The following is a 71,599-nucleotide window of genomic DNA, read 5'->3' on the forward strand; positions in this document are numbered from 1 at the left end:
ACCCTGATTTCTCTAGTCCTCCCCCAGGGCCCCAGGATGCTGGCTGGGTTTCTGCATTCTCTCCTAGATCATCATCCACTCCCACAAGGGGGCAACTGTCCAGTGTCAAGGGCTCTAAGTCCAGTCACTGGCTAATGGAAGCCAAATGCCAGTGGTCTTGTGGGAATGCATGTCCCAATGGGGAATTTTTTAGTTCTGGGGAGGACAGTGTGCTTTAATTCATGCTAGTTGATTTTATTTTCAGCCTTGGTTTATTTTCATAAAAGGGAGAGAAAACTTTGGGAGACATCCAGTGTTTCTGGGTCAGGAGCCCTTGTCCTGGGGCCCTTGTGAAAGACAGAGTCAAGAGCAAGTTTGGGCCCTGGGGGGGGCAGGGTGGGTGAAGGACTGAGGACACAGACACAGGCCCAGGCAGGGTAGTTTGCCAGATGCAGCTTCTCCAGGCTCCAGAATTGTTATCTGATTCCTGAGCCGGCCCAGAGAACTGCCTACAGCCCAGGGGACTGGGTGAGTCACAGCCCCCTGACCCTGACCAGTCTGGGAAGGGGAAGAGGATGAAGGCCCTTCCTGGGTCTTTCTATCCTGCCCAATTTACAAACTTTATTTTGGATCTAGAGGAAATAGAAACAGAGACATTTAAATATTAAAGTCTTCAGAGTCCTTTATTTAACCCCCATTCCAACTTCCCCCTTAGCACTCCCTGAGATGGGAGATCTCACTCTGACCCATTTTCCCCATGTCTAACCTCCTTCTTTCACCTCTCACCAAATATAAGTCAGATTCCAAGGGTCAAGAGCAGTTCTTGGCCTGCTAATAAAAGAAAACACTGTGGGTCATTGGAAAGAGTCAAATTTGGAAAATATAATATATTTCATTCCTGACACTGTGTGACTCTGGGAAGGGGTAGTGGTGGTAGTGGTAAAGGTAGTAGTAGTAGTAGTAGTAGTAGTAGTAGTAGTGATGTCATTTAATAGGCAAGTCATTAAACTTCTGTGGGCTTTAGTTTCCTTGTCTATAAAATGAGTTTGGTTTAGACAACCTCTGAGATTTGTTCCCACTCTAATTACACGATCCTATCTGTCAGTCAGTTGGCTCTTAGTGGAGGACTGAGGCTACACTCTTTCACCCAGAGGGTTGGACTCCCTGGACCTCTATGGTCCCTTCCAGCTCTAAATTCCGGCTAATAGCCTTAAAGTAGAGCAGGGAGTTTGACAGGTGATGCTATTGGCTTCTGGCCTTGGCTGGAGAACTCTGAGGAGACTGGGAATTCTCTGAGTCATCTTTACCCAGACTCTAAGAGTCAGAATCCTTCCTATCTCCCTTAGAAAGCACTGGATGGATCTGGGCCAGGGGAAGGGTGTGGCCATAGTAATTGAATGGGTGCAAGTAGAGATCTCTCTCCTCCCCAAAGTTTCTGATGCTCTCTAGAAATTTCTCTACCCCACCCCCAACTAGAATTCCTTTCCCCTGACCCTGGGTTCTCGGGTCTCACTGTTCACATCTAAGGAGCTGGCTGACTTGGGGATCCTGGACTCCTTATCTTCTACTCTCCATCATCAACCTGTTCCATCATCAAAATAAAGATACCTTTAATGCCTGTCTGAGTTGTTAGATCAAATAAAATGTTGGGAAAATAATCCAACAATTACTGTGTATTAAGTCTCCGCTAGGTGCTAGGCCCTGGACTGGGGTTAAAGACACTAAGCAAAAAGAGGTCTACGGGACCTGATTGGGTCACCAACCATCCTCCTGGATGCTAGGGGAAGGGGGTCACTCATGGCTCCCAATTCTCCCCCTCCCCTAGAGCTCATGGCCTAAGGATTCAGGACTCAGGCATTTCTTAAGGGTTTGGGGTTTTTTTTGCAAGGCAGTTTGCCCAGTCACACAGCTAACATCCAGTTTCTGAGATGGCATTCCAACTCTGGTGCCCGTGACTCCGTGGCCAGGCTCTGGCCACACTGTGCCACCCAGTAGTCCCCATTTGGGGGGGGGGTCAAGGGCCACCTCTAATGAGTTTTGTCTGGAAGTCCGGAGACCTCCCTTCCCCGTAGCCCTTGTTGTAGGATGCACTGCCCCCAACTTCGGGGTTGGGAAAATATCACCCCCCCTCCCTGCCTGGTCTCCCCCCTCCCCTTCTGGGGAAGCACAGCCCGGCCCCACGGGCACCTAGGCCGCTCCCCTCTCCCACACCCGCCCCCTCCAGGGCCGTGGGCCCCCGGGGCCGCCGCCCCGCCCCCACTCCGGGGCTTTCGCACTTTACTCTCCATCTTCCCAGCAGGGTTGGGGCGCTGGGCCCGGGGGCCCCGGCGCCCCCTCCCCGCCCCCTCGGGGGCTGCTCACTGTCACGGCCGGAGGGCGCGGGCTGTAACAGCCTGCCACGGGAGGGCCTGGCACCGGTAGCGGGGGAGTCCGCCGAGACAGAGGGCGGCATGGCGCTGGGCCAGCCTCCTGCCCCACTGGCACCGGGCGGCTCCTGAGCCGCGCTGCCTTTGTGACACCCGGGTGGGCCCTTTTCTCCAGAAAAGCCAAAATTAATTTTCGTTTTTGCTCAAAGGAGTCGGTATTGTTTCAAGTGGATTTTTATCCACACACTGTGCCGCGGGCAGAAGGGCCGAGGCTGGGCCCCGGCTTCGGAGCCGGCCCTCGTTGCCCAGGGGCTGGCTCTAGCCTGGCCTCCTCGGAAAGCCACCGTGCATTCATGAGGCACCCACCGTGCATTCATGAGGCACCCAGCGTGCATTCATTAGGCACCCAGCGTATAGCAGGCACGAAGCCCGGCTGGCTGTGCAGGAATTAGCGCCTGCCCCGGAAAGGTGGCTGTGCGGGGCTGTGCCCGGCGGTAACGGCACGTTACGGGTACGGACATACAAATGCCCGTGCCAACGGGCGGAGATTCGGGAGCCTGGGGACTCCCAGGGGGCGTGGAGCCTCCCCGTGGGGAGGGGCGTGGCGGGGGAGGGGCTGGGCTTCCCTGCGGGGGGGGGGCGGCTCGTGCGGTGGAGGATGTGTCGGGGGAGGGAAGCCGAGCGAAGCTTCCAGAAGAGTGACTGGGGGGGGCGGGCGTGGAGCCTCCCCGTGGGGAAGGAGCTCGGGCCCCGCCCCCCGCGCCGGCTCCCGCGTGACCAGGCGCCGCCCGTGTTTCTTCTCCCGGAAAATGGGGACAAACAGCGTGAGGTGGCGGTGACGTCATAAGTGCCGAGGACGCGCGAGCGCCCATTGGCTCGTGGCCTGTCACTCCCGCCCCGGCTCCGCCTCCCCGCTCTTCTCCCGGGAGGGTTCGGAGGGGCCCCGCCCCCAGCCTGGCCGCCCGGCTCTGCCCCGCCCCCCAGAAGCCCCCGGAGCCCGGGGCCCTTTCCGGACCCGAGGACTCCCCCAAACTGTCTGGACTCCCCAACCCGGAGACCTGGGCGCGCCCCCCGGGGCGGGGAGGGGAGGCTGGAAGGAGGCGGCGCCCCGAGCCCGGAGCCGCTCCTGCCCGCAGAGGGCTTCCTGGCCGAGGGAGCGCAGCGCGCATGCGCCGCACGTGGAGCCCCGCCCCCAGTGCCTGCTTTGTTCGGGACCACGAAGACCCCAGGGTTCCGAGGGTTTGGGGGCGTCTCCTGGGGAAGGGGGGGTTTAGATGGGACTTGGAGGGAGGCAGAGGCAGGGCCTGGGCACTGAATGCCAAGCGGCCTTCTGGATTTGCTCCTGCAGGGCAGGGAGCCGCTGCAGGTGACTGACGGGGGGCAGGTGGGGGTGACCCGATGTGCCCCCACTAATGAGGGGTAGCAGTGCTGAAGGGACTCCCCACCCCGCCCCCACTCTGGGCCAAAGGAAGGCAGGAGCCAGGGAGGAGGGCTCATGCTGGATTCCTGTTGCCAAGGTGAAATCGGGGCTGGACCAACAGCTTGGGCGTGAGCAGTGAGAGGAGGGGGTGTCCGGGAGGACGCCCAGGCTGAGAGCTGAGAGATGGGACGAAGATGAGGGTCGGGGTTTAGGGGAAGAGATGATGATTTCTGCTTTAGACTAGTTGAATTTAAAATGTCTCCTGGACATCCAGTTCAGCATCTCCCAGAGGCATCTGGAGATTTCAGAATGATGAAATTCGAGATGGTAATTAAATCTATGGGAGGTGAGAGAGCAGGATCAGGACAGGACCCTGAGGGGACACCAGAGAGCTAGGAGAACCCAGAAAGGGGGTGGTGTCCTCAAAGAGTTCGAGAACATCCAGGAGGAGAAGGTGATCGACAGTGTCAAAGGGCAGAGGTCAAGGAGGACCAGTTAGAAAAAGTTCAACTAAGATCATTAGTGTCTTTGTAGAGACCAGTGTTGGTGAAATGATGAGCTTGGGAGCCCTACTGTTAAGCTGTCAAGGAGAGGAAGCACAGGCACTGTTTATAAATAAGTGAAATTATAAAATGTAGTAGAGGAGAGCATCTCACTTCTGACCTTTTCTTAGGAAGGTGAGGTCTGTGAGGGGAACCCCTCAAATTCTAACTTGGCCTAGTCTGATTCCTTTAGGCAGCTAGTGAATAAAACCCTAGATTTGGAATCCAGAAAATTGGGAGTTCACTTTTGACCACAGATACCTACTGGTTGTGTGGCCCTGGGCAAGTCACTTTTAAACTCACTGTCTTGGTTTCTTCGTATATAAAATGGGGATATTAATTAGCACCTACCTCCAAGGGTTGTTTGTGACAACAAAGAGGAAAGATTTATACATATCAATGCTGGTTGTTATTCTTCTTGCTCCAAAGTCAGCTCTCTGCTGAACTGGAATTGGTTTGAACCTGCCCGTTCTCTTTCTATTCCCATGCTATAAACTATGTGAGGGCTGGACCTTTTTGTATTGGTGTTAGGAGAGAATTTGAATCTAGTTTCAGACACTTGATACTCACTAGCTATTTGACCTTGGACAAGTCACTTAACCCAGATTGATTCTCATCTAGGACCATTTCTAGTTGTGCCAGATTTCATATCTGGCCACTGGACCCAGATGGCTGTGGAGAAGAAAGTGAGGTTGACTTACTTAGCAAAGCAACTCCTCACTCAAATCCAGATCCTGTGCTTGTCATGGTGTTCTTCAAGAACAAAGGTCAAACATCATCATCTTTGATAGGTGCTTAGATAGTTGTTGGGTTGAATGGACTTTGTAAAGGCCCCATGGTTTAACAGATTAAAAACCTATAGGAAGTAGGAATCTTTGTGGCCCTGAGTAGGGGAGTGACTCTAATCCTAGTTCTTAAGTCTCAGATTGAGTCAAACCCAAACCCAGGTTTGATTTCATGATCATTTTCCTCAGAAAGGAGTTTTCTCATTCTAAAAAGATGAAACTGAGATGTGGTATAGATCTTCTAACTTGAGTTAGCACCATTTCCACAGAACCATATTGCCCCTTATTTGTCACTGATCTCTTATGGCCACAACCCACTTTAGGAAGATTGTTCTAGTCACTTACGGGCAAAATTCATTACAAGGAAAGAGACTTGAGGCAGGGAGATCTAGAAGTAAGCTCCCCAAGGACAGGGACTGTCTTTACCTTTTTAGTATTCCCCAGCACTTAATGAGGACTTGAACTTGGGCAGTCTGTTCTCAAAAAAGCCTCCCTGGTTCCCTGCTGGTAGGGAGTGAATTCTTCAAAGAGTATTTGGTAGTGAAATCTAAATCTTTTATTAAGCCCCAAGTATTGGATTAAGCACTTCACAAATATTTCATTTGATCCTCAGACCAATCCTGGGAGGGTAAATGCTGATATTAGCCTCATTTTATGGATGAAGGAAATGGAGGCAAGGGACTTATCCAGGATCAACACAGCAAGTTTATATCTGAGGCTAGGTTTCAACTCAAGTCTTGCTGATCCCAGGCCCAGCACTCCCAGACTTGTAGTGTCTCATCCTGGTCTTCCCTTCCCCTGCCTCCCACATGAAAAAAGATGTTTCCAACAGGGGGTAGGAAGGGTATCACACTTAAAGGAAACAGCAGGAGTGTTGGGTCCATTTCTAAGAGGTAATGCAGCCTGTTAAGACTGGTTTGAACTCAAGGGGATGAGGTTTAAAGTTCTGATGAGTCCTTTCCTGTTAGGTACCCATCCCCCCCATCTGGCACCAAGGCCAGATGGATCCAGTTCCACACAAAGCAATTAGACCTTCTATGGTGCCAAGACCTCTTACTGCTCTTTCCTTTTTATCTAGGCTTTACCTCAGGTGGACTGAGCACTCATTTGTATGAGTTTCATTTTCCCCAGGGAAAGCTAAATAGTTTCACCCCTGGAGGCTGTTGTGGCTTATTAACAACTTGGTTGTTTATTTGACATCCAAATTTATCACCAGGCAAAGTTCTATTCCCCCTTATTTTTTTTTTTTTAGGTTTTGGAAGGCAAATGGGGTTAAGTGGCTTGCCCAAGGCCACACAGCTAGGTAATTATTAAGTGTCTGAGATAAGATTTGAACCCAGGTACTCCTGATGCCAGGGCTTGTGCTTTATCCACTGTGCCACCTAGCTGCCCCTATTCCCCCTTAATTCTTGCCAACCTCCTTTCATTGTTTTATTCTATGCCTTTCCTGGGAAGGTTTTGGTTGTTCTGGGTTTTTTGGGGTTTTGCAAGGCAATGAGGTTAAGTGACTTGCCCAAGGTCTCATAGCCAGGTCCTCCAGACTCCAGGCCCAGTGCTCTATTCTCTAAGCCACCTAGCTTTCCCCCCTTCTGAGGGTTTTGACTATTCAGGTGGCACTGATCTTTGAGGTGCTTCTTCATGCTTCACAGGAGTGATTTGGCTTTTAGGATGGCCAGTGGTTGGTGACTCCTGCCTGATGTCTGAAATACAAATCTCAAAGAGTTACAAAGAATTTTGGAATCTCCTCTGGTTCAACCCATATCCAATACTTTCTGTAATACCCTCTAGAGCAGGGAATAAATGAATGCAAAAGTATTTTCTTAGGTGCTGATCACTGGAGATATAAATAGAAAAATTGAGCCCCATCCAGCTCTCACTCTTAATTATAAAGAACAGACAAATGAAAAAGCTGGAAAGAGGGAACAGGAGGAGGATGGAAGAGAAAAGATGCCGCTGATTGAATTGTATAAGACACCATGAAAGAAACCATTCCTTCCCCCTAGATTTAGTGTCTCCATGACTGGGATCAGCCACTACCATCAGGATCCTGACCCAGTCTGTCAGAGATTGCTCCAGCAGAGTTGGCCCCCATTGGGTCGAACCAACCCAACTCATTGCTCCTTTACCCATTTCCCAGACACAAATGCTGACATCATTTCCACCTCTGCTTTTCTTTTTCATTCTATAAAAATATACCTTCTGGAGCATAGAGTGGAAAAAACCTTGCACTGAAGGGGCTCAGGAGTATGTCAAGATCCAAGGGTAAGTTAGTTTTAACCTAGCAGAACATCAGTTTCTCTGAATAACATGGGGTCAGCAATACTTGTACTATCCACCTCATCATGGAGTTATGCTAGGCTTGATCAAGATGATGTTTGGAAAAAACCCATCTACGTAAACAGAAGTTACCACTGAAATCCTCTTTAGTCTTAGAGTCTGTTTAAAGTTGGTCCACTGACAACCTCCAGACCAAGAATAAAGAATTTTAGGGGCAGATAGGTAGCACAGTGGATAGAGCTCTGGCCCTGGAGTCAGGAGTACTTGAGTTCAAATGTGACCTCAGCCACTTAATAATGACCTAGCTGTGTGGCCTTGAGCAAACCTTAACCCCATTTGCCTTGCAAAATCCTAAAAAAAAAAAAAAAAAAGAATAAGGAATTTTTCCTTTAGAGATAGATGAGAAGAAAATCCAACCTTGATTATTATTGGTTGGGTGTCTGGGTTTAATGGGTACATACAGTCTTTTTTTTTTTTAATTTTTATTTAAGGGTTTGGGATTAAATGACTTGACTAATGTCACAGCTAGGCAATTGTTGCCTGAGGTCACATTTGAACTCAGGTCCTCCTGACTCCAGGGCCGATACTTAATCCACTGCGCCACCTAACTGCCCCCATACAGTCCTAACATGGAGGAGAGAGGAGCAAACATTATCTTGCTTCTGGTTACACTGAGATAAATAGCTAGTTTCTGCAGGATAGATCTGCTTGTACCAGGAGGCAGAATCAGAAAATAGGAAACCTTATGCAAATACAGCTATTGACTTAAATATTATATTTCATTTTTACATATTTTTAACTCTAGATGAAGATGGGGACCTGATTGCCTTCTCCACTGATGAGGAACTGAGCATGGGGATGCCCTTCATTAAAGATGACCTTTTCCGGATTTATGTTAAAGGTGAAAATGTGCTTTTTTTTTGAAAGATTTATTTAATTTGAGTTTTACAAATTTACTCCTATTCTTGCTTCCATCCCCCTACCCCCACAGAAGGCAATATTTTAGTCTTTACATTGTTTCCATGGTATGCATTGATCTAAGTTGAATTATGAAGGTCCGAGAAAAAGTTTCCCCAATTACAGAACAGAGGCATTCTACATGATTGAGATGCTTCAGCAAGGGTTTATTAAACTAGCTCAAGCTAGGGTTCCATGCTAGGTCAGGGCTAGGATCCTGGAACCCAGAGTAAAGTGAGGAGAGACATTATATATGGTTTGGTAGGAGAGTTTCAAGCATCTGCCTGCAGATTGTCTTGAGATGGTGTGGCGTGTTCTTATTGGATGCAGGTCCTCAGAGAAGCCCCCCTGCTGCATGGTCCAAGGGCTGAGCAGGCAGAATCTTCAGGAGCTGATCTGGCAGAAACTCAGTTTAGCTGACCAAGCAGGGTCTTAGGGGCAGAATTTAGGCAACAGTTCATAGGTTTTGACATTCAGGATCTTATAGGCATTCAGGCTAAAGTTCACAGATTTCCAGACTCAGGGTCTTACATTCCCTCCTCTTCTTGTTCAATCCAGGAGCACTCATGCTCCTCAAAGGGATGCACAGAACCCCCAGGGAGACTGTTGTAAGACTGCCTGAGTACCATTAGTTGGATAGTATTAAACCTGTTCCTAATGAAAGCAAGCAATCAGTTTAATATGCAGGGCTCAAAGGTAAGGAGGAGTAAAAGCAGTATCAGGGGGCCAATCAGGGTAGAGATCAATGTGGTGAGCCACAGGGATTGGTTGAACCATGCTTCAAACCATCCTTCTTGATGTTCTCTTCCTTTCCTATGTTTGGCCAACCCCTCCCTTACTTTAGCCATAGACTCTCTGACCATGCCAGTATGGTCAGTGTAAAAGCAACATTCTTCTCCTAATGCAGCACATATTCCCCCCTGCTGTAGGAAAATCAAGTCTAAGCCTCTTCTGTTCTGTAAAACTACTTCTGAAAGGGAGGTGAGGGATTTCTCCAGGTGTGAGATTTGAGTCCTCTATTCTGCTGATATCCTCATCTACCACTGCTCTGAGGGAGTCGAAACCTTTCTGATGGAGGGTGAGAGAGGAAATCCCTGTGCCCGCTCCTACCAGGCCTATTCCAAATAGGGTGGCTATTATTAGGGCAGTGAGGGGCTCCCTTCTTATTCTGGCAAGGGGCATTCTCATTGTCAAGGGGAGGTTACAAAAACAGATCCCTTGACAATACAATGTAAACATTGGTGAGAAATGGTAGAGATGAACTGGTCCAGTGCCTCTGCTCTCTTCTCTTCTCTCCTGGAGACCTCCGATGTCCTTCTGCATCTTCTGAATCGGTTCCAAAAAGTTCGCTCCAGCTCAGGTGACTAGTTGAAACTTTGTCTTCTGGTAAAGGATTTGCTTAACTTTTTACTTAGATCAAAACATGTTTTCTTCACAAGACAATGAAATTTTGGAGCTTATTGCAATTTACATTTTGCTTTATTGCCATATTGATGCACATACTTAATTTTTAACACAATAAACTTTTACTATATGAGCAAACTCCCAATGTGAATTGTCATATTGTCTTAAGCTTATAACATACATTCAACAATCATCTTAGTTCAGAGTACCCAGCATATGGTATAAAAATAAAACAATTTTAGCCTTTGCTCATTACAATAATGGCTCAAACATCCTTAACCAAAAATGAAAATTTTCAAAATATTCTCAAATATACCATTGATTTTCCTTTTCCTGATATACTTATCTGACTCACATTCCTTTCCTTAAGTTAGACCTTAGAACTATAATTATTCTAAGGATTTCCCATTCTTCTTCTTACCTAAATATACCTTCTAAAAATTAAAGAAACTTAATTCCTATCATAACATGTAGCTGTTAGCAGGTGTCAGAGCCACACACCTAACCTATCTCTGGCTATTAGATCCAATTCACCTAAAATTTCTTTTTCTAGTTTGTTCAGTAATTAACCATAAAGATCCAGGACATTAAAGGAAAATTCCTTTATAGATATAAGTATTGCATGTCAGTGTCCAGGCAGAGGTCATGTGGGTAAGTCAAATATCTTAGGCCAGATTTATTTTTCCAGGTGAGATATTAGCCAAATGTCATTTTGGGGAAATCAGGTCAAAGGGGTCCAACCTCAGGCTTACTGAGAAGTCGCCCCTTTGGCCGCCCATCCCAATCACCTGACATCTTGGCTTCCTTGGCTGCAAGAACATGACATTTACCCAGTGGCATTTCCTTTTTGTTCACCATCCTGGTATCTGGCATAATAAGAGAAAATCAATTAAAAGTCCCATGATCTAAAATGGTTGTTTTACCTAGTTAGAACTTCCAGTGAATACAATTCACTAAATTCCAATTATAATCTTAATGGAGTCCCAATTAATGAAACCCCCTACCTAAAGCTTGGATTATCCTTCCTGGGTCTTTGCCTAACATCTGGTATTCTAACTATGACTGGCCCTACAGGCCTGTCTCCTACCTCTTACATTCAGACATCCCTTTGTCTGAAATCATGCAAGGCAATTGGGGTTAAGTGACTTGCCCAATGTTGCACAGCTAGACAATCACCAAGTATCTGAGGCCTGACCTGAACCCAGGTCTCCTGACTCCAGGGCCAGTGCTCTAACCACTGTGGCACCTAGCCACCCCTAATATACAAATTACTTTTCAGAATTCTTTAAAACCATTAAAACATCTTAGGTAGCTTTAAATTCCAACATGTGTTATTAATTTCTGTGAGTAACAGAGTAACACACAAATGACTAGATTGTACAAAGTAATTCCTCCATTATCACATTATTCATGAACCCACAGATCTATCCCAGAAAGTGTCATACTTTTTCATATTTTCCTTATTGCTCTTCAAAGCAATCACATTAATCCCAGGCTTTAACAATACAGTATTTAAAAAAAAACATTTTCACAAGAGATAGCTAAATATTGCAAATATTATCTCTTTGCAGTTACAAAAGAACATCACATAACTGATAAAAACATCTTATTCATCAATAAGTTACCTTACAATAGGGCCCACAATTGCAACTTGTTCAGAGCCCTCCATCAGCTGTCTGCAGTTACCAAGAGAGAAGTCCACATTCTTGACTTCTTTAAACATACATTGTTAATATACATTAAACATTAAGATTCTTAAACATCTCATTTCCCTTAGAACAAAAGCAAAATTCTCAGAATCCAATCTCATACATATGACACATTTAAACCCCAATGTCATTACATTTCAACTAACTTTCCAACAGCTTAGTTTGATAAAAACTTTAGAGTACCTTATACAGATAATCCAGCACTCACATTCCAAAAGCTCTATCCAAAATAAAAACAGTTAGCATTATTAAACTCAACATTAAAACCAATTAGAGCTTTCCCCCAAAAAGACATAAGTAAACATCCCTGATAACCTAGGTGTTTCTCTTCTTAGTAACCCAATACCAGTTTTCTTAACCCAAAGGTGTTACAATAGAGTTTTAAAATCTCAAACTCCTTGCAAAAGTTACAATAGTGTTAAAACAGTTTAATCCCAAACTAATTTAACAATCTAGGTTATTTAATTCCTCCCATTTTGTACAAATTTTGTCAGAATATTACAACACTAGTATTCTTCTTTTAGAACCCTCAGAATGCTTTCCAAAACTCTAGTTCACAAACTTTAGAAACAATGAGAGTCATCACTCAGGCCACATGGCCAGCAGATAGTCATTAAACGTGATTTCCTTTCAATAAAGGAGTCTCTTAACCCCTGGATCTTAGTTATTTTTTTTTCTTTTTCCCAATCACACATCCCACCTGTGGAGGGTTCTTTCCCTTTAAGGCTTAAGTATGTAAGGATTTTTGGAGTTCCCCACCATCCTCCTGCTACCCTCTTCCCCCCTTTTTATTCAGCAAAGGAATCTTCCAAGAGGGGAGTAGACTGCTTCAGGGGGAAGGGGAACCAGGTCTAGGAATGTTCATTACCTTCCCTGCGATTGTATTCCCCCCTTTTGATCTAGGGAAGGAATCTTCCAAGGGGGAAAACAGAAGGGACCTGGTGACAGGGGTGGGGGATGGGGTGTGGAAATTCAGGGGCTGAGGGTTCTAAATTTAACAATACAGTAATATGTATAATTCCCTCTTTAACAGATAATAAACTACACTGATCTCACATATCAATATTCCCTTTCATAAACATGAGGTGAAAAACCAAGCTTCTCACAAATATTCTGGGCCAAAAGGACCTTGAGAACTATAACCCATTGGCAAGGTATTCTCTAGTTGTTGTTGTTGTTTTTTTCATAACAAAATCTTTACAAATGTGATAGGTGAAACTTCAATTCATTTGTTATTACAAAACAATTTTAAAATCTCAAAAATGTAGTTTCAACTGTTCTTATACAAAGCTTACTAATTGTACACAGCATATTTCAATTGCATGTATGTTCTCTTTATTCCATAAATCTTTAAAATACAAAGAATTCTTAAGACTGTTGCTAAAAAATCCCTTCTTATGACTACAAGATTTTCTTCATGTTTCTCTTAAATTCCAAAAGTTGCATTCAAATTAGTTTTAAATCATTTTCTTTTCCAAAAGCCTAAATGTTTGCAAATTCTTATCTTCATCAGAGCAATTCTAACTTCTCAATGCTCTCACTTAGAAGAACTTTCTATCTTCACTGACCAGCATTTCTTAATATTAGAACATTCTATGTTCTGGGAATGAGAGATTCCCCACAATTTGAGATATCAAAGTGATATACACTAATTCTTTCCTTTTACTGTTTATCATTACTCACTCACTCCAGATTCTTCCCAAATACATGATCCACATTTCAATCAGTGTAAAATATTAACTTCCTCTTGTTTAGTTATTCTAAAGCTGACTCACAAGTCTGTCCTGACTCCTATGACGCTGGAGGGGCCATAAAACATCGGAATCCAAACTCAAACATATTCTTTACAAACCCCTTAAGTCAATTTACAGGTATCTTTAGATTAGCACATTATAGGATCATTAATAAAATTAACATTTACCTAACAATCGCTTTCATATCAAACTTTTTACTTTATGGGGCTTATTACTTTTCTTATCTATTCATTGCCAAACATTGCAAAAAGTACCAATTTGATGCAATTTTAAATCACCCCAATCTCAGATAAACACATATCTCCCTATAGACTTACAGTTCTATACTTTCTTCTTTTCTCATAATGATTTGTACACCTTTTTCCAAAGTTCCCAAAATCCATTTTTGGTGTACAAAGTCAACCCTGTTCAGACCTTCTGTCTACATACTTTTACCACTTTCCTTACTTAACAAATAGTTCAAAAGAAATCCCAATTGTCTCTAAGTCTGTATTTTCTTTCCCAGTACTTTCAGAATCTCTTACTCAAACTATACAACTCATATTTTCCACCATTCCTTTTCATTAGCTCCCCCTGACTTCAAGTCATAGCATTCTGAACTAGAGTCACATAGTTCATACTACAGCTATGATTCTACTCTTCACAATGCACCTTCCATTCCAAGGTTTTAATATGTAACATTTCTTGAATACAACTGCTAAAATTCTGGAGAAGGCAGTCATTCAAAAATCCCCTGCCCCCCCCTTCTTCAAATAGAGTAAACTGAGTAACTATTATAGAAAGACAGGCCATCCTAGATTCTTTCTGGGGGGTGGTGGTCTTCTATTCTTCAACCCTTACACGTTCCATAATTTTCTGTAATAACTAAACTCTTAAAGCTCTAATGATGCCATATCATTCTGGAAAAAAGACTATTTAGTTTCCCCTATACAGGCATCTTGGTAACCACATTATACACTTCAGGATTAACCTGACTTTCTTGTCTTTCTGAAATTTATTTTCCCTATTTTCAAATTAAAATAGCATTTCTTTCTATGATTTCTTTGTTTAACATATTTGGTAATATTTGCTGTTTCTTTAACTTCAAAGTAAGTTCCCTTTTAATACTTACTTTACTAATTCTTCCTGAAGTAGTTCTCTCTCCTGTAAGGGAGAGGGAGGGGGAAACACTCTGGCAGCACAGAATCAAGGAGGATGGTCCCTTGACCTCCTTAAAGTGGTCTAGGAGTAAGCTCAGAGGAGTGGTCTGGGTCTGTCCCATCTCAGCTGGAACTTAGATTAAATGATTAAGAGCGATAAGCAAAGCAGAAGCAAAGCAAAAGAAGCAAAGATGATAGCCAGTCGGCATTCATCCCTTCCAGTAGGACCAAGTGTTGCTTGCCAAGTCCTAAAAGAAATCAGAAAAAGAAGCAAAGGTGATAGATACCCAGTCAGCATCCATCCATTCCAGGGGGACTAAGCATCACTTGCCAGGTCCTAAAAGAAAAATCAGGTTAACCTTGTCTCATTCCCATACATCAGTCATTCCTGACTTGCAGAAGGGTTCCCTTATCTCATTTCCAAACATCAGTACTTCCAGGACTGACCTCCTGAGGGGTTGGGGAACATCTTCTGTCACAACCCTGCTGGAAACCATTCACTAGTGCATCAACCTAGGTCTTTTGCCAGCTTAGTCCAAATACAGAGCCGCAGACTTGGTTACCTTAGATACCCCTCCAAGTACGTCTTGTGGCCTCTGCTGGGGATCCCGCATGAGCCCCCAAATGTTAAGGTCGGTGAAAAGTTTCCCCAATTACAGAACAGAGGCACTCGACATGATGGAGATGCAATAGCAAAGGTTTATTAAACTAGCTTGAGCTAGGGTTCCGTCCTAGGTCAGGGCTAGGATCCTGGAACCCCGTGAGAAGGGACCTTATATATGGTTTGGTAGGGGAGTTTCAAGCATCTGCCTGCAGATTGTCTTGAGATGGTGTGGCGTGTTCTTATTGGATGCAGGTCCTCAGAGAAGCCCCCCTGCTGCATGGTCTGAGGGCTGATCAGGAAGAATCTTCAGGAGCTGATCTGGCAGAAACTCAGCTAGCTGACCAAGCAGGGTCTAAGGGGCAGAATTTAGGCAACAGTTCACAGGTTTCGACACTCAGGATCTTACAGGCATTCAGGCTAAAGTTCACAGATTTCGAGACTCAGGATCTTACAGAATGTGATGAGAGAAAAATCATATCCTTAATGAAGAAAACTAAAGTATAAGTGATAGCAAAATTACATAATAAGATGTATTTTTTTTTCTAAATTGAAGGTAATAGTCTTTGGTGTTTGTTCAAATTTCACAACTCCCTCTCTGAATACAGATGATATTCTCCATCTCAGCCCAAAATTGTCCCTGATTGTTGCACTGATGGGAATGAGCAAGTCCATCAAGGATGATGATCACCCCCAAGTTGCTGTTAAGGTGCACAACTTTCTCCTGGTTCTGTTCATCCCGCTTAGCACAAGTTCATGCAAATCCCTCCATGCTTCCCTGAATTTCCATCCCTCCTGCTTTTTTTTTTTGGTTAATATGACTTTATTTATGTTACTAAAATTTAAGTCTTGTTTAAGAGTAAACATATTACCCCCTTCCCCACAAAAATATAGAATCTCATGAAGAATAAAGTAAAAGAAAGAGAAAAAAAAATGTGTTTCAGTCTGTGTTCTGCTACCATCAGCTCTGTCTCCAGTGGATCTCATTATTTATCATAAGTCCATCACAGAAGTTACTTCCATATTTTACCACAGTTCGGGTGCTGCTTGTAATTCCCTCCAGTCATTCCTCCCAACTACCATATATTATATTTTCTCTCTCTTTCACTCTGTCCCTCTTCTAAAATGTGCTATATGGCAGATGGCACAGGGGACAAAGCACCAACCCTGGGGCCAAGAGGCCCCAAGTCCACATATCACCCCAGAAGCACAGCAACCATCTAGCCCCGTGATCCCAGACAGGCCACCCAATCCCAGCACCTTGCAAAAAGTAAAAAAGAAAATGTGTTATATCTGACTATCCTCTCCTATGATCTACCCTCTCCTCTAGCACCCACATACCCCCCTTCCCCCTGCCCCCCTCCTCCTCTTTTTACTCTAGATGTCTATACCCTATTGACTGTGTATGCTGTTTTCCTCTCTGAGCTTTTTAAAAGCAGGATTCTCATTTCTTACAGGTAGTTGAATAGTGCAGGCTGGGCTTAGAATGGGGAAGAGTATTGGTGGAATCTCATTTCTCTTGCCTATTTCCTCATCTGTAAAATGGGGTTAATAATCCTTTCTAGTCAATTAAGGTTTTTTTTTTTTAGGTTTTTGCAAGGCAAATGGGGTTAAGTGGCTTGCCCAAGGCCACACAGCTAGGTAATTATTAAGTGAACATTGACCTTGGGGTGGCTAGGTGGTGCAGTGGATAGAGCACAGGCCCTGGAGTCAGGAGTAGTACCTAAGTTCAAATCAGTCCTCTGACACTTAATAATTACCTATCTGTGTGGCCTTGGGCAAACCACTTAACTCCATTTGCCTTGCAAAAACCTGAAAAAAAATAGATTTGTTAAGAAACCCTGACCTTGTGAAAGGTGCTTTTGAGAAAAACTTGCAGCGTTTTTTTTTTAAATTATATGTAATAGTTTTTCAACATTCATTTTTTGTAATATTTTGAATTCACTTTTTTCTCCCTTTCCTTCCACTTCCCTATGATAATGAGTTATCTGATATAGGGTATACATGTACAACCACGTTTTAAACATCTATATTAGATGTGTTGTGAAAAAAAGAATCATAACTAAAGGAGAAAAATCCATGAGGAGGAGAAAATAAAACATTTTTCAAATGGAAAATAGTAGGCTTTGTTCTGCATTCAGACTCCATAGTTCTTTCTCTGGTGTGGATGACATTTTCCATCACCAGTCTTCTTTTTAGATTTGTCTTTGATTTGCTGTATAGTTGAGAACTAGGACCATCCTAGTTGATCATCTCATGTCACACACACACACACACACACACACACACGTTAGTGTTTAAGATGTTTTCCTGGTTCTGCTCATTTCACTCAATATCAGTTCATGCAAGTCTTTCCAGGGTTTTTTGAAATCTGCCTGCTTGTGATTTCTTACAGAACGATATTGTTTATCACATTCATATACCAAAGTTTGTTCAGCCATTCTCCAATTGATAGACATCCCCCCAATTTCCAATTTTTTGCTACCAAGAAAAGAGCTGCTTAAATATTTTCTTTGAAACCTTTTTAAAGCATTCTAGAAGTGGGAGTAATTTCTTCTGGTTATCATTATTACCTGTAAGGGGACCTCTGAGGATAGTGACCTGGAGGTGGAATCACATATATAAAAATAGACCTTGGGCTCCAACTCCTTTGACGGGACTGTGAGTCAGGTGCTATTTGTGATCACAAAGACAGCTGTCACTAATTTGGGATATTTTGCCTGCTCTATTTTTCTTTCTTGTTCACTCTTATTTTAATAGGAATGGTAGCCAGTTTATTTCTTTTGGTTCTTCTATTTTACTTTTGGCTTTGTCAGAGTTAAGTATTCCTAGAACTGGCAGAGATGGATCCCAAGGATACTTTCAAAGACTGGAATTATATTTTAAGTCTCAAAAAATTCCCCTTTTTGGCTATCTTAAAAAAAAAACAAACCCAAAGGCAACTGGTTTGTGACCATTTTGTTAATGAGGTTCCCTTAGGCTTTAAATAGCCAGTTGCCAAGCCTTCCTTTACTATGGCACAAACACTCTGCCCCTAGAGCTCCAGAAACTCTTCTCCTGGGGGGGGGGGGAGGAAATATATTGGGAAAAATAATCCATCTGTCTATACTGAAATAAAAAGTGAGTACCTTCATGGGGGGTGGGATCCCCATCCACAAGAGATTTAAAAGAAGATAGAAAACAAACGAGACCTAAACCATTTAGCACTATCAGTCTGGCTTGATTGTATGCAGTATTCCATACCACCCTTACCCCTGCCCCAACCTCTACAAAGAGGGGAGAGAACCCCATTCTCTCAAGTCTCCTGAGGTCAGGCTGTTATAAATTGCTCAGCAATTGTTTGTTGGTAAGTATTTTTTCCTTTTTTATGTAGTTTTCATTGAGCAAGCTATTTCCTGATCCTGCTTCACTCTGTATCAGTTTATGGAGTTTTCTCTAGCCTCCTCATCTCTTGCTGCATAAGAATATTGTACTTATTAATGATTTACTTAGCCTTTCCCTACCCTGCTGCCAAAGCCATATGGCTAGTGTCTTCTTGAGTGGCAAACTGACACCGTCTTTCTCATTCTCCTCCTTTTAGAGAAGAAGGAATACAGGTGGGAGCATCATCCTCCTTGTGCTCAGGAGATACTCCCAAACATGGTGCCTCCCAATGTGATCTGTGATGGCTGTAATGGACCAGTGGTGGGGAGTTGCTGCAAGTGTAGCATCTGCTCAGACTACAACCTCTTCAGCACCTGTGAAGGCAAAGGTCTTCACAAAGAGCATAACATGATTGTCTTCCAGAACCCCTTCCATCCCCACCTGCCTGAGGTGAGAAACCAGCATCCTGGAGAGGAGGCCTCAAGACAACTTCACCACCACTGTTGCCTCCCCTTAAGAGAATATCACCATCCACCACCCCCATCTTTCTCTTATCTGTGTTTCAAAAAAGGAAAAAACAATAAATGTGGTTGAATTTTGGTGTGGTCCACATGAGAAGCTGGATAGGAAGTAAGGAACTTTGGCTTTTTAGAGCATTTTGGAAATATTACAGTCATTATGCATGTGAGAGAAAATGTGGTGTGTCCCAGACCCCTTTGATTTTCTTTTGTCTGTTGTGTCTTTTTTCACACCTATTGAATGGGTCTGTCTACACCTCTGCAGGAACCCTAAGGCCTCTGTGGAAGAGAAAGGTGCGTTACCCACCCTACTGTTCACAACAAACATATGGATCATACATATTGCTCAAGCACAAATTTCAGATGATTCTAAACACTGAAAGAAAAGGTCACATTAGGGCCCCACTCCTACTATTAGGTTGCACCAGTAGTTCATATTTCAGATACATCACTCCAGAGTGATCCATCCAAACAAAGTAGCTTCTATTTAACTCAATTCAGTAAGCATTTAAGGGCTTTCAGGTCCAAGAAACCATGTTTTTTAGAGCATTGAGGAAAAGATCTCTAAAAAATGTCACTCTATTGTTTGGGTACCTTACAAAATGTTTACCATTCTAGATTATTCCAGATCATTCTGGAAAAAAAGGGTTGAATACCCTGTAAAAGAGATGGATGACTAAATTATACGAAGGAGGGTGCTGATGAATTCTGTGGAAAAGTCAGAGGATTAATCATAATATAGAATTTAGAGCTAGAAGGAATCTTGGAAATCACTTGGCCTAATCCCCTTGTTTAACAAAAGAAAAGAAAGAAGAAATTCCAAAAGATTGCATAGGAAGCAGCAGGGTGATAATTCAAACAAATCTGATGACAAATCCAATATTTCCTTGTAGAGGCTAAAAAGTCATTTAAAATGCTAAGGTTCCCCAGGACAGATTTCTTCTACTTTTTTTTGTTCCCCAAGTGCAGATTTTTCCAGACTTTTGTCCAAAAGGCAGAGGTGGCAGGGAGGGAACCTTCAGTCAATCCTACTATCACCACTTTGAGTTAAATCCTTTGGTATGTCCTTGTCACTCAGTATGCAAACATTTCTGAGGCCCCCTCTGAACTGATCAGGTCTTCACTGGGGAGCTATGCTAGAGCTAGGAGAATTAAAAACTCCTAAACTGACTGAATAGTGGAGATACTAGATATTTACAGTGAATGAAAAAGCTATATCTCATTGATCACCTAAATAGCCTAGTGAATAAAGCCCAAGGTCTAGAGTCAAAAAGAACAATTTCAATTCCAGACTAAAGCACTTATTAGCTGTAAGATCCTGAGCAAGTCATTTAACCTCTGTTTTTGCCTCAGTTTCCTCATCTATAAAAATGAGGATAATAACACTTCCCAGACTTGTTGCAAAGAGCCAAAGTATTTTAGCATAATGAAAAGTTTTACATAAATATTAATTATTATCTCCACCATCATTCCCAGCCTTGAAGTACAACTATGGGATGAGTGATATTTATGAATTGGGTCTAATCCCTGGGACCCAGACACTTTACCAACAGCCAGTCTCTGATATTTAGAGGATGGTTGTAGCAACACCAAACTCTGTCAGCACCTTGGAATATAAAGAACCCAACCAAAGGCTAGTAGGGAGGTACCTCCTGCTCCCCTAATCCCAGTGATTTAGAATCCCTCTTTTTCAAGGCTAAAAAGTCCTTTCCCCTACTCTTCTCTCCAACCAACTCAGTTCAATCACTTAATTACTCGATGCCCTCCCTTTCCATTACTGTCCTGAAAACTTCATGTACTTTTTACCAAACCTTCCTTCCTCTTTGTTCTCCTCTTATATTTCTTCTTCTTTCTTAATGAGATCAACAAGTTAATGTGGCCATTCAGTGGGAAAATTTCTGAATCTGGGACTACTATGTCCAAGACAGGCACTGTTCCAGAATCTGGGGATATAACACCATGCTGCCTAAGACATTTCTCCTCTGCCATTAAGGGTATGTTGGGAGAGCCATGGAGCACTGATATGTTTTTGCAATGAGACTTCTTGGACTTGAAGCCTACTCTATTAGGAACTTTCTGCTTGGGCCAAGTGACAAACCTGTGGTTGAACACATATGCCTCCCATGTGCTGTTGATTTATGGACAGGTTTTCTTCTTGCCCCCCTAAACCAGGTCTGCTTGATTGCTCTCTGATGATTCTGAACAAAGAAAAGGTGAACAGGAATGAAGGATCTTTCACCTTACTCACTTTTATAAGCCAACACATAGTTTCTTAGGCAATAGTTTTAAAAACCAAATAATCTTAGGGGTAGCCTCAGTCACTGAAACCTGTCCCCTAGAAATACTCAGCTCCAAAGTAGACAGCTATCTAAGTCTCTGAGACTTAACTTGGAATTGTCTTTCGTACTCTTCACAAAATACTAATGGGGAAGAGTGAAAAATGGTAGATTAGCAAGCAGGGGGAAGTAATACAGATCTGCTCCACAAAGATCTAGAAAATGCACCAGACTGAATTCTTAGCAGGAAATTCAAGAAAAATAAAAATCAGTCAGTCATTTTTCCAGCCCAGATTAAACAAGAGAAACAGAGAGATCTGCTGAAAATAGAGACTATACTCTGTGTTGAGGATACATGTCTTCCAGAAATATTTTTATTAAAATTAAAGTAATCTAAACATTTCTGCTTATAGAGAGAAGAGTCCAGTCAGCCTTCCTGTTTCTAGACTTTCATTTCTGCAATCCATCTTTCATCAAAAATCTACCTCAATATTCCTTCTAAAGTTTAGGACTGGTTATTTAATCCCTCTGCTCAGAAACTTTCAATAATTACCCACAGGAAAAATTGTAAACTCCTCAGTTTGGCTATTTATTCCATACTCTGAATTAGGAAGATTCCCATTCAGTTCTTACCTCAGATTGACTGTGTGAGTCTGACCAAATCAAGTCAACTAACTAGTCAACAAATATTTATCAAGCACTTTCTATGCATCAGAATGCTGAGGATACAAAGAGAGGAACTTTCCCTGCACTCAAGGAGCTCATAGTCTAATGAAGAAGACAACAGGCAGAGAGGTATATGCATACAAGATATAGATAAGACAAAATAAATTATAGGAGATCTCAAAGGGATAACACTAGCATGGAGGATGAGGGCCATGCTAGAAAATGCCTCTTGTAGAAGGTAGGATTTGAGTTGGCTCTTGAAGAAAGGAAGGAAGGAAGGGAGAAAGGAAGAGAGAGAGAGAGAGAGAGAGAGAGAGAGAAAGAAAAGGAGAGAGGGAGGGAAGGAAGAAGGAAGGAAGGCAGGAGAAGCAGCATTGACCAACTGGAATTGACCACTTGACCAGCTACTACTACTCACAGATTATTGTTTGTCCATCGTTCAGGAAGAGGACGGGGTTGGGGCAGGGGGCCGAGTTGTGCAAAGTTGTCAGTTCTATAGTCCTCAAGAAGTTTATAATCTAATAAGGGAAGATAACACACAATAGGAAGCTGAAAGAGGAAGAAGGCACTAGACACCAGAGGGACATAATGTTCTATGGTGTCCAAACCCAGCAGAGCTATTATTTTAGAGACACCCTATTTTCAGAGCTAAGATCTGGCAAGCAGGTTGTGCACTGGGATTGGCATAAAAACAATGCTTTGCACTCTAATGATCTCACTCTCTGGTAAATTTATTGCTTTGATCAGCCCCAGGTATTCACTGAGGAGCTTATGATTTTAGATCCCGCTATTTCCCAGATTCCTGAGAGACAACTTCTATCATATCTGTTAACATGTTCACAATACTACACTCCTGTTCCCATCATAGAACTTTGGTTCTGTACCCTGAAAAGTAATCATGACCCCCCAAGACTTGAGAACATCTACTGTTACCCACAGGACCCAGTAATACCAGGCAGGAGCCAAGTAAACAGCAACCCAAGACCTAAAAATGATTATATTTGCTTTTCCTTGGCAAAAGAAAACTCTCCTTAGGAGTCAGGACTTCCTATTGCAAGTGTCATTTTCCTCACTGTGAAATTAAATTTGAGTGTGTGTGTGTGTGTGTGTATGTGTGTGTGTGTGTGTGTGTGTGTGTGTGTTTGTGTCCTGACTCTCCTGTCTGTAGCCTACTTTGAGCAGCTCTGGTCAGTTAGAGGTTGATGTCAGTCTACCTGATGGTATACACATAGAATAAAGGGGGAACTGACAAATCCTGAAGAGGAAATCTTTTTTTTCCCCTTTATATATCCCTACTGAATTTCCTCTGAGATATAACTCCCTGTTGAGCTGTGAAGGTCAGTGTCACTCTAAAGTCCATAACTACATGTCTTCTGTGGTGTAAGAGATCATGCCTTGAGACTTCCAACTTCCTGTTTGGAGTAAATTCCTGCTATTGTAAAAAAAACAAAAAAATTATTGCTATTGCCTCTGGTCACCAGTAGAACATCTGGCTCCCAAAGTTCCTAAGATCAGGAAAGATCAAAGAGCCATTTGACTCATAATCACCTTCGTTAGAAAGGAAGACAGAAGGGCAGCTAAATGGCACAGTGGATAGAGCACCGGCCCTGGAGTCAGGAGGACCTGAGTTCAAATTTGACCTCAGACACTTAATTACCTGGCTGTGTGGCCTTGGGCAAGCCACTGAACCCCATTGCCTTGCAAAAAAAAAAAAAAGGAAGACAGAGGCAGCATCCATTCTGCTCTCCACCCCCAGACTCTCAGAGGCAGTTCACTGTAGCTTTGTCTCCTTACAACTGAAAAAGGAGAGAGAGAGAGAGAGAGAGAGAGAGAGAGAGAGAGAGAGAGAGAGAGATGAAGGTCAATATTCTGTTCCAACTCAGCAATCCCTGCATCATCATTTCTTTGTTATTTTTTTTAGGCTTTTTTTTGCAAGGCAAATGGGGTTCAGTGGCTTGCCTAAGGCCACACAGCTAGGTAATTATTAAGTGTCTGAGATCAGATTTGAACCCAGGTACTCCTGACTCCAGGGCCGGTGCTTTATCCACTGTGAGTCATCATTTCTTGAGCCCATTAGGAGACTTTTCTTCATCCTGCAGTAACATGTGTTTTCGTGGATTAAAATCAGGCAGGAAATTTTCAAGAATTGACTTCAGGCTAATCCTCACTTACCCTTTCTCTGTTTCCTCAAAGTCTACCATAGTGCCTAACACAATGTGTTTCATAAATGTCAGTTAAAATGAATTGATTAACTAAAAAGGTTTGGTTGATAGGAGAACACTGTACACATTCACAGCAACATCATGAGATGATCAACTAAGATGGAGCCAGTTCCTCTAAGCAGTTCAATGATCAAGGACAATTCTGAGAGACCACTTAAGGAAAATATCCTCCACATCCAGAAAAAACAATCAACCTATGGAGAGTGAATGCAGAAGAGAATGTTCACTTTTTAACATTTTGGTTATGCCTTTTCTTTTTCTCATGTTTCCCCCCACCCTTAGTTCTAATTCCTCTTTCAGAACATGACTAAAATGCAAATATGTTAATCAAGACATATAAATTATATCAGACTGTTTACTGCCTTAGGGAGGGGGGGAAGGAACAGAGGGTGATAGAAAAATGGGGAATTCAAAAACTTCCAAAAAAGATGAATGTTGAAAACTACCTTTACATGTAATTGGAAAAAAATAAAATGAAAAATATGGTTGAATAGGACCCAAAGCCAGTGAGTGAAACTGATACTAGGATTTCCTCTAGTAATTCAGAGAAGGAAAAGAACTCTGAGGGCTAGTCTAGTTACAGCAGGCTTTCAGGGGTGGTTGTACTTGTGATGGTGTTGCAAGATTCTTGTATAGAACAAACACAGTCCATTATTTTTCCTGAACCATGCCAACAACTATATTCAACTTGTAGGTTCCTAGTTATCTCTGGGATAGGCTCTATCGTCTGAATTTGCCTAATTACCAACATTGCCAATTCTTCCAGTTAAGATCCTCAAACCCTGATCTGACTTTCTTCGGAGAAGTAAAGAAAGCCTCTTAGTCCAGTGCCTCAAATAAAATTGTATGAAAAGTATGGAGAATCTAAGATCACATTCAGTACTTCTATTTGGGTGCGATTCCATCAATGTGAATATTTCTCCCAGTAGTACAGACTTCAACTTCTATTTCTTCTCATCTTGTGCTGCTCTTATTTATGACTTGGTATCAGATCTGCCTGGGATGATTTCTTTAGATTCCTAAGATCAGGAAAGATAGTGAAACTACCATAGAAAATGGTGATAACTTAAAACAGTGTGCTTTCTTTATTCTATTTCTCACTTGGAGCTTTTGAAATTGTATAACAATAATTTTAATTATATAAAATTAAAAAGTAAATTTTGGTTCCAATAACCAATAGGGCCAAGATTAGAAAGAAAGCAGGAAACTGGGGGGGAAAAGGTTTTTAAATTATTTTATTTGTCTGGTTTTTCAGTTACATACAATAGTAGTTTTTAACCAATCTTTTTTTTTGCAAGGTTTTGAGTTTTACATTTTTCTCCCTCCCTCCCTTCCCACCCCCTCCCTTGACAGAAAGCAATCTGATAAAGGCTCTACATTTACAATCATGCTAAATAATATATAGATATTGATCACGCAATGAGAGAAGAATCAAATCCAAACAGAAGAAATCATTAGAGAGGGAGAAAATGATATAATACATAAAACAACTTTTAAAAGTTGAAGATAATAAGCTTTGGTCTTCATTTAAACTCCATAATTCCTTCTCTGGATATGGATGCTATTTTCCATCATAAGTCTTTTAAAATTGTCTTTGATTATTGTACTACTAAAATGAACAAGTCCATCTGAGTTGATGATCATCCCATGTTATTAGTGTGTATAATGTTCTTCTATAGTTCTGCTCATTTCACTCAGCATCATTTAATGCAAGTCTTGCCAGACTTCTGAAATCCCATCCCTTATGATTTCTTATAGAACAAGAGTGTTGCATCACATACATATAGCACAATTGGTTCATTCATTCCCCTCAAATAAAACTGTATGAGAACTATGGAAAGCCTAAGATCACATTCAACACTTCTGTTTGGGTGTGATTCCATCAATGTGGATATTACTCCCAATAGTACAGACTTCAACTTCTATGCCTTCTCATCCTTTGCTACTCTTATTTATGACTTGGTATCAAACCTGCCTGGGATGATTGCTTTATGATAGTGAAACTACTATAGAAAATGGTGATAACTTAAAACAGTGTACTTTCTTTATTCTATTTTCTTATTTGTAGCTGAATTTCCAATTCTTTGCCACTACAAAAAGAACTGCTATGAATATTTTAATACATGTGGGATTTTTATAGAAAATTTGTCTCACAAAGGCTTCATTTTGCAAATTTAAAGAGGACTGAGTCAAATTTATAAGAATATACTGATAAATGTTCAAAGGATATGAACAAGAAATTTTCAAAAGAAGTCAAAGCTATCTAAAGTCATAATAAAAAATGCCATAAATCACTGTTGATTACAGAAATGCAAATTAAAATAACTTTAAGGTATTTATCTCTTATCTATCAGATAATTGGCTAAAAATGACAGAAATGAAATTGGCAAAAGTTGCAGGGGAGTAGCAAAATAGGGACAATAATACACTGTTGGTGGAGTTGTGAACCTATCCAATCATTGTGGAGAACATGTTGAAACTATGCCCAAAAGGCATACCACTACTAAGTCTGAACACAAAGAGATAATAAAAAAAAAAGGGAAAAGGACTCATATGTACAAAAATATTTATAACAGCTCTTTTTTGTGGTGGCAAAGAATTGGAAATTGAGAAAATGTCCATCAATTAGGGAATGACTAAACAAGTTGTGGTATATGAATGTGATTGAGCACTATTGTTCTGTAAAAAAAAATCATGAGCAGGGACTTCCAGCCAAGATAGTGGAGAGAAGACAGACACTGAGTCAAGGCCTCCTGATTTCCCCTCAGAAATAATGTAAAAGAAACCTCTTAACAAAAATCCTATTAACAAAAGCCAGAAAGAGAAGCTGGGGAAGAACATCTACCAAAAGGTCTGTCTCTTGGGAATGTGGGTGAGCCAGGGGCAGAGAACCAGGGGGAATAGGGTGAGAGCTGGACTAACTTAGGATCAGCCTCAGAGGCTTTGACCATGGAAGCTAGGGTCCAAGGTTATAGAGACTTTGGCTGTGGGAGTGGAGGTTTGGGGAACCCCAACACAGAGAGTGGCAGTGTGGCTAGACATTGAGACAGTCAATTAGGGCTGTGAGCTCCATACTTTCAGCAGAACCCTCTTGCCAGAACAGAGTAACAGCTCATCCACCCATCCCTCCCCGCTCCCAGGTTCAGGTAGAGGTAGCAGAGCTCTTTCAGCTGAATAGGGAGAATAACTAACTGCCTCACCCCAGGGCACAGTCCACATTGTTCAAGGAGAATTCAGACCCTGCTGCTGCCCCTCACACCCTCTAGGCCTAGGGAGAGAACCTCAAATCAAAGCCACAGACTCCAGAGAAAGAAACTAGTGCCCCCTACTGGCTGGCCCACTTGGACTTATTAAACCCAGTGAACAAAGCCTCTAGGTTTTTCAAAACCAAACCTCTGTGAGCCAGCCCCTCCCACAACACAAGATCCTAGGAAAATGAAGAAAGGCCAGCAGAAATGGGGGTCCACTGAAAAATTCCTAGAAGATAAAGCCCCTGACTCAGAGAGATCTAGAGCTTCTGAGGAGAATACCAATTGGTCGCCAGCCCAGAAAGACTTGCTAGAAGAAATCAGGAAGGATGGGCAGCTAGGTGGCACAGTGCATAGAGCACTGGACCTAGAGTCAGGAGTACCTAACTTCAAATCTGGCCTCAGACACTTAATAATAACCTAGCTGTGTGGCCTTGGGAAAGCCACTTAACCCCATTTGCCTTGCAAAAACCTAAAAAAAAATAAATAAATTTGAAAAACTGGAAAAAAGAAACTGAAGAGAAAATTAACAACTTGCAAGAAAAAAGTAACATATCACAACAAGAAACAAATACTTGGAAGATACAATTGGAAAAGTGCAAAAAGAAAATAATTCTCTCAAAACTACAATTGGGCAAATGGAAAACTTCAAGCATAGAACTGACCAATTGGAAAAGGAGTTGCAAAAGGTAGATGAAGAAAATTCTTCTCTAAAAGAAAAAGAATGGAATCTTTGGAAACTAATGACTTCATGAGACAACAAGAATCTGTTAAAGAGGGGTGGCTAGGTGGCACAGTGGATAAAGCACGGGCCCTGGACTCAGGAGTACCTGAGTTCAAATCCGGTCTCAGACACTTAATAATTACCTAGCTGTGTGGCCTTGGGCAAGCCACTTAACCCCATTTGCCTCGAAAAACAAAAACTTAAAAAAAAAAGAAAAAAAGAATCTGTTAAAGAAAACCAAAACATCAAAAAAAATAGAAGAAAATATAAAATACCTCATTGGCAAAAACCACTGTCCTTGAGAATAGAACCAGGAGACACAACTTAAGAATTATGGGGCTTCCCAAAAACATTGAAGGAAAAAAAGCCTGGGCTTAACATTATAGGATTTAGTGATGGAAAACTGCCCTGACATCATGGAATCAGACAGCAAAATAGTTATTGAAAGAATACATCGGTCATCTCCAGAAAGGGATTCCAAAATGAAAACATCAATGAATATTGTGGCCAAATTCCAAAACTATCAGATAAAAGAGAAAATCCTCTAAGCAATCACAAAGAAACAATTTAGATACCAAGGAGCCACAGTAAGGATTAAACAAGATCTGTCTGTATCAGCATTAAGGGATCGAAGGACTTTGGATGAGACATTCCCAAGAGCAAGGGAGCTTGGAATGCAGCCAAGAATCTACTATGTGGGAAAACTAAGCCTTCTCTTCCAGGAGGAAAAGATGGACATTTAATGAAATAAGAGACTTTTCATCTCTCCCTGATGAAAAGACCAGTTCCCAACTTGTCAAGAGTGACCTAGAGATCTTGACCTAATGCAACTGAGTTTATGCAATTAGGTAATTGAATATTAACCCATACACCCCCTGTGATGATTGGGTTTCATTAGCATATCACTTGTCATATGATGTGGGGGGGTATCATATTAGGAGCATGTCATGGAATGGGTGGACCTCTTAGATTGTAACACAAACTCTGAGAGCCTATGAACATCCAAGATGGAGGGAAAAGAGTTTCTGAAGACCATAAATTGCCTGAGGTTCCAAGACTAATTCATGCTTCATGCCTAGGTGAGGTACCCATATCTTGTAAGGTATATCTTGCAAGGTTTGTGAATAAAATGTACAATTTTCTCTCACGCTATTAGGTTTTTCTTTACATTCATTTATAAGAGGTAGCAATTCTTATCTCAGACAAAGCAGCTGCAAAAATAGATCTCATTAAAAGAGATAAGGAATAGGGGCAGCTAGGTTGAGCAGTGGATAGAGCACTGGCCCTGGAGTTTGGAGTACCTGAGTTCAAATCCGGCCTCAGACCCTTAATAATTACCTAGCTGTGTGACCTTGGGTAAATCACTTAGCCCCATTGCCTGGCAAAAACTTAAAAAAAAAAAAAAGAAGTAAAACAAAAAAAAAAGAGATAAGGAAGGAAACAATATCCTCCTAAAAGGTACCACAGATTATGAAGCTATTTCAAAACTAAACATGTATGTACCAAGTGGTATAGCATCCAAATTCTTTTTTTCTTAAGTTTTTGTTTTCTAAGGCAATGGGGTTAAGTGTCTTGGCCAAGGCCACACAGCTAGGTAATTATTAAGTGTCTGAGGCCGGATTTTAACCCAGGTACTCCTGACTCCAAGGCCAGTGCTCTAGTCACTGTGTCACCCAGCCACCCCTAGCATCTAAATTTTTAGAGAAAATGAATGAGTTACAGGATGACATAGACAGCAAAACTCTACTGCGGGGAGATCTCAACCTCCCACTCTCAGATTTGTTGACTTTTTCAGATAGATACTGCTTATCATTCTAAGGAACAATCCATTTTTCCTATGCTCTCTAGTGCTTTTCATAACAATGGGGGTTGTATTTTTTCAAAGGCTTTTTCATCACCTATTGATATAATCATATGATTTCTGATAGGTTGGTTATTGATATAGTTAATAAAACTAACTGTTTTCCTAATATTGAACCAATTTTGCATTCCTGGGATAAATCCTGCTTAGATCTAACTGTAAAACAAACAAGAAGGAAGTTAAGGAGTTAAATAGAATGTGAGAAAACCTAGACATGATAGACCTTTGGAGAAAGTTGAATCAGGATAGAAAGGAATATACTTATTTTTTCCCACAGTACATAACACTTACACAAAAACTGACCTTGTACTAGGTCATAAAAACCTAATAATCAAATGTAGAAATGCAGAAACAGTGAATACATCTTTCTCAGATCATAATGCAATAAAAACTCACATGCCCAGGGTCAGGTAGAGACAGGCCTAAAACTAATGGGAAAATAAATAATCTCATTTTTAAAAATGAGTGGATCAAACAACAAATTATAGAAAGAATTAATTATTTCATCTTAGATAATGATAATAACGAGACAACATACTAAAATATATAGGATATAGCCAAGGCACTTGTCAGGGAATATGTTATATCTTTAATTGCTTACATGGATAAATTAGAGAAGGAAGAAATCATTGAACTAAACATGTAACTAAAAAAATTTGAGAAAGAACAAATTAAAAACCTCCAATTAAATACCAACTTAGAAATTCTAAAGATTAAAGGAGAAATTAATGAAATGGAAAGCAAGAAAACTATAGAATTAATCAATAAAACCAAGAGTTGATTTTTTATGAAAAAAACAAAAAAATTGATAAACCTATTGTTAATTTGATTTATAAAAAGAAAGTAGGGAGGTGGAGCCAAGATGGCGACATGAAGGGATCGAGTCTTAGGAGCTCTCTGATAAAAACTCATAAACTAAGGACTCTAACTAAACTTTCGAGAGACAGAACCCACAAAGGGACCCAGTGAGGCAGTTCTCCTACTCAAGGTAACCTCGAAAAGAGCAGAAAGGCTCTGCTCCCCAGGGTGGGAGGGGCAGCCAACCAGAGGGGTGGCCCGCCAGAGCCAAAGAACTTCAGCCTCCCGGAGGCAGCCCCAGGGCACTGGGAGCCTCAGCTCACAGCAGCGGGGGAGTCTCCTGAGCTGCACCCCGGGGAGCACCAGCACAAAGTGGGGTAACAGTGGGGGACCTCTGCCAGAGCAAGCACGTGGAGCCCAGACATCAGGGCACACAGCCAGCAGCCTGGTCTTTTGGCAGCCTACACCCGGAAACAGAAGCAGGTGGAGCGGGTAAGCAGGAGCCCCCAGGGCATGAGCCCATTGAGCTAAGGGAGGGGAGTGAAGAGAGACTGCAGAGCTCTGTCCTCTGCCCCTGGAACAGGACTCTGGAGCTCTGACCACATTCAGATCCTGATCCCAGTCTAGGCCCCCCCATAGAACAGCAGGGCCCCCCCCACCTCAGCCCCGTGTCAGAGTGGGGCACTTATGGTCATTCACAGACCAGGAGGGAGTACAGAACCTCACACAATGAGACCCTTGTGGGAGTGTCCCAAAAGCTCAGGAAGCACCCCCCAAAAAACCGGCTTAGGCTGGGAAAATGAACAAACAAAGAAACAAGAGGAAGACCATTGAGAAATATTTTGCAAATGAGCCCAAGAAGGATCAAAATACTCAGTCTGAAGATGAGGAAGCACAAGCTCCTGCATCTAAAGACTCCAAGAAAAACAGAAATTGGGATCAGGCTATGACAGAGCTCAAAAAAGACTTTGAAAATCAAATGAGGGAGTTAGAAGAAAAACTGGGAAAAGAAATGAGAGAGATGCAGGAAAAACATGAAAATGAAGTCAGCAGCTTAGTCAAGGAAATCCAAAAAAAGTGCTGAAGAAAATAGCATGCTAAAAAACAGCTTAGGTCAAATGGATAAAACAGTTCAAAAAGTTATTGAGGAGAAGAATGCTTTAAAAAGCAAAATTGTCCAGATGGAAAAAGAGATAAGAAAACTCTCTGAGGAAAACAAATCCTTCAGACAAAGAATAGAACTTAGGGAGATTGATGAAATTACCAGAAATCAGGAATTAATACTTCAAAACCAAAAAAATGAAAAATTAGAAGAAAATGTGAAATATCTCATTGAAAAAACAACTGATATGGAAAACATACTTAGGAAAGATAATTTGAAAATTATTGGAATACCTGAAAGTCATGATCAGGAAAAGAGCCTTGACATCATTTTCAAAGAATTACTACAGGAAAATTGCCCTGATATCCTAGAAGCAGAGGGCAAAATAGAAATGGAGAGAATTCACCGATCCCCCCGAGAAAGAGATCCCAAAAAACCAACCCCCAGGAATATTATAGCCAAGTTCTAGAACTCCCAAGTCAAAGAGAAAATATTACAAGCAGCCAGAAGGACACAGTTCAAATATTGTGGAGCTGCAGTCAGGATCACACAGGACTTAGCAGCAGCTACATTGGAAGCTCATAGGGCTTGGAATACAATATACCAGAAGGCAAAAGAGCTTAGAATGCAGCCAAGAATGAACTACCCATCAAGGCTGAATGTCCTCTTCCAGGGAAAAAGATGGACTTTCAATGAACCAGGGGAATTTCAAAGGTTCCTTTTGGAATGGCCAGAGCTGAACAGAAGGTTTGATCTTCAGATACAGGACTCAGGTGAAGCATGGAGATTGGAGGAGAGGGGGGAAATATGAGGGACTTAATGAGGATGAACTGCATGCATAGAAAAATGATATTGATAATATTCATATGAACCATCTCAGTTAATAGAGCAGGTAGAGGGAGCTTTTATAGTTGAAGCACAGGAGAAAGCTGAATTCGAAGATAAAATATGGTGTAAAAATGGAGTCATTAAGAAAAAAAGGGAAATGGAATGGGAGAAAGAAAAAGGAGAGGGGGAATAGGCCAAGATATTTCATATAATAAGATTTTTCTTTATTACAATGAGATATTGCAATGATATGGAAGGGGAGAGGCAAGGGGGAATGAGGGAACCTTTGCTCTCATCAGAGATGGCTAGGAGAGGAAACAGCAAATATATTCAATGGGGTATAGACAACTGGAGTAAGAAGGAAGGGGGAGCAGGGGGAAGGGGTGGGGATGGGAATAAAGGAGGAGAGGATGGACCATGGGGGGACAGTGGTCAGATATAACACATTTTCTTTTTTTACTTCTTTCAAGGGGCTGGGATTGGATGGCCTGCCCAGGACCATAGGGCCACGTGGATTCTGGGCCTAAGGGGTGGTATGGAGGCTCAGGGCTTCTTGGCCCCAGGACCAGGGATCTGTCTGCTGCGCCACTCAGCAACCCTACAGCAGAGTCAGAGTGAAAGGAGAGAGAAAATACAGTACATGGTAGTGGAGAAATAAGAAAGGAGGGAGTTGCGATCAGCAATGGCAGCGTTGGAAAAATATGGAAGTAACTTTTGTGATGGAGTTATCATAAAGAATGAGATCCACCCATGACAGAGTTGATGGTATTGGAACAAAGACTGAAACACATTTTTTGTTATTATTTTTTGGGGAGGGTACAGGGCAAGTGGGGCTGGGTGGCCTGCCTGGGGCCACATAGCAGGGTGATCATTGGGTGTCTAGGGCCGGATTCGGACCTAGGTGCTCCTGGCTCAAGGGCCAATGCTCTGTCTGCCACCCAGCCACCCCTACTATTATTACTATTTTATTTTATTTTGGGTCTTTTTTTTTTCTTCTTTTTGGTTTTTCCAGGGCAGTGGGGATCAGGTGCCTACATGGCTGGGTGATTATTGAGTTTACAAGGCTGGATATGGACTCGGGTGCTCGTGGCTCCAGGGCTGGTACTTTGTCCATTGCACCACCTGGCCATACCTACAATTATTACTATTATTTTTTTTAATTTATTTTTTTTTCTCCCCCCTTTACTTTTTTGCCCAAGCAAGTCTATCTACATTCATGGGGGGAGGGGTATTTTGTTTACTTGTAAACAAGTATATTTTATTAATGTAAAGAAAAACATTTGTACAAAATGAGAATAAAAAATAAATTAAAAAAAAAGAAAGTAGAAAATCAAATTACCAGTATCATAAATGAAAAAGGTGAATTCACCACCAATGAGGAGGAAATTAAAATAACAATGTGGAATTATTCTGTCTAAGTGTATGCTAATAAATTTGATAATCTAAGTGAAATGGATGAATATTTCCAAAAATATAAGTTATCCAGGTTAAATGAAGAGGAAATTAAATATTTATATAATCCTATCTCAGAAAAAGAAATTCAACAAGCCATTATTGAACCACCCAAGAAAAAATCTCCAGGGCCAGACAGATTCACAAGTTAATTCTATCAAACATTTAAGGAACAATTGGTTCCAGTTCTATGTAAACTCTTTGGCAAAATAGGGGAGGGCTGAACTCTGCATAAACCTAAACCAGGAAGAATCAAAACAGAGAAAGAAAATTATAGAGCTATCTCCCTAATGAATATAGATGCTAAAGTCTTAAATAAAATCTTAGCAAAGTGATTATAGCAAGTTATCACTAGGATGATACACTATGACCAAGCAGGATTTATCCCAAGAATGCAGGGTTGGTTCAATATTAGGGAAACTGTTAGTTTAATTAACTATATCAAAAACAAACCTATCAGAAATCATATGATTATAGCAATAGATGCTGAAAAGCCTTTGACAAAATACAACACCCATTCATACTAAAAACACTAGAGAGCATAGGAACATAGGAATAAATGGATTGTTCCTTAGAATGATAAGCAGCATCTATCTGAAACCATCAACAAGCATTAAATGCAATGGGGATAAGTTAGAGGCATTCACAAAAAGATCAGGAGTGAAATAAGGATGCCCATTATCACCACTACTATTCAATATTGTGTTAGAAATGTTAGCTTTGGCAACAAGAGAAAAGAAAGAAATTGAAAGAATTAGAATTGGGAAGGAAAAAATAAAACTCTCACTCTTTTAGATGATATAATGCTGTATTTGGAGAATCCTAAAATATCATCTAAAAAACTACTAGAAACAATTTGCAACTTTAGAAAAGTTGCAGGATATAAAATGAACCCTCATAAATCCTCAGCATTTCTATATATTAATAGCAAGATAAAACAGCAAGAGATAGAGAGAGAAATCCCCTTCAAAAAAACTTCAGACATGGGGGTGGCTAGGTGGCGTAGTGGATAAAGTACTGGCCCTGGAGTCAGGAGTACCTGGGCTCAAATTCGGTGTCAGACACTTAATAATTACCTAGCTGTGTGGCCTTGGGCAAGCCACTTAACCCCGTTTGCCTTGCTAAAACCTAAAAAAAATAAAAATAAAACAATAAATCTTCAGACAACATAAAATACTTGGGAGTCTACCTGCCAAGGCAGACTCAGAAACCATGAAAATAACTATAAAACATTTCTCTCACAAATAATATCAGATTTTAAAAACTGGGCAAATATCAACTGCTCATGGATAGGCTGAGTTAATTTAATAAAAATGGCAATTCTATCTAAATTAAACTACTTATTTAGTGCTCAACCAATCAAAATTCCAAGAAACTACTTCAATGAGTTAGAAAAAATTTTAAGTAAATTCATATGGAGAAATAAAAAGTCAAGAATTTCCAGGGATTTAATGAAAAAAAAAGTGCTAAAGAAGGTGACCAGATCTCAAATTACATTATAAAGCATCACTCACCAAAACTACCTAGCATTAGTTAAGAAATAGAGTGGTGGATCAGTGGAATAGACTAGGTGCAATAGCAGGAAATGCTTATAGTAATCTGCTGTTTGATAAACCCAAAGAGTCCAGCCTTTGGGATAAAAACTCTTTATTCAATAAAAACTGTTGGGAAAATTGTAAGTTAGTATGGCACAAACTCAGAGCAGACCAACACCTCATACCTTACACTAAGATGAGATCAAAATGGATACAGGATTTAGACATGAAAGACCATATTATAAGCAAACTAGAAGATCAAGGAACAGTTTACCTGTCAGATCTATGGAGAGATAAGCAGTTTATGACCAAGGAAGAGGAGAACATCATTAAAAACAAATTAGATAATTTTCATTACATTAAATTAAAAAACCTTTGCACAGACAAAACCACTATAAGAAAGATCAAAAGAAATGTAGTAAATTGGGAGACAATTTTTACAACTAGCATTTCTGACAAAGGACTCATTTCTAAAATATATAGAGAACTGAGTCAAATTTATTTAAAAAGAAAAGCCATTCCCCAACTGACAAATGGTCAAAGGATACATGGAGGCAATTTACAGATAAGGAAACCAAAGCTATCCATAGTCATATGAAAAATTGCTCTAATTAGAGAAATGCAAATTAAAGCATTTCTGAGGTACCACCTCACACCTCTCAGACTGGCCAATATGACTAGAAAGGACAATAATCAATGTTGGGAGGGATGTGGGAAATCTAGGACACTAATACATTGTGGGTGGAACTGTGAACTCATCCAACCATTCTGGAGAGCAATTTGGAATTGCTCCCAAAGTGCAATAAAAATGTGCATTACCCTTTGATCTAGCAATACCACTATTGGGTTTATATCCTGAAGAGATCATGAAAAAGGGTAAAAACATCACTTGTACAAAAATACTCATAGCAGTCCTGTTTGTGGTGGCAAAGAATTGGAAATTGAGTGAATGTCCATCAGTTGAGGAATGGCTGGACAAATTGTGCTATATGTATGCTATAGAATGTTAGTGATCCTTGAGGACCACATTTGTGAAATGACAAAGGTAATATGTGCGGCCCATAACGTGGAGCCCCCTAGGGGATTAGGGGAAGATTACTTCAACCACAGGGTGGTTCAGCCTCTAAATTAGTGGTGCCTGAAGCAGAAGAGAACTCCAGTTGCAGCCCCAGTGCATATGGACTGGTGAGGTAAGAGAATTCTTATCATGAGACAAGTACTAGGAGTTTCAGATAAAGAAACTCATACAAGGTTATTACATAAGGCTTTGAAAGAAGCAGGGATATACACAGTACAAATTAGAGACATAAAGAAACATTTGGAAGTTGTTTATAAAGCATCTCCCTGGGTCTTAGGTAGGATGTCAGAATTTACATAAGGCTGCAGAACTGTGATAGCCTCATTAAACCCAGGAATGCAGGGTGCAGTGGCTAAAAGTATGGGGGATCTCCCTGGAGTAGATTCGATGTTAAAACAATTGATAAGAACTAATTGCAATGCTGATTGTAAAAAAATCTTAATAGGGACTAGGTGGGATGCTTCACTGAAGGAAATGATATAGCTGACAAATTATTGATTGGTACAGTAGAAGAGGCCCATAAAGCCCATGAACGATTTCACCTTTCAGCAAGGTCTCTTAGAATTTCATACCACATTTCTAAGGAAGAGGCTAGACAGATAGTAAAAAGGTGTATTCACTGTGTCCCATTCTACCCACCTGATTTGTCTTTGATCCCAAAGAACCCTAGGGGTGTATTCCTTAATGATCTGTGGCAAATGGATGTCACTCATGAGCCTTCATTTGGAAGATAGAAACATGTACATGTGGACACCTTTTCCTCTTTTATTATGGCTACACTGTTAGCAGGGGAATTAAGGATGTCATCATTTGATCTCTTGTTTCTTGGGTCATGGTGTTCCAGTTTCCATTAAAACAGATATTGGTCCGGCATATATTTCTAAATCTTTAGGGAACTTTTGTAAGGAATTTAATATTATACATATAACAGGAATACCTTAAAATCCCAATGGCTATATATAGTAACAGCGATATAGTAAGGATAATCAACTGTGACTTAGCTATTTGAGAAAACAATGATCTAAGATGATTTCGAATAATTTATGATGAAAAATGCTAACCATCTTCAGTAAAATACCTGAGGAAGTCTGAATGCAGACTGAAGGATACTTTTTTTGAAGGATACTATTTTTCTTGGAAGTTTTTATTTTTCTCTTTTTTCTTTCACACCACAACTAAGATGGTAATATGTTTTGCATTACTGCACATATATAACCTATATAAAACTGATCTATATCAAAATAGTTCAAGGACTATTCCCTTTAATTTAGAAAAAAACAGATAACTTATTGCCTGATCTTGTCACCTCTTAGACTTCTTTAAGGATATGATTTCTCTCTCATCACACCCAATTTGGATCAAGGTACAACCTGGAAACAAAGTAAAGACTGACAGAGTACTTTCTGTGGGGGTGGGGTGGGACGAGGGAAGCAAGATGGGGGGAAAATTGTAAAACTCAAATAATATCTTTCAGTATGACCTGACAGCATGTCATTCTTTCAGGGCATAGGATTTTATTAATAGGGTAGAGAACCTTAGGGATTAAGTTGTTAAAGGTGATAAGGAACTGTTATTCCTGAAATCTACTGTTTGGATCATACATTTTTTTTTTTGTTTGTTTTTGCAAGGCAAAAGGGGGTAAGTGGCTTGCCCAAGGCCACACAGCTAGGTAATTATTAAGTGTCTGAGACTGGATTTGAACCCAGGTACTTCTGACTCCAAGGCCAGTGCTTTATCCACTATATCAACTAGCTGCCCCCTCAAATAATATCTTTAATAAAAATTAATTTTAAAAAAAGAAACAATGAGTAGGATGGTTTCAGAAAAAGAGAACTGATGCAAAATGAAATGAGTAGAACTAAAAGAACATTTTGTGAAGTAACAGCAATATTTGTGATGAGGATCAACTGGGAAAACCAAGGCAATTCCAAAGTATCTTAGATGAAAAATCTTCCCACCTTCAGAAAAAGATCAGATGAACATTAAATGCAGATTGAAAGATTTTTCAATTTCTTTGTTTCTTGATTTTATTTTTTTTGTAACCATGGCTAATAAGAAAATATGTTTTGCATGTCTTCACATATATAATTGATATATCATTTGCCTTCTCAATGGGTGGGGGAAGGGAAGGGAGGCAGAAAATTGAGAACTTAAAAATTTTTTTAATGATTGCTAAAAATAAATCAATTTTTAATCAAAGGATCCCTGATCTAGCCCATATATTCTAACATGTTTTTCACCTTCCTCCCTTATGACAATCTTTGTATTAAAATCACTTAGTCATGCTGACATAATTTTAAAGATTTTATCAAGTTCTTTGTGGAATTTCCCTATCTTCTCATTTTTGGTCACAGATGTGAGTACAGAAACTGTAATTATCTTCAGTATTTTTTTGTTCACACTTGTCATGACACTACCTGAGTGACCTGACAGTAATCATTTAACCTTTTTAGCTTATAGCTTTCTCATGTAAAAGGAAGATTTCTGAATTTCCTTCTAGTTCAAGGCTTAAGATCCTATGTATCTTGTTGTCTTTGGGTATAGGATGCAACTGAATCCATTTTATTTGTTTTTCTAATAACCTGTAGGTTGAATGTTTTGTTTAGTTGTGACTTTCTTTAGTATTTTGATATTATTTATTATTTGTCTTCTGGAGAACTGTTTAAGATGAATGTGAGAGACAAAGTTTTTGGGTAAATCATAATCAATTTTATCAATAATGGTCAGTCATAGACAAAAAGGGGTCTTTATCCTCTGGATGGTCAAAGAAGAAGCATGGCTACTTTCCTCGGATGAGTGGTGTTCCAGCAGATTGCTATCAACTTTGATTGGTTAACAATTAATGAGAGGTAGACTTTACAAAGACAAGTGAACTAACTCTGATGAGGGGCTGAGAATGTCATCCTGTCACTCTTGGGAGAGAGAGAGAGAGAGAGAGAGAGAGAGAGAGAGAGAGAGAGACAGAGAGAGACAGAGAGAGACAGAGAGAGACAGAGAGAGACAGAGAGAGAGAGAGAGAGAGAGAGAGAGAGAGAGACAGAGAGAGAGACAGAGAGAGACAGAGAGAGACAGAGAGAGACAGAGAGAGAGAGAGAGAGAGAGAGAGAGAGAGAGAGAGAGAGAGATGGAGACAATCCCTATAACCAGACCATCCTCAGCCTTGGGCAATCTAGACCAAAGATCTATTCTCCATCTTAGCTAGATCGAATGGAATTCAACTTAGACTACAGAGTCCTTGTAAGGACAATGGGGTCTGATAGTGGAGAAAATTACCTCAGTCTTCAGAGACTGAAGTTTTGAATTAGGAAAATAGAAAATGGGGGAACTCTGGATCTCTTCAGATTTTTTTTTTTTTTACTAAAGGAACAATGGGGTTAAGTGACTTGCCCAAGGCCACACACACAACTGGGCAATTATCAAATGTTTGAGATAGGATTTGAACTCAAGTCCTCCTGACTCCAAGGCCAGTGCTCTATCCACTGTACCACCTAGCTGCCCTGTGGATTGGTTTTTAATAATCATTGCTCTCAATATGGTTAGTTTTCTCAATATGGCTGCTGGACAAAGTTCTCACTTGGAATGGCAAGTTTAAATGAATTGACATTTTCCTCTTCTCCTATTCCATTGTTTTCATTTTAAAGCACAAGGGGACAACTGAAGCCCAATAGCTATTTTTTAAAATAATATTTATTTTTAGGGGTGGCTAGGTGGCTCAGTGGATAAAGCACCCGCCCTGGAGTCAGGAGTACCTGGATTCAAATCCGGTCTCAGACAATAATTACCTAGCTGTGTGGCCTTGGGCAAGCCACTTCACCCCATTTGCCTTACAAAAAAAACTAAAATAATATTTATTTTTCCTATTTACATATCAAAACAATTTTTAAACATTCATTTCTTTCAATATTTGAGTTTCAAATGTTCTCTCTTCTTCCCTCATCTTCCTCTTCCCTGAGATGGTAAGTAATATGATATGTTTAATCATGCAAAACATATCATCATATTAGTCATCTTGCGAAAGAAGACATAGACCCAAAGGAAAAGAAACAAACCACAAAAAAACCACAGAAAGTGAAAATGAGTATAGTTTCATCTGCAATCAGACTCCATCAGTTATTTCTCTGCAGGATTGATAGAATTTTTTACCATGAGTCCTTTAGAATTTTCTTTACTGATAACCATTTTTAATTGTTGTCCATTTCACGAGTTCCATTCAAATCTATTTAATTCAACAAATATTTATTAAACATTTACTATGCCACAAAACAATTTACTAGGTGAAAGAAATACAAGGAAAGAATAAAATAGTCCTTGGTAAGGGGAAAGATATAAATGTGTGGAAATAGGAAATGGAATTCCTAGAAATGAACAAAAAGGGACCTAGATTCATTGTTGAAATTTCTACGTTTGAAACATTTTGTTTGAGAGAGGAAATAATGGGAAATGAGCCTGCAAAATTAGACCAAAGCCCAATATTCTGGATATTTTAAGCATGAGGCATTTATATTTTATCCTCCAAGCAACAGGGAGCCTCTGGAAACTTTTAAATAGGAGAGTCGGGTAGTCAAGCTTGCATTTTAAGGAAGATATTTTGACAGATGAGTGAAAGATGGATTGGAGAGAGGACAGACTATAAAGGGAAACAAATTAGGCACTGAATGTAATAATGCAAGTAAGAAGGGATAAGGATTTGAAATAAGGTGATTAATTAATTGGATTAGAGGGAAGGGGTGAGAGAAAGGGAAGAGTTGAAGATGAATCCCCACAAAGATCAAAGAAGAAAAAGTACCATATGTACAAAAACAATTACAGTTGTATCTGTGTGGGTAAACCCAGTAGGTGTCTATCAAATATAATGAACTATAGTATATACATATCTTGAAATACTATTGTGCTGTAAGAAGCAGAGGATAGTTTCAGAGAAAACTAGGAAGACTTGAACTTATGAAGAGAGAAGCAAGCAGAATCAAGAGAACAATTTACATGATAACAGCAATATGGAAAGACAAAGAACTTTGAAAAACTTTGGAACTGATTCTGGAGAACTGATAATGAAGAATTTAACTCTCTCTTGGCAGAGAAGGTAAAGACTTAATGTGTAGAATGAGACATACATTTTCTGGATATGGCTAAAGTGTTTGCTTGACTTCACATCTTTGTTATCACAAGTTTATTTTTCTTTTTTTCCTTGGGGGGTGTGGTGGGTAGGGAGAAAATAAATGCAGGTTAATTTAAAAAATAAAAAGAATTGAGGATGAATCCCAGGTTGTAACTTTACAGAACAGTAAAATAAGATTAAACCAAGAACTTTTATTATATATTTTTATCAAATGTATATTAAACTTAATACAATAATGTTGTAAAATTATAATGACTAAACTTGACTCCAAAGAAGCTATAAAAGGAGATAATTCCACTTGCTTGCAGAGGTGGGAGACAAAAGGTGAGAAATTACCTAAAGGGACAGATAGGTATTAGGGTGACTTTATAGTCAGGAGGACCTGAGTTCAAATCCTACAAAGGAGGGCACAGAGAAAATACTGTAATCTTTTGAGGTTTTTCCTTTCTGAGGAGGGCATTCTCCAACACTTTGAATCATGGAATACTCATTGGAGAATACCTGGAGCCAGGCTCTAAAGCACTCCTCAAGCACCTTGTCCCATCCACCAGAAAGGTGTTTGAGGGAACTTTTCTGGCCCCCTCTCTCTGACTCTCTCTCCCTCTCCTTCCTCCTCATGATCTGGCCACGTGGTTGGAACAATAAGGCCCAGCTCTTCCTGGCTAGATCCATGTTGATCTCTTTTCCTCTCCTTGACTCCCTTTCTTTCTCCCTTAAATTTCTTCTCTTTTCCCTTTTCCCTTTTCAACTTGCCTACTCCTTTCCCAACTTGTCTTGCTCACTTTTCCCCTGCTAGAGAAGCTCTGCTTTCTCTCTTCTCTCCTAAGATTTTCTTCTCTTTTCCCTTAATATCCTTCCCAGTTTGTAACTACCAATATGGTGGTTGGATCCACATGGGTCTAAGCCCAGTCATATCTGTGGCTGTTTCCTTTGCTTTCCTCATTTCCCTTAGCACTTTAGCCTCAACTACTGTTATCTAGCCTGTCCTTTAGGTAAGCTCACTATCTTGCTGTCTCTTCAAAGAACCTAACCTGGGAACTGTTTGCAGTCACCTGTGAACTTTATGTAGGAACTTTCTGTAATAACATGTGAACTTTGCAGTTATCTGTGAATTAAAAATCTAAGCCTTTTGTTCCTCCAGAGTAAGATGATCTGAGTTTTTCACTTAAAATCAACCCCTTTTGTCTGAGTACATTCTACTTTCCCATCACAACCTCACTAACTGTGTGACTGAGCACGTCACTTAATCCCCATTGCCTGCAAAAAAAAAAAAGAGAGAAGAAAAAAATGCTATTTTGAATGTAAGACATTTTACATGTATTACTTTTCTATCTTTGTCATTAGGGATAGTTCTCTGAAAAGGCCATATTGGGAAAGATAGATGACAATAAAAAGAAATGGAGGCAAAGGCAATAAGTTTTGATTTGGACATGTTCAATTTGAGAAGTCAGTGGGACAGCTAGGTGGATTATGGGAGCTGGTGGTTAATTGATGATGCAGGTCTGTATTGAAGGAGAGATTCTGAATCATGGCTAATGTCTAACCAATTGAGGATGAGAGTTTGGACTGATTCCTTGACACAACAGGCTATCTGAGCGTGGACCACAGAGGCCTTTCCAGCTCAACAAAAGCTGCCATAGATTTAGTTCAGGCACCCTAGGTCACCTCTATTCCAAAGAGGGAATGGGGAGACCTTTCCTGGATGGCTGTTAGATGCGCACTGACAGGAAAGATTAAAAAAAAATGTACGAATGCAATAAAGGAAGACATCTAAGACTCAGTCCTGTGAGGTATGGTGTCAGCTGATAGAAGGGAAGTATAGGTCAACTCCGGAGCTTGGGCTATGTCACCTCTTTCAAGTTCCAGGTGTCAGGAGGTTTCCAGGTCTTCACTTTCTATTTCCTCCCTTTTTCAATAATTCTCGGGTTCTTACATCCACAGATATCCCCAGCTAACTGGCTCTCCTTCCAAGGAAACCTCCCTTTGAAGCTCTTTCCCTTTTTAGCCTTTATGATAGGCTGAATAATAATATAAATGAGAGTTTATTCCAAACTATCTAAAGAATAAAATTTGAAAGAACATTTGGGATAATGATTATAGATCACATGTATCTAGTGTTTTAGGGTTTACTGTGTTGATGGAGAAATTGATGGTGCCCTCATAAAAATGAGAGTTCTTAAAGTGAAAAGCTCAGGATTTTTATTTCACAAGTCTGCGAAGTTCTAGTTTAAAACTTTTTCCTGGAGAGACAGTAAACTTCTTGAGAACAGAGTGAATAACAATGTTCTGGGTGAGAGTGCCTGAAGGAAAGACAGAAAGGGAAGCAGGTACAAGAGCTGGTTGGGTCCAGACCTGAATGAGTCTGGCCACATGGAGCTGAGGCTACAGTTCCCAAGTGGCATAGGCCAGGAGCACATGGTTCTTGCTTAGAGCAAGGAAGTGGCCATCCTGCAAAGAAGAGAGGGAAGATAAGAGAGAGCTCTCTTCTGGAAGGTCTTGCTTAAATGTATTTCTATAGTGGGTTGGACAAGTGTGGTGCTTGGGGAGTGGGTTAGCACCTGGCTCTAGATATTTTCCAATAGGATGCCACAGGGGTGGCCCTCCAAGGAATGGCTAAGACAGCACTCATTGCACATGGGGTGGCATTCTATACATTATTAGTTTTTCCTGTCCCAAAAGGTGTGACCTTCAAGTTCAACATGGTCATTTCTTGTGCCCTGCTTCAGTATTATCTCATGTTTGTTATTTTAGTAGAGTTACAGTCTTCATTACCCCATTTAGAGTTTACTTGGTTAAGACATTGGAGTGCCATTTCCTTCTCCAGCTTCTCCAGTTTTATAAATGAGAAAAGTGAAACAAAAGGGATTAATTGACTTGCCCAGAGTCACAGGAGCTAGTATCTGGGGCTATATTTGAACTCTGGGAAAGGAGTCTTCCAGACTCCAGACCACTGGACCTGCCCATTTCCTAAAGTATTTCTACCCTCCCCCCCTTTTTTTAGGGGTTTTTTTTTGGCAAGGCAAATGGGGTTAAGTGGCTTGCCCAAGGCCACACAGCTAGGTAATTATTTGAACCCAGGTACTCCTGACTCCAAGGCCAGTGATTTATCCACTAAGCCACCTAGCTGCCCCAACCCTTCCCCCTTTTGAAGAAATATCCTTTAAAGCAAAGAAAACAGGGAAAACAAACCATTTCATCAAAACTAATTAACACAACAAAGAAAGACTAAGTTTGGCAGTACTACACACTCATATCCCTCCCATCTCAACAAAGCGGAGAGGAAAAGGACTTCTCTTAATGTCACAGCAATATCCTATTAAATTTAAGAAATATTTTCAAATTGTTAATAACATTAGTTCATGGTTTCAAATATAACACTCCTTTTCTGTACTTCTTTGCATATTGAAATGACTATTATGTTCACAACAGAGGAAAATTTTTAAAAATAAACCCCCTAGTAGAAGACAATAAGAGTTTGAAATTTACATAGTTGGCAAACCATTACTTATCTCACTTGGTTCTCATCACAAGCCTTTAAAATAGGTGCTATTATTATTATTCCACTTTACAAATTGGGAAATTGAATTTGATAGAGTTTAATAAATGATTTTTGGTCCCATCCTATCTGAGACAAGATTCAGATATAAACTGCTAGAAACAGAAAAACACTACACCCTAACAGCAACATGGGGGCAATGATCAACCTTGATGGACTCACTCATTCCATCAGTGCAACAATCAGGGAAAATTTGGGGCTGTCTGCAATGGAGAATACCATCTGTATCCAGAGAAAGAACTGTGGAGTTTGGACAAAGACCAAGGACTATTACCTTTAATTTAGAAAAAAACTGATATCCTATTATCTGATATTGCTATCTCTTATACTTTATGTTTCTTCCTTAAGGATATGATTTCTCTCTCATCACATTCAATTTGGATCAATGTACACCATGCAAACAATGTAAAGACTGACAAATTGCCCTCTGTGGCAGGTGGGGGGAGGGAAGTAAATTTAGAGGAAAAATTGTAAAACTCAAGATAAATAAAATCTTTTTTTTTTTTTTTTTTTTTTTTTTTTTTTTTTTTTAGTAAATCCAATGCCAAGACCAGCCAGGGCCTGGCACATAGCTGGGATTATGAGTTAATCAGGATTGTGGGACTGTTAAAGTGTTGCAAAAGACTCTAGAGGGGGAAAAAGCCTTAGAAATTCATTTCTTGCTAACACACATACCACTAGCCCCTCAGGGGGACTCTCCCCTCAATCTCTTCTTCCTTCCCCTTGGCCGGACCCTAGAGGCTGTCAAAATCCACTTGATAGTGGTCCCATGCTCAGAGTCTGAAACAATTTTGGGTCCATTTTCAAGGGAGTCAGGACTTCCTTCTTATGGGGTTCTAACCCTACCCCCACACACAGCCCTCAAATTTCTGGACTCCAGGTGACTTCCTCGCCCAGAAGATTTCCCCTGGACTCCCTCCTATTTATCTAGGCCAGATGATCTTTTCTGGACTATCTAGTGGTTTCTTATATGGGTAGAGTTGGGTGCTCAGTCCAGCTGTGTGGCCTTGGCCCTCTCTCTCTCTCTCCCCTGGGCAGAGGCAACTCTTGGGAGCTTGAGGGCCCTGGGGGAGAACTGCGATCTCTACCCAGACTGGGCTGGTCTGGCCCTGGCTAGGGGGCTGCCCTGGAGCCCCCATCCAGGCTCTGCCACTCTGGCCATAGCTAGGATGCCTGCAGATTCCCCCATTTTAACCCCATTTCTCTGGTCCTCCCCCAGGGCCTCAGGACTCTGGCTGGGTTTCTGCATTCTCTCCTAGATCATCATCTCCTCCCAAGAGGGGGCAACTGTCCATTGTTTAGGGCTCTAAGTCCAGTCACTGGCTAATGGAAGCCAAATGCCAGTGGTCTTGTGGGAATGCATTTATCCCAACAGGGGAATTTTTTAATTCTGGGGAGGACAGTGTGCTTTAATTCATGCTAGTTGATTTTACTTTCAGCTTTGGTTTACTTTCACAAAAAGGACAGAAAATTTTGGGAGACATCCAGTGTTTCTGGGTCAGGAGCAAAGTGCAGACAGAAGCTGACCCTGGGGCCCCTCTGAAAGCCAGAGTCAAGAGCAAGTTTGGGCCTGGGGGTGGGAGGTGGGGGGGTTGGGGGCCAGGGGCTGAGGACACAAGCCTGCCTGGGTAGCTTGCCAGATGCATCTTCAGGCTCCAGAATTGTTATCTGATTCCTGGGCCGGGCCAGAGAACTGCCTACAGCTCATGGGACTGGGTGAGTCACAGCCCCCTGACCCTGACCAGTCTGCGAAGGGGAGGAGGATGAAGGCCCTTCCTGGTTATTTCATCCTGTCCTGTTTACAAACCTTATTCTGGATCTAGAGGAATTAGAACCAGAAACATTTAAACTTTACTTTAAGGTCTTTATAACCCTTTATTTCTGCTATTTGACTTGAATTTCCCTATAACACTCTGAGAAAGAAAAGATTAAAACAAATATGTATGAAGCCCCTACTGTATACTGAGCTAAATGCCACCCCAGGAAGTGAATGCTATATTACTCCTATTTGAATTCATAGCTTCCTGACTCCAAGCCTAATCATCATTGTCACCTAGCTCACTCTAAATTATTTACAATAATTATTAATAGTGTTAATATCTAGCACCTATATAGCATTTTGATGTTTGTCCTTTGTTCTCAAAGACCATTACAAGCACATGAATCAGATTTGAGTGAGAGGGGCTTTGCTAATTCACCAGCCTCACTTTCTCCTCCAGAATCATTGGCCTAGGATGTAAGGCAATCAGGGTTAAGGTCACACAGCTAGTGTCAAGTGTCTGAGGCTTGATTTGAACTCCTGTCCTCCTGACTCCAAGGCCAGGGCTCTATTAGATAACATTGGTAATGCACTTTGCAAACTTTAATATCCTTAATGCACTCTAGAAATGCTATTCTGTGTATACATATGTACAAAGCTGTTTGTATTTGTGTGCATATGTATGATGTCTAAATCTTATTCTACATTTCTAATTTTTAAAAATTGGGGGTGGCTAGGTGGCACAGTGGATAGAGCACCGGCCTTGGAGTCAGGAGTACCTGGGTTCAAATAAGGTCTCAGACACTTAATAATTACCTAGCTGTGTGGCCTTGGGCAAGCCACTTAACCTCATTGCCTTGAAAAAATCTAAAACCCCCCCCTAAAACCCCAAAATTGGTTTCTCAGCCTTCATCTAAAATCTGTTATAAATCTGAATGCTGTCTCTCTGTGTGTAAAAATGTCAATCTGCTATGACAAGGTCTGTCTCCTACATCTGAATGTTGACTTGGTCTGTGTCAGTACTACCTGTTTCGCTTTGTAATAGCAACAATAATTTTCTTTACCTGTATCAACAAATCACAAGATAAGAGACATCTTGATGAGGAGAGCACAATCCTATGTTTGCAAACATTCTCTTTCCAGCCTAAGTGGGATTCTTATCAATAGGAATTTGAAGAAAATATAACTTATGAGAAGATCATAATGTGGAACTATGTCATCTGTATACAATCTCATTGGCTACCTAAGTTTTATGATTCTACTTTCTGTATAAAATACTCCCCAAATTTTGTATCAGGATTGCTATTCTTAATGATATCATCTACCATGGATTTGGTAAAATCCTAGAGAAAGAAATTTCATTGATAAAGCTAACTTTTTGTTTTTTCATATGTAGCTTAAGGAAATTATGTTTAATGTGTGTGTAATATGTATATTGTGCATATATGTATTTGTATTTAAATATATAGATGTATATATATATATGTATAAAAGTGTTCAAGAACAAATTAGGAAAGGTTTGAGGATTGGAGACTCCCTCTTCTAACATAAGATGTGGTTGGAACCCTTTGATCTGACAAAGCCCTCCTGACCTCATTTAGACTCAAACCCCATTCCAGGTTCCTCCTTAGCACTCCCTGAGATGGGAGATGTCACTCTGACCCATTTTCACCATGTCTAACCTCCTTCTTTCACCTCTCACCTAATATAAGCCAGATCCCAAAGGTCAAGAGCAGTTCTTGGCCTGCTGATAAAAGAAAACACTACAGTTCATTGGAAAGAGTCAAATTTGCAGAATGTTTCATTCCTGGCATTGTGTGTATGACTCTTAGAAGTGGTAGTGGTGGTGGTAGTAGTTGCAGTTGTAGTAGTAGTAGTAGTAGTAGTAGTAGTAGTAGTAGTAGTAGTAGTAGTAGTAGCAGCAGCAGTAGTGATGTCATTTAATAGGCAAGTCATTAAACTTCTGTGGGCTTTAGTTTCCTTGTCTATAAAATGAGTTTGGTTTAGACAACCTCTGAGATTTGTTCCCACTCTAATTACATGATCCTATCTGTCAGTCAGTTGGCTCTTGGTGGAGGACTGAGGCTACAATCTTTCACCCAGAGGGTTGGACTCCCTGGACCTCTATGGTCCCTTCCAGCTCTAAATTCCGGCTAATAGCCTTAAAGTAAAGCAGGGAGTTTGACAGGTGATGCTATTGGCTTCTGGCCTTGGCTGGAGAACTCTGAGGAGACTGGGAATTCTCTGAGTCATCTTTACCCAGACTCTAAGAGTCAGAATCCTTCCTATCTGCCTTAGAAAGCACTGGATGGATCTGGGCCAGGGGAAGGGTGTGGCCATAGTAATTGAATGGGTGCAAGTAGAGATCTCCCTCCTCCCCAAAGTTTCTGATGCTCTCTAGAAATTTCTCTACCCCACCCCCAACTAGAATTCCTTTCTCCTGACCCTGGGTTCTCTGGTCTCACTGTTCACATCTAAGGAGCTGGCTGACTTGGGGATCCTGGACTCCTTATCTTCTACTCTCCATCATCTCCCTGTTCCCTCATCAAAATAAAGATACCTTTAATGCCTGCCTGAGTTATTAGATTAAATAAAATGTTGTATGGCTAACTCTATACCAAGTAATCAAAAAACAAGTGTTCATTAAAGTCTCTGGTAGGTGTTAGGTCCCGGACTGGGGATGAGGTTACTAAGCCAAAGGTGAAGTCTGTGCCTTCAAGAAGCTTACAATCTAGAGGGGAAGACAATGTGTCCTGATTCAAGCACATATAAAAGTATATAGGAAGTCATTCCAGGGGAGGCACTTGCTGCTTGGAGGGATTAGGAAAGGCTTCTTCCAAGAGGTGCTGTCTGATGTTTATACTGAGCTTCTAGGGAAATAAGAAGGTCCATGAGGCAGAGATAAGTTGGGAGTATGGCAGAGATGAATATGGGATTCAGAATGGGCAAAAATTGAGGAGAGGGGAAATGGAGTAAAGGCCAGTTTGGATGGATCACCATATAGGGTGTTAGGAAGAGAAGTTAATGTCCTGAATTGGGAAAGAGAGCCAGGGTGAGGGTTTTTAAGATCTAAATTCGTTTAGACTTGAAGCTAGATTTAATAGGCCACCACTAGAGTTAACTGAGTAGGAGAGAGATATGGACTTAATCTTGGTAAACATGTCCCATTTGATAAACTTCCTGAGGGGAGGACTAGAAGAAAGCGAGGAGAACCTGCAGGGAGTAAGAATTTAGATCAGTCTACTCTCATTTGATTCTCACAACAATCCTTGGTGGTAGGGGCTGTTAATTATCCACATTTTACAATTAGGAAAACTGGGGTAGAGGTTAAATGAAGCTATTAATTGTCAAGAAGCCAGCGTTGACTCAGGAATTCCTGACTACAAGCTCTATCCATTTACCACCCACCTGAGAAAAATCCTACCCCCTGTGACTAAAAAAAAAAATCATAGAAATGAGTCCATGATCCAATTTTTCTTTGGATTGGAGTGAAACAAGCCTGACAATGCTCCCTGACAATGCTAATCAAAACCTTCTTCCCTCTTGGAGCAATGAGACTCACCAGATTCAGGTAATAACATGTTTTATTCCCTAAAAACAGCTACCTATCATCACTTCTTCAAAAGGCATTTTTTAAGGTCTTATTATTGACCTGAGACTGTGCTACATATTGGGGATAAAAAAAGCAAAAAGGAAACAGATCCGCCCTCAAGTAGGGTGGGTGAGTAGTATGTCCACTTAAAAATATAAACAAAAGTAATACAATGTAAATTTTGTGAGGGTGGGGCAGTAGAATCTGGGGGCGTTGGGAGAAGTTTCTTATTTCTTGAGCTATTATTTTAAAGAATTGTGGAGCCCAGCTGGGTGCCACAATAGATCGCCAACGGGAAGTCAGGAATACCTGAGTTCAAATTTAGCCTCAGACCCTAGCTTTGTGACCCTGGCTGGGCAAGTCACTTAACCCTGTTTACCACAGTGTCCTCACCTCTAAAATGAACCGGAGAAGAAAACTATTCCAGGGTATTTACCAAGACATTTCCAAATGAGGTCACAGAGTCAGAAACAACAATAAAAGAAGGAAAGGCTAAATCCTTATTATGTACCACAGCCCTCAGGAGACAATGGAACAATAGTGGTTAGACCCTGGGAATTAACTAGGTCAAAATTGAATCAATCATTCAATCAATAAACTTTTATTAAGCGTTTGCTAAGTGCTAGGTATTAATTGATCTTAATTTATATTGTATTTGGTATTCATTATATCTATACTGTGTAATTTGTATTTTGTTTGCATTATATTTTAATTTATATTTTGGTGGGACAATCAAGTGGCTCTTGGAATTGGAGGAAGCCCAAGAATCCACAAACAAGCAGGAGAGACAAATCCACAATCCACATCCCTTCTACCCAACTCTTCTTGGGCTAGTTTGTGCTGGCCTAATCCCCAGTTCGGACGAGCCACAGGAGCTCTGAAGCCGGCCTTCTCCGTGGTGCCTTAGCGGGGTTAGGCGTGAGAAAGTTCCCGAAGCCCGGAGGCCCGGAGGAGCTCTGTCCGGCCCGGAGGCCCGGAGGAGCTCTGTCCGGCCCGGAGGCCCGGAGGAGCTCTGTCCGGCCCGGAGGCCCGGAGGAGCTCTGTCCGGCCCGGAGGCCCGGAGGAGCTCTGTCCGGCCCGGAGGCCCGGAGGAGCTCTGTCCGGCCCGGAGGCCCGGAGGAGCTCTGTCCGGCCCGGAGGCCCGGAGGAGCTCTGTCCGGCCCGGAGGCCCGGAGGAGCTCTGTCCGGCCCGGAGGCCCGGAGGAGCTCTGTCCGGCCCGGAGGCTGCTGAGTCATGCTCAGTCGGGCGGGCTGTGGCGAAGCCGGGGAAACCCCTGGGCTCTGGAGCTGGGCAGCAGCATGCCCGGGCCGGGTGCCAGGGGAAGGGGCACTCACGGCTCCTAATTCTCTCCCTCCACTATGGTTTTGTTTCTGCAGGGCAGGGTGCCCAGGGTCACACGGCATCATGCCGTAGAACTCGGGGCCCCCTGACGCCCCCGACCCCCAGCAGCCCCCATTCCTGGGGGGGGGTTAAAAGGCCACGTCAAATGACTTTTCTCTGAGGTCCGGGGCCCGTGCGAGAGGACGCACTGTCCCCCGACTTCGGGACTGGCCCCTTCCTCCCTGGACCGTGGCCCCTCGGGGCCGCCGCCCCGCCCCCACTCCGGGGCTTTCGCAGCTTTAATCTCCATCTTCCCACGCAGGGCTCGGGGCGCGGAGCAGCGGGGCGGGGGCGGGGCGGGCGGAAGCTCCGCCCAGGAGGCGGGGCCTGCGCGCCGGCGCGTATAAGAGCGGGCGCGGGGCGGCCCGGCCGCACAGGTTCTCCCTCCGCTCCAGGCGCGCTTCGCCCGCTCCCGCCCCGCGTCCGCTCCGACCGCTCGCAGCCGCCTCAGCCATGGCCGCGGAGGCCCCGGGGCGCCTGGTGGTGAAGGCCTACCTGATGGGCAAGGAGGAGGCGGCGCGGGAGATCCGGCGCTTCACGCTGGAGGCGCTCGACGGCCCGGGGCGCTGCGAGACGCTGCTGCGGCGCGTGGCCGAGGTGTTCCCGGCGCTGCGGCCCGGAGGCTTCCAGGCCTACTACCGAGGTGCGGCGGGGGGCGGGGCGGGGCCGGGCTGACGGGCGCTGTGACGCAGGCCGGGGCCGGGCCCGCAGCTCCGGGGCGGGCTCTGCGCGGCCCCCGGGAAGCCGGGCGCCTCGGTGCCGGCGGGGCACCGCCTGGTCGTCCAGGAGTCTGCTCCGGCCGCCAGAAGCGCGGCTGCGGGGCCTGGCGGCGTCGGCACCGGCGCGGGGGGCAGTGCGGGCGCGGGGCGTTGGGGACGGTCCGTAGGGCCCGGAAGACCCGCGGGGGAGGGGGCTCCAGAACTCGGAGGGTCCTCGAGGGCCTCCATCTTGGAAGCCTGCGCTGGCCCCGCCGTGGGGGAGGGGCGTGGCGGGGGAGGGGCTGGGCTTCCCTGCGGGAGGGGGGGGGCCTCGTGCGGTGGAGGGTGTGTCGGGGGAGGGAAGCCGAGCGAAGCTTCCAGAAGAGTGACTGGGCGTGGCGGGGGGGAGCGGGCGTCGAGGCTCCCCGTGGGGAAGGAGCTCGGGCCCCGCCCCCCGCGCCGGCTCCCGCGTGACCAGGCGCCGCCCGTGTTTCTTCTCCCGGAAAATGGGGACAAACAGCGTGAGGTGGCGGTGACGTCATAAGTGCCGAGGACGCGCGAGCGCCCATTGGCTCGTGGCCTGTCACTCCCGCCCCGGCTCCGCCTCCCCGCTCTTCTCCCGGGAGGGTTCGGAGGGGCCCCGCCCCCAGCCTGGCCGCCCGGCTCTGCCCCGCCCCCCAGAAGCCCCCGGAGCCCGGGGCCCTTTCCGGACCCGAGGACTCCCCCAAACTGTCTGGACTCCCCAACCCGGAGACCTGGGCGCGCCCCCCGGGGCGGGGAGGGGAGGCTGGAAGGAGGCGGCGCCCCGAGCCCGGAGCCGCTCCTGCCCGCAGAGGGCTTCCTGGCCGAGGGAGCGCAGCGCGCATGCGCCGCACGTGGAGCCCCGCCCCCAGTGCCTGCTTTGTTCGGGATCACGAAGACCCCAGGGTTCCGAGGGTTTGGGGGCGTCTCCTGGGGAAGGGGGGGTTTAGATGGGACTTGGAGGGAGGCAGAGGCAGGGCCTGGGCACTGAATGCCAAGCGGCCTTCTGGATTTGCTCCTGCAGGGCAGGGAGCCGCTGCAGGTGACTGACGGGGGGGCAGGTGGGGGTGACCCGATGTGCCCCCACTAATGAGGGGTAGCAGTGCTGAAGGGACTCCCCACCCCGCCCCCACTCTGGGCCAAAGGAAGGCAGGAGCCAGGGAGGAGGGCTCATGCTGGATTCCTGTTGCCAAGGTGAAATCGGGGCTGGACCAACAGCTTGGGCGTGAGCAGTGAGAGGAGGGGGTGTCCGGGAGGACGCCCAGGCTGAGAGCTGAGAGATGGGACGAAGATGAGGGTCGGGGTTTAGGGGAAGAGATGATGATTTCTGCTTTAGACTAGTTGAATTTAAAATGTCTCCTGGACATCCAGTTCAGCATCTCCCAGAGGCATCTGGAGATTTCAGAATGATGAAATTCGAGATGGTAATTAAATCTATGGGAGGTGAGAGAGCAGGATCAGGACAGGACCCTGAGGGGACACCAGAGAGCTAGGAGAACCCAGAAAGGGGGTGGTGTCCTCAAAGAGTTCGAGAACATCCAGGAGGAGAAGGTGATCGACAGTGTCAAAGGGCAGAGGTCAAGGAGGACCAGTTAGAAAAAGTTCAACTAAGATCATTAGTGTCTTTGTAGAGACCAGTGTTGGTGAAATGATGAGCTTGGGAGCCCTACTGTTAAGCTGTCAAGGAGAGGAAGCACAGGCACTGTTTATAAATAAGTGAAATTATAAAATGTAGTAGAGGAGAGCATCTCACTTCTGACCTTTTCTTAGGAAGGTGAGGTCTGTGAGGGGAACCCCTCAAATTCTAACTTGGCCTAGTCTGATTCCTTTAGGCAGCTAGTGAATAAAACCCTAGATTTGGAATCCAGAAAATTGGGAGTTCACTTTTGACCACAGATACCTACTGGTTGTGTGGCCCTGGGCAAGTCACTTTTAAACTCACTGTCTTGGTTTCTTCGTATATAAAATGGGGATATTAATTAGCACCTACCTCCAAGGGTTGTTTGTGACAACAAAGAGGAAAGATTTATACATATCAATGCTGGTTGTTATTCTTCTTGCTCCAAAGTCAGCTCTCTGCTGAACTGGAATTGGTTTGAACCTGCCCGTTCTCTTTCTATTCCCATGCTATAAACTATGTGAGGGCTGGACCTTTTTGTATTGGTGTTAGGAGAGAATTTGAATCTAGTTTCAGACACTTGATACTCACTAGCTATTTGACCTTGGACAAGTCACTTAACCCAGATTGATTCTCATCTAGGACCATTTCTAGTTGTGCCAGATTTCATATCTGGCCACTGGACCCAGATGGCTGTGGAGAAGAAAGTGAGGTTGACTTACTTAGCAAAGCAACTCCTCACTCAAATCCAGATCCTGTGCTTGTCATGGTGTTCTTCAAGAACAAAGGTCAAACATCATCATCTTTGATAGGTGCTTAGATAGTTGTTGGGTTGAATGGACTTTGTAAAGGCCCCATGGTTTAACAGATTAAAAACCTATAGGAAGTAGGAATCTTTGTGGCCCTGAGTAGGGGAGTGACTCTAATCCTAGTTCTTAAGTCTCAGATTGAGTCAAACCCAAACCCAGGTTTGATTTCATGATCATTTTCCTCAGAAAGGAGTTTTCTCATTCTAAAAAGATGAAACTGAGATGTGGTATAGATCTTCTAACTTGAGTTAGCACCATTTCCACAGAACCATATTGCCCCTTATTTGTCACTGATCTCTTATGGCCACAACTGTACTTTAGGAAGATTGTTCTAGTCACTTACGGGCAAAATTCATTACAAGGAAAGAGACTTGAGGCAGGGAGATCTAGAAGTAAGCTCCCCAAGGACAGGGACTGTCTTTACCTTTTTAGTATCCCTAGCACTTAAGAGTCTCCCTGGTTCCCTGCTGGTAGGGAGTGAATTCTTCATAGAGTATTTGGTAGTGAAATCTAAATCTCTTATTAAGCCCCAAGTATTGGATTAAGCACTTCACAAATATTTCATTTGATCCTCAGACCAATCCTGGGAGGGTAAATGCTGATATTAGCCTCATTTTATGGATGAGGGAAATGGAGGCAAGCGACTTATCCAGGATCAACACAGCAAGTTTATATCTGAGGCTAGGTTTCAACTCAAGTCTTGCTGATCCCAGGCCCAGCACTCCCAGACTTGTGTCTCATCCTGGTCTTCCCCTCCCCTGCACTGTCAACCTCTAGAGCAAGAATGAGGAATTTTTCCTTAAGACATAGATGGGAAGAAAATCCAATCTTGCTTAGTATTTGGGTGGGTGTCTGGATTGAATGGGTATAATCTTTTTTTTAATTTAAGGATTTGCGATTAAGTGACTTGCCTAAGGTCACACAGCTAGGCAATTATTGTCTGATGTTGGATTTGAACTCAGGTCCTCCTGAATCCAGGGCAGATGCTCTATCCACTATGCTTCCTAGCTGCCCCCATACAGTCTTAACATGGAGGAGAGCACATTATCTTGCTTCTGGTTACACTGAGATAAATAGCTAGTTTCTGCAGGATAGTACCAGGAGGCAGAGTCAGAAAATAGGAAACCTTATACAAATATAGCTATTGACTTAAATTATATTTCATTTTTATATATTTTTAATTCTAGATGAAGATGGGGATCTGATTGCCTTCTCCACTGATGAGGAACTGAGCATGGGGATGCGCTACATTAAGGATGACCTTTTCCGGATTTACATTAAAGGTGAAAATGGGCTTTTTAGAAGCAGGGTTCTAGTTTCTTACAGGCAGTTGGAATAGTACAGGCTGTGCTTTGAACAGGGAAGAGTCTTGGATCTCATTTCTCTCCTCATCTGTAAAGTGGGGTTAATATTTTCAAGAAATACTGATCTTGTGAAGGGTGCTTTGAGAAAAACTCTGCTTCTTTTTAATTAGGTTTTTTTTTCTGCAAGGCAAATGGGGTTAGGTGGCTTGCCTAAGGACACACACAGCTAGGTAATTAAGTGTCTGAGATCAGATTTGAACCCAGGTACTCCTGACTACAGGGCCAGTGCTTTATCCACTGTGCTACCTAGCTGCCCCCTCTTTTCTTTTTTTTTTTAAATCATTTATATGTAATAGTTTTCAACATTCATTTTATGTTAGATCTTTGAGTTCACTTTTTTCTCTCTTCCCTATGATAGTGAGTTATCTGATAGAGGCTAAACATTTCTATATTAGATGTGTTGTGGAAAAAATCATAACTAAAGGAGAAAAATCCATGAGGAGAGGGGAAAATAAAAACATCTTTTAAATGGAAAACAGTGCTTTGTTCTGCATTCAGACTCCATAGTTCTTTCTCAGGTGTGCAATAACATTTTCCATCACAAGTTTTTTTATATTTGTCTTTGATTTGCTGTATAGTTAAGAACTAAGACCATCCTAGTTGATCATCTCATGTCACACACATATGTTAGTATTTAAAACGTTTTCCTGGTTCTGCTCACTTCACTCAATATCAGTTCGCGCAAGTCTTTCCAGGGTTTTTTGAAATCTTTTTAAAGCATTCTTGAAGTTGTAGTAATTTCTTTTGGTGTTATCATTATTACCTGTAAGGGTATCTGAGGATAGTGACCTGGAGGTGGAATCACATATATAAAAATAGATCTTGGGCTCCAATTCCTTTGAAAGGGACTGTGAGTCAGGTGCTATTTGTGATCACAAAGACAGCTGTCACTGCTTTGAGACATTTTGCCTGCTCTACAATTTCTTTATTGTTCACTCTTAAGTTTTTGCAAAGCAATGGGGTTAAGTGGCTTGTCTAAGGCCACATAGCTAGTAATTATTAAGTGTCTGAGACTGGATTTGAACTCAGGTACTCCTGAATCCAGGGCCAGTGCTTTATCTACTGGGCCACCTAGTTGCTTATTGTTCACTCATTTTTAATAGGAATGGTAGCCAGTTTATTTCTTTTGGTTCTTCTATTTTAAGTCTCAAAAAATTCCTCTTTTTGGCTCTTTTTCTTTTTTAAAACCCAAAGGCAGCTCTGTTAATGAAGGCTCCCTTAGGCTTTGAATAGCCAGTTGCCAAGCCTTCTTTACTAAGGCACAAACACTCTGCCTCTGGATGTCCTGGAACTCTTCTCCTGGGGGAAAGGTGAGGGGGAGGGACTCTTTTGGGAAAATAATCCATCTGTCTATACTGAAATAAGAAGTGAGTACCTTCATGGTGAGGCTTAAACCATTTTAGCACTTTCAGTCTGGCTTGATTGTATGTAGTATTCCTTACCCCCCTGCCCCAACCTCTTCAAAGAGGGCAGAGAATCTCATTCTCTGAGGTCAGACTGTTATAAATTGCTCAGCAATTGTTTGTTAGGAGGTATTGATCTTGCTTCAGTCTTACAAGTTTTTGGAGTTTTCTCTAGCCTCCTCATCTCTTGCTGCATTGAGAATATTGCACTTTATTAATGATTTACTTGGTCTTCTCTCCCCCCCCCCCCCAGCTGCCAAAGCCATGTGGCAAAAAACAAAAAGCTATATGGCTAGTGTCTTAAAGTGGCAAGCTGAACATTTTCTCCCTCTCCTCCTTTAGAGAAGAAGGAATGCAGGCGGGAGCATCGTCCTCCTTGTGCCCAGGAGATGCCCCCCCCAAACATGGTGCATCCCAATGTGATCTGTGATGGCTGTAATGGACCAGTGGTGGGGAGTCGCTTCAAGTGTAGCATCTGCCCAGACTACGACCTCTGCAGCACCTGTGAAGGCAAAGGTCTTCACAAAGAGCATAACATGATTGTCTTCCAGAACCCCTTCCACCCCCACCTGCCTGAGGTGAGAAACCAGCATCCTGGAGAGGAGGCCTCAAGAGAACATCACCACCCCTGTCCCCCCACCCTTAAGAGTACATCACTACCCTCCACCTTTCTTCTAATGCTATCTGAATACCACCATTTGTGGGGAAAGGCAGTTGACTGTACCCTACTAGGGGTTGTAGATATGTCAGGATCAGTAGGCATTAAGTACTTGATATGTCTTAGGCGTTACGGAAGATGGGGATAGACAAAAAGTAAGATAGCTTAATAGAGGAGATAAGACGATATACATAAAGAAATGTAATCAATTCAATTCAGTAAAAGGTAATTAAGTACTTATATGCCAACTGCTGGGGGACACAGATAAGAGACAGATAGCTTCTACCTTCTAGGAGATAATAATTTCTCAAGGGAGTTATGATGTACATAAGTATATTCAAAGTATATGAAAAGTAATTTTGAGGTGGTAAGGGGGGTACCAACAATTTTGGGCGGATTACAATAACCCTCTAATCTGGCTGTGACTGATTTCTTTCAGTGGTTTTCTCGCCGACGTTGGTTGCATAAGATGAGACATGGGGCTTTCCCCCCTTTCGGGTGGATGCCAGGATGGGGATTCGTTGATCCTCACCCCATGAATCCAAATGCTCCACAGGCACAAACTGGTGGAACTCCCCCCAATCCAGGAGCAGAACAAGGTCAGATGGGTATGTCTACTTGCTTTGCTTTTGGAATTATCATATTCCTAAAACCTACCTGAGATTGCAAGCCTTTGGCAAAGAAGATGAATTAATTGGGCAAGGGGGGAAGGGAGAAAAAGAATTTCACCTAGTTCATGGTCTTCTGGAAATAGGATTGAATGCAAGTCATTTTCACTCACTGGCTCTTAATGATTTTTGTTTTTAAAGCTTCAGCTAGTACACAACAGGACTCAGACCCCAATGTCACCTTCCTACAGAATGTAGGTGAAAGTGTGGCAGCTGCCCTTAGCCCTCTGGGTAAGTGACCTTTATTTTAAATTTTTGGGATTTATGTCTGAGTAGTTGAGGCAGTTTGATTGACCTAAGACCAAATAAGGTAGAAAGGAATGGAAGCTTATCAAGTAACTCTTTGGTTACTTCAGTTCTTACGAAATCATGCATGTCTTTTCCTAGAAAATGTTGGAAATCCTGGGCAGTAACTGATTTTTTCAGAAGACCAGAACCTTCTATCATCTACCTATAGAAGTCAAGGACAAAACTCTAACTTAGTGATTTGGCATTTCCATTGGCACTGAAACAGAATAAGAATAGATTTAGAGAAGAAGGGGCTTTTCAGGTCATGTAGTTCAATCCTCCATTTCATACCAGAAACTAGCATCCAGAGAATTTAATAGCTAAGATTGAATCTCAGCTTTTCTGACCCTGAAAACAAGACTGTCTTTTCTGACATGCTGTAGATTAAGTTAGGTTAAGGTCTGTTTTATTATCTCAGAAAATGAAAGGTTTCTGGCAAGTTGGAGTCACCCTAACTGAAAGGGCAAGTGAAGAGGAATCTTCTTTAGAGACCAAACTTCAGAGGGAAATGATATTCAACCTGATAGGCAAGCACTGACTTGTAAAACCAGGCCTAATGGCCCCAAGAGAGCACTAATAAGAAACATAATAAGTTTTATATGAGAAGGAAGAAAAAAACATTTACTAAATCAGCACCTTCTGTACCAGAGTATTCCCTCATTTGATTCTCACTACAGCTCTGGAAGGTAGATATTCCTATTATCTTAGTTTTACAGTTGCAGGAACTGAAACAGTTAAGAGAACTGTCCAGAATCACATGGTTACCAAATATCTGAGGCAAGGTTCAAAGTTGGATCTCCTTAACTCCAGCCTCTATTTAAACTTTAGACTTTACCCTACTGGGGGGGAACGTAGGACATTTTTCTCTTTCTCCTCCCAGAGATGGTAAGCAATCTGATAAAGGTTATACATTTGGAGTCATGTAAAACATACTGGTCATTTTGTGAAAGAAACAAAGGTATAGATCGGTATTCAGACACATCCAGTTCTTTCTGTAGGAGTAGAATAGCATTTTTCAGCATGAGTCCTTTGATTTTCTTGGATCATGCTATTGCTGAGAATAGCTAAGTCATTTACGGTTGATCATCATTCAGTATTGCCTGTTAACTGTATACAATATTCTCCTGATTCTGCTCATTTCACTTAGCATCAGTTCATATATATCTTTACAGCTTTTTCTGAGAGCATCCTCTTTGTCAGTACAATACAATTCAGCAGTACCCTACCACAATCATATGCCACTACTTGTTCAACCATTTCCCAATTGCTAGGACTGCCCAATTTCCAATTCTTTATCACCACAAAAAAAAAGCTGCTACAAATATTTGTCCCTTCTCCTTTTTTTATCTCTTTGGGGGGGGTACAAAGTATTGGTATTGCTTGGTCAAAGAGTCTGCCCTGATGTATAATCATTTGGGCATAGTTCTAGATTACTCTCCAGAAAAGTTGGATCGGTTCACAGCTATATCAACAGTGCAGTAGTGTCCCCACATCCCCTCCAACATTTATCATTTTCCTTTTCAGATAGGAGAATCATCTTAGATATTACTTAGGAGTTTGGAGATTTATTATGGGATTCTAAAATGTTAGAATTACTATTGTAATGAGTAAGGGGGCAGCTAGGTGGCACAGTGGATAGAGGCCTCTTGGAAGCTGTCACTAGGCTGTCAGATGGTACAATGGTACTTTGTTTCACAGCTTTTGAGGGAAGCTAGAAATAGAGCTTGAGGACCAGGTCCCAACCAATCTCTTAACTCACAAATGATCAGTCTTGTGAAGATTCCAAAGTTCATTTGAAGGTGAGAAGATGGCTTAGGTTCACTTTTTGTATGAGTGATCCATAGAACCTATATATGGGTTAGGTAGATGAGAAGGAGAAATGTAAGACTTTGTAAAAGTCTGCTATATTTTATTTTGCTTTGTCCTGGAGAGAAGTATTTACATTGTTCCTTGCTCTTCACCTGAGTGAAGAAAAAGACTAAACTTTTTTCCTCCTTAGACTTAACCTTGGTGAGTCATTTCAATTGTTTGTCCCTTCATGACCTCATTTGGGATTTCTTACAAAGATTCTGGAGTAGTTTGCTGTGTCATTTTCCAGTTCCTTTTATAAGTAAGGAAACAGACAAACAGGAAGTCAGGAAAATAAGCTTTTCATATTTCATTTTTTCAATTACATGTCTTAATTCTAGGTACTGCCACCTGTCTCCTAGCCTAGTGCCAGATGCTTAATAAATGATAATAAATTCATTTACTAATTAATGAAATGATGTAAACAAGAATACAAATCTCCTTTGTGCCTCTAGACTATCCTTTATTCTCATGAATTAAGTCAACTCATTACTGTCTGAGCTTCCTGGATGAGTTGTAGTCTGTCCTAAGCTGCTTCCTTGGTCTTTCAGGTATTGATGTTGACATTGATGTAGAACATGGTGGAAAAAGAAGCAAGGTGACTCCATCCTTCTCCCAATCCAACAGTGAGGACAAGAGTAGTCTTCAGTCAAGCAGTTCCTCCAGCAAAAGCCAAGCAAGCATCCAGACCTCTGAAATGGAAATGATGGCCCTTTCTGAGCAGATGGAGAAGGTAATCGTGGAGTCTTCCATGCAAGTGGATGAGAACCCACTATCCCAAGTAAGTTGAGAAGTTCATCCACCTAGGTCTGATCCTGCCAGGGCCCACCACCTCCGTAATGCTTGCTTTTATACTCTTAAGTAATTGTCATGTGTTAGAAGTTCAGGCATTTGTTCTAGTAAGCATTTTAGGATAATTTGGTCACTTAACCAAAACTAACTCTAGCTGTGAAGTTAACATCTCAGAATAAAATTCTGTGAAGATAATTATTGGTTCCACAGTAGGTCTCCTGCTTCTTTACATCCTAGCCAAGGAGCTTTGGGTTCTGGCCAGCTTCAGGCTTTAGTCATCATAGTTTCTTGCCTCTCCTCACAGGATCAGGTAGAGGCTGGTAGCAGTTCAGGAGGAGATGATGACTGGACTCACTTGTCTTCAAAAGAAGTGGATCCTTCCACGGGAGAACTGCAGTCCCTACAGATGCCAGAAACAGATAGTCTGAACTCCATGGACCACTCTCAAGAGGGGCCCACAGGGCTCAGGGAAGCTGCCCTATACCCACATCTTCCACCAGGCAAGTGCACCTCAGCACATTATTTTGGGCATGCCATCTCTTCTCCTGACTGCTGTAATAAGTCCCGTCCTTTGTATTACTAAGTTTGGGTAAAAATAGCTTCATCCCCTAGGATACAGGAAACATTCTAGGTAAGACAGTATACTTTCAGGTGCTGCAAGTAGTCTGGATGTCATAGGGACTGGTGACCAGGGTCCCTAGCAGAAAGCTTAACCCAGCCTGGGAATTCAGTTTGGTGGCATCTTCATGAGTTTTCTTGTCTTTTGTAGAAGCAGATCCCTGTTTGATCGAATCCCTCTCCCAGATGCTGTCCATGGGCTTCTCTGATGAGGGCGGCTGGCTCACCAGACTCCTGCAGACCAAGAATTATGACATTGGGGCCGCACTTGATGCCATCCAGTATTCCAAGCATCCACCCCATCCATAAGGGATTCCTGCTCTAGGAACCCCAACTCACTTTTCTGTCCTGTAACCTGACCTGTTGTCAGTCCCAGCTTCTCGGGGAAAATTAAGCTTATTCTTGTGAAGGTTCTTAGTTCTGTGTTCAGTCATGTTGGAAGCCATATCAGTTCACTTTTTGCTTAGACCATAGAGCACCAGCACACTCACCTCTGTCCATTGATTGTGTCATTGTTTCAAGGGAGGAAACATCCCTTCACTAATAGTTTTTTGTAAGGGGAGGGGAGTGACAATGGAGTGAAGACAAGGAAAAAAGGGTAGGTTTTCCTAGTTCTTTGTTTCCATGTTCCCTTATCTCTGGTTCATGTCAGTTTTCTTGCACTTAAGTAGTCTTAGCTTTTCACCTTTGTAACCAAGTCTTCAGTTAAATTTGTGGAGAACTAATGTTGTCTTTTGCCATATTCAGCACCATTCATTCAATAAACATTATTCAGCCTTTACGGAGTCCTTCTTATTGGGGGAGATATAAAATGTAGATAAACAGACCCTGCCCTCATGGACATCCCTGTCCTCTTGACCATAAAGCACAAAATCACATGATGAACGTGTTGAAAAAAGTTGGGAGGGATGGGGCTGGTGGGTTAGTGATAGGGGCACAAATATTTGGACACAGATTGTCAGAAATTTCCACAAATGTGTCTCTCTCCCCCCGCCCCAGAACTCAAGACTTTTTTTTTACTTTAGCTGAAGCAGAATATATTTTGCTCCAACCTTTTTGCTTACGTTTTAAGGGAGAGTTCATCCCATTCACATTGAAAGTTATGATTACTAATTCTTCATTGCCCTCCATGCTATGTTCCCTGTTTGTATTTTTCCCCTCCCCCCATTATCCATATTCCCTAGTATTTTGTTTCTGAATACCACCCCTTCAGTGTGTTTGCCCTCCTATATCACACCTTCCCCTTTGCCTTTTTCCCTTCCCTTCCCTTTTGTTATTTCCCCCTTTTTCCCCCACTCCCCTTCCCTTTCTCCATCACCCCCTCCCATTTTCACCTTTTAATACTAGAAAGGTTAGATGTTTTGTAAGTATGAGTATGTGTAGCTTGACTTTAAGCCAAGTCTGAGAAGAAGATTCAGGTGTTTCTCATGTGCTCCCTTCTTCCCTCTTACCATAGGTTTTTTGTACCTTAGTGTAATGAGATTTGAACTTAGACTCCTAAATGGCAACATTTTAAATGGGTTTTATAAAAATACACACTAGTCCCTTTGCTTTACCAAAGTGCCAGCTCATCTAGTTTTCAGAAAGAAACTCAAAGAGTGTTTTGGGCCAAGGCAAAATTATGGGAGACTCGGGGAAATTAGGCCTTTGACCCCAAGGTCCTGGCAGGGTAAGAGAGAGACTTTGTTGGAAGGTTAACTCACCTACCTTGGAAGTAGCCAAACCCCCAGAGCATCTGCTATAGCTATTAAATGGGGTGTGTGGGGTACTCAGGGCTAGCACCTCTGGGGGCTTGCCCAACTCAACCAATTCATCTGGCTTCCAGATGCAGCCACAATTGGGTAGGACTGGTTCTGGATTTGGAGGGTAGCCAATGGGGGATTACTGACTTCCCAGCCAAGCATGTAAAGAGTTGCCCCCATCCCCAGAAATGGGCACTTGAGAATAATTTATTCCAACAAAAATATTTGTGGAACTCCTAGAGCTTGATTAGACAATGAAATACCAAGGTTATCTGCTGCATTCTGGGCCATTGACTTGTTTTGACACTGGACTTTGGTACTATAATGTGCTTGGATTTGAAGATTCAGGTCAACGAGCACTCCTATTACAGAGACAAATCCCTATACTAGCCACTGATAAGGGCAAGAAACCAACCAGTTTGCTTTTTAGCATGAGTATTCCTAGATGCCATCAGTAGCCACACAACTATATTCATCCTTCACATGTGCCTACTATGATACACATGTTATTTGTTCTGACTTCTTGAAGCCCTGTGACCTCAGGGAGGTGATGCTATGACATGAAGTGAGAGGGTGCTGTATGGTCACCAGCCTAAGCTTTTGAACTGAGTCCAGTGGCAAAAGATGCAGGATAACTGAAGATGGCCCTGGTCACAGTGGAGGCCCTGACTTTAAAGCTAGATCTTTCCCAGGTCACAGTTTGAGGTCATTAGTTAAAAGAGATGAGATAGAGGCCAAAAATGACCACTCCCCCCACCAAAAAAAATCAAATCTGGGGTGGGGGGGAGATCTTCACAGTTTTGGGCCAGAACAAACTTATTTACACAGGCTTTGTGAAAAGAGGCTTGTGTTGGGGGGTGGGGGGTAGGGAGGGGAACATGAAGAAAACTGGCAGGTGACAGGTGCAAAAAATACTAGGATAATGAAAGGTACCAATCTAGGGAAAGTGAATCTCAAAATATTAGGCAGTAAAGGAGCTGGTCTTTCAGAATGAAATATTTGGTACATGTCCCCTCATACATAACTAGGCAAAAAATGAGTCAATGCACACAAAATTGAAATTTATCTTAACCAGTGGAAAAAAAAGAGTAGAAGTTTGGGATTGTATAAAAGGCCAGTATCTGTGTTAAAATTCCAACTGTCATTATGTGACCTTGGGCAAAATCTCAGCTTTTTGGGGGAGATCACATATCATTTACAAGATAGGAGGTTGGGGGTGGCCCGCCAGAGTGAAAGAAGAACTTCAGCCTCCCGGAGGCAGCCCCAGGGGGTTGGGAGCCGGGGCTCACAGCAGTGGGGGAGTCTCCTGAGCTACACCCTGGGGAGCACCAGGCACAAAGTGGGGGAACAGCAGGGACCTCTGCCAGAGCGAGCACGTGAAGCACAGCCCTCGGTACAAAACGAGCAGTGAACAGCACATAGCCAAGGCAGTCCTGATCCAGGCAAAAGAAGCAGGAGGAGCCAGTAAGCAGGAGCCTCCAGGGCATGAGCCCATTGAACCCAGGGAGGCAAGTGAAGAGAGAGAGACTGCAGAGCTCTGTCCTCTGCCCCTGAAACAGGACTCTGGGGTTCTGACCACATTCAGATCCTTCAGTCTAGGCCCCCCCACAGAACAGCAGGGCCCCCCACTTCAGCCCCGTGGCAAAGGGGAGCGCTTATGGTCATTCACAGACCAGGAAAAGGAGGACAGAGGCTCACACATTGAGACCCTTGTGGGAGTGTCCCAAAAGCTCAGGAAGCATGCCCAAAACAGGCTTAGGCTGGGAAAATGAGCAAGCAGAGAAACAAAAAGAAGACTATTGAGAAATATTTTGCAAATGAGCCCAAGAAGGATCAAAACACTTAGTCTGAGGATGAGGAAGCACAAGCTCCTGCATCTAAAGACTCCAAGAAAAACAGAAATTGGGCTCAGGCTATGATAGAGCTCAAAAAAGACTTTGAAAATCAAATGAGGGAGTTGGAAGAAAAACTGGGAAAAGAAATGAGAGAGATGCAGGAAAAACATGAAAATGAAGTCAGCAGCTTAGTCAAGGAAATCCAAAAAGATGCTGAAGAGAATAGCATGCTAAAAACCAGCTTGGGTCAAATGGATAAAACAATTCAAAACGTTATTGAGGGGAAGAATGCTTTAAAAAGCAGAATTGGCCAGATGGAAAAGATAAGAAAGCTCTCTGAGGAAAACAAATCCTTTAGACAAGAACAGAACTCAGGGAGATTGATGAATTTACCAGAAATCAGGAATCAATACTTCAGAACCAAAAGAATGAAAAAAATTAGAAGAAAATGTGAAACATCTCATTGAAAAAACAACTGATATGGAAGACAGAGTTAGGAAAGATAATTTAAAAATTATTGGAATACCTGAAAGTCATGATCAGGAAAAGAGCCTTGACATCATTTTCAAAGAATTACTACAGGAAAATTACCCTGATATTCTAGAAGCAGAGGGCAAAATAGAAATGGAGAGAATCCACAGATCCCCCCGAGAAAGAGATCCCAAAAAACCAACCCCTAGGAATATTATAGCCAAGTTCCAGAACTCCCAAGTCAAAGAGAAAATGTTACCAGCAGCCAGAAGGACACAGTTCAAATATTGTGGAGCTGCAGTCAGGATCACACAGGACTTAGCAGCAACTACATTGGAAGCTCGTGGGGCTTGGAATATAATATACCAGAAGGCAAAAGAGCTTAGAATGCAGCCAAGAATGAACTACCCATCAAGGCTGAATGTCCTCTTCCAGGGAAAAAGATGGACTTTCAATGAACTAGGGGAATTTCAAATGTTCCTGCTGGAATGGCCAGAGTTGAACAGAAGGTTTAATCTTCAGATACAGGACTCAGGTGAAGCATGGAGATTGGAGGAGAGGGGGAAAATATGAGGGACTTGATGATGAACTGCATGTATTCCTGCATAGAAAAATGACACTGATAATACTCATATGAACCTTCTCAGTTAATAGAGCAGGTAGAGGGAGCTTTTATAAGATGAAGCACAGGAGAAAGCTGAATTCGAAGATAAAATATGGTGTAAAAATGGAGTCAATAGAAAAAAGGGAAGTGGAGTGGGAGAAAGAAAAAGGAGAGGGGGAATAGTCCAAGATATTTCACATAAGATTTTTTTTTATTACAATGAGCTAATGCAATGATATGGAAGGGGGGAAGGCAAGGGGGAATGAGGGAACCTTTGCTCTCATCAGAGGTGGCTAGGAGAGGAAACAGTATATATATTCAATGGGATATAGACATCTGGAGTAAGAAGGGGGGGACAGGGGGAAGGGGGGGGTGATGTGAGTGATGGAGGAAAGGATGGACCATGGTGGGAGAGTGGTCAGATATAACACATTTTCTTTTTTTTACTTCTTGCAAGGGGCTGGGATTGGATGGCCTGTCCTGGACTATAGGGCCAGGTGGATGCTGGGCCTAAGGGGTGTTATGGGGGCTCAGGGCCTCTTGGCCCCAGTACCAGGGATCTGTCTGCTGCGCCACTCAGCTACCCTACAGCAGAGTCAGAGTGAAAGGAGAGAGAAAATATAGTACATGGTAGTGGAGAAATACGAAAGGAGGGAGTTGCGATCAGCAATGGCAACGGTGGAAAAATATGGAAGTAACTTTTGTGATGGACTTACCATAAAGAATGTGATCCACCTGCTGCAGGGGTCCAGCCTCCACGGGGTTCTTGGAACCTGACAGGAGGGATAGAGTCGGCGAAATGAGTTGAGTCAACAAGTAGGTATAGGCAGGAGCAGGTTGACAGGCTGTCAGCTGCTTGGATTTATTTTTATAGTTTCAGAATCATGTATGTTTCAAGCAAGCAAGCTGAGATCATTTCCTTGGTTACAAGAGTGTACAATTTTCATCATCAATCATATAGTTCATATGGTTACAAGTTTTAATCATGTGATTACAAATTTAAGTAATAATCATATAGTTAATTAATTTCTTATCCCTACTCAGACCATGATGACCTTAACCTGTCTGTTACCATATTTATTACTACAGTGTATAATTGTTAATTCATTTAAAGTTATTAATTAAGCAATTCTTTTAATTCATTTAAAATTATTAATTAAGCAATTCTTTTAATGGAAAGTTTTTTATATTTTTTGTGTAGGTAATGTTTTTCTTTCTTTCTTTCTTTTTTTTTAAGGTTTTTGCAAGGCAAATGGGGTTAAATGGCTTGCCCAAGGCCACATAGAATTAAGTGTCTGAGACCAGATTTGAACCCAGGTACTCCTGACTCCAAGGTTGGTGCTTTATCCACTGTGCCACCTAGCCGCCCCAGGTAATGTTTTTCGATACACTTCCTTAACAGTCTATAGTGAGGGTCTTTATGCTTATCCACCCATCCGTTAACTCTTACAATAACCAATTTTTCTTTCTGGCCTAGTTGGTAGAAGCCACAGTTTCTGTGGCTTTTTTATTCTTTCCCATGAAACTAATGCTGCTGGAGTTCACATATTGGTCACCTGTACTATTTTTTCACCATCTTTTTTATATATTCCTGTATATGGTAAGGGGGGCAAAACTATTAATTTCTCTGGAATTCTATCTGACCCATCTTGTATCTGTTTTCCCTGTATATATTCTGGCATCTCCTTGGAATTCCCAGTGCTGGATTTTCCAGAGATTTCATAATGTTGAAGCCTTTTGTATTCTTCAGGGTGAGGCAGTCCTGTTAAATTTGGACAGAGTTTACAATCTGTTTTATTCAAGGAATTTTTCTGAAATCCTTCCTTTATAGTCATTCCAGTATTAGGATGAGTAAATATTGTAATCAATAATAAACTTATAAATATTGGTATGCATGAAATCCCTATATATATTGAAGAAGGAAATGTTGTTCCATCAGGCAGTGTGACTGCCTTGAGTCTTCTTGCTGCGACTGTGTCAAACAGCTTAGAGACCCTGGCTCCCAACAACCTGCGACAGAGTTGGTGGTGCTGGAACACAGACTGAAGCACATTTTTTTAATTATTATTATTTGGGGGGGGGGGGTTCAGGGCAAATGGGGCTGGGTAGCCTGCGTGGGGCCGCATATCAGGGTGATTTGTTGGGTGTCTGAGGCTGGATTTGGACCCAGGTGCTCCTGGCTCAAGGGCCAGTGCTCTGTCTGCCATCCAGCCACCCCTACTATTATTACTATTTTATTTTATGTCTTTTTTTTTCTTTTTTTGGTTTATGCATGGCAGTGGGATTGGGGTAGCTTGCATGTCACTCAGCTGGGTGATTGTTGGGTGTATGGGGCTGGATATGGGCTCGGGGGCTCCTGGCTCCAAGGCTGGTGCTCCGTCCACTGCGCAGCCTGGCCATACCTATAATTATTACTATTATTTTTTTAATTTTAATTTTAATTTTTTTCTCTCCCCTTTACTTTATCACTCAAGTGAGTCTATATTTTTTGAGGGGAGGGGATACTTTATTTACTCTTAAACAAGAATATTTTATTAATGTATATTAAAAAATTTTTACAAAATGAGAATAAATATTAAATTACAAAAAAATGAAAGTAGGGAGAGCTTACTTGTTAAGTATTTGAAGGGTTATAGTTTGGGATTAGATTTATTCTACTTGGGCTCAAGAGCATAGAATAGGTAGAAGCTGCAGAAGCATGCAGAAACTGCATGAGACCTGTCCAAAAGTAGAATGAGTTGCCTCTAGATATAGTAGACTTCCCTAACTGCTGGTTCAGTGAGTATTTAGAAATATCAAAAAGAGAGGGGGCCATCAGACAGGCAAGGATTAGTATTAGATAAACTTCAAGGGTCCTTCTGAGAGTGTGAGCTGGATATTTTTTTAGCTCTAAAAGTTAAACAATTTTTCAAACTACTTCAAAATTGTCAATCTGCTGAATGTGGTATACTGCATTCCTGTAAGCCTATCATTAGGCTGGTAAAATACCATCACAATCTAGCTCCCTATTTTCCACAACAGTAACTGAGAATCACCCAAATGTATTTTCTATTTGCCTACAATCTAGGAATCACAGGTTAACCCTTTAAAGGACAGCGATTCTAGGTGTCCTGAAGTCGGGATCTGTGGGCTCGATTTTGTTTTCCAATACAGAATATCCCCCAAATAAACACAGTTTGAAGTTACAAAAAAATAGAAAAGCAACAAAAAACAAATACACATAATGTAGGAAGGGCTTACACAGCTTAAAAAAATTTTTTTGCTTATTTTCCAATTATACGCAAAGATAGTAGTCAATATTCATCCTTTTGCAAACTCTTTAAGTTCCACAATTCTCACACTCTCTTCCCTTCCCATGGCAAGCAAACAATCTCATTTATATTGTACATGTAAAATCACGCTTAACATATTTCTGTATTAGTCAAGCTTTTACATAGCTTTAGGTTTTTTGGTTTTGGGTATTTTTAGGATTTTGCAAGGTAAATGGGGTTAAGTGGCTTGCCCAAGGCCACACAGCTAGGTAATTAAATGTCTGAGGTGGGATTTGAACTTAGGTACTCCTGACTCCAGGGTTGGTGCTCTATCCACTGTCCCACCTAGCCGCCCCTCTTACATAGCTTTATATGGAAAAGTTGAACCAAAATATAACATGCAATTGCTAACTCAAGAAAAGGAAGAGTGGCATTGATGATACTGAACAAAGTTAAATTCAATTAAGAGTGTAGAAGCATATTCAAAAATATTTTTTTCATTCTTCTAGAAATATTAAGAAATATTTCTCTTTCCTAAAAAAATATTTATATCAATTCTTTTAGTAGTGGTAAAGAATTGGAAATTGAGGGGATACCCATCAACAGGAGCCATGGCTAAACAAATTGTGTATGATTGTGAAATCATGAGGGACACAATTTGTTCAGCCATTCCCAAATGATGGGTATCCCCTTAACTTCCAATTATTTGCAACTACAAAAAGAGCTTCTGTGAATACTTTTGTATTTAAAAGGCAAATTATTTATGAAACTGAATCTCCATTTCATAATTTTATTTAAAAAATTATCAAATTCACATATTACTTTCAAAACTGTCATATTTGTCTATAGGTTTCCTTTTTTGCTCTTCTGTGTATTTTATTTTAATAGAATTTTTATCTTTTC

The 71,599-nt window shown here is 42.1% G+C and overlaps 2 protein-coding genes across 5 annotated transcripts; both read left to right on the top strand.

Moving 5' to 3' along the window:
* The first annotated feature begins 2,064 nt into the window (after positions 1 to 2,064).
* On the top strand, positions 2,065 to 18,925 carry LOC141499846 (uncharacterized). The gene is made up of 5 exons (XM_074202651.1): positions 2,065 to 2,396; positions 2,748 to 2,934; positions 3,194 to 3,584; positions 8,175 to 8,270; positions 18,514 to 18,925. Exons 1-5 carry the CDS (start codon positions 2,065 to 2,067, stop codon positions 18,888 to 18,890), a joined length of 1,383 nt encoding a protein of 460 aa, XP_074058752.1. The 3' UTR covers positions 18,891 to 18,925.
* A 33,455-nt stretch (positions 18,926 to 52,380) lies between these two features.
* LOC141505903 (sequestosome-1-like) lies at positions 52,381 to 63,574 on the top strand. 4 transcript variants are annotated; one of them, XM_074212185.1, is made up of 8 exons: positions 52,381 to 52,651; positions 56,342 to 56,437; positions 58,264 to 58,499; positions 59,019 to 59,178; positions 59,389 to 59,478; positions 61,935 to 62,164; positions 62,480 to 62,675; positions 62,945 to 63,574. In XM_074212185.1, the coding sequence occupies exons 1-8, from the start codon at positions 52,462 to 52,464 to the stop codon at positions 63,100 to 63,102; spliced, it is 1,356 nt and encodes a 451-aa protein (XP_074068286.1). In that variant the 5' UTR covers positions 52,381 to 52,461; the 3' UTR covers positions 63,103 to 63,574. The 4 variants fall into 4 exon arrangements, with proteins under 4 accessions (XP_074068286.1, XP_074068287.1, XP_074068285.1 ...); XM_074212186.1 differs by having other exon boundaries at positions 52,382 to 52,651; positions 59,019 to 59,187; positions 61,935 to 62,116; XM_074212184.1 differs by having other exon boundaries at positions 52,383 to 52,651; positions 59,019 to 59,187.
* The last annotated feature ends 8,025 nt before the right edge of the window (positions 63,575 to 71,599 follow it).

Source organism: Macrotis lagotis, chromosome 1 (assembly GCF_037893015.1).
Source record: "Macrotis lagotis isolate mMagLag1 chromosome 1, bilby.v1.9.chrom.fasta, whole genome shotgun sequence".
In the NCBI taxonomy this organism is placed as follows: domain Eukaryota; kingdom Metazoa; phylum Chordata; class Mammalia; order Peramelemorphia; family Peramelidae; genus Macrotis; species Macrotis lagotis.

Bases quoted from the DNA above. Each gene is read 5' to 3' on its own strand.
- LOC141499846 (XM_074202651.1), top strand. From the start codon at position 2,065: ATGCACTGCCCCCAACTTCGGGGTTGGGAAAATATCACCCCCCCTCCC. The intron at 2,397-2,747 runs GTAGCGGGGGAG...TGCATTCATTAG, and splicing joins CACGGGAGGGCCTGGCACCG to GCACCCAGCGTATAGCAGGC. The intron at 3,585-8,174 runs GTTTGGGGGCGT...TTTTAACTCTAG, and splicing joins AAGACCCCAGGGTTCCGAGG to ATGAAGATGGGGACCTGATT.
- LOC141505903 (XM_074212184.1), top strand. From the start codon at position 52,462: ATGGCCGCGGAGGCCCCGGGGCGCCTGGTGGTGAAGGCCTACCTGATG. The intron at 58,500-59,018 runs GTGAGAAACCAG...GATTTCTTTCAG, and splicing joins TCCACCCCCACCTGCCTGAG to TGGTTTTCTCGCCGACGTTG. The intron at 59,479-61,934 runs GTAAGTGACCTT...TTGGTCTTTCAG, and splicing joins AGCTGCCCTTAGCCCTCTGG to GTATTGATGTTGACATTGAT.